This window comes from Dermacentor variabilis, chromosome 7, assembly GCF_050947875.1.
Source record: "Dermacentor variabilis isolate Ectoservices chromosome 7, ASM5094787v1, whole genome shotgun sequence".
Lineage (NCBI taxonomy): Eukaryota > Metazoa > Arthropoda > Arachnida > Ixodida > Ixodidae > Dermacentor > Dermacentor variabilis.
Genome location: NC_134574.1, coordinates 54,408,303 through 54,480,391, shown reverse-complemented (window position 1 = coordinate 54,480,391; position 72,089 = coordinate 54,408,303). Strand labels below are relative to the sequence as shown.

The following is a 72,089-nucleotide window of genomic DNA, read 5'->3' as shown; positions in this document are numbered from 1 at the left end:
AACCCTCTCCCCAGAAACAGAATATAAAACCAAAAGGAGAAAGGCAGGAGCTAAACCACTCTTGCGAGAAATAGAGCAGCAGAAGAAAGTGGCAGCTATAGCTGATGCGGCCTGGATGAAAGGTAAAGAAGCATATATGGCCATTGTATCAAATTACCAGTGGAGGGTGCAAGACGCTATCACTATATTTACCAAGGACCCCATGTTGGCGGAACAAGCGGTAATTGCTTTAGCCATCGGGACCAATAAGTGGGTCTGCATTTACAGTGAATCGAAATCCGCTATAAAGTATTTTGATAAAAGCTACGTAGCTGGAGTTGGAGCTAAACATATTGAAAACATTGGGACTATGAGAACTGAAATCCGATGGCTTCCTGCGCATATGCGGAAAGTGGACGAGGCTCGGGTAAACCTCAGTGAGGTTGCTCATGACTTGGCACGGGGACTTGCAAACCGTGACAGTCACAACCAAGCCGTTCACCATCAAGCCAGTGAATCTAGAGATCATTTAATAACTTACAATGACATTGCCAAACATTACAATTTAGAACGCAGGTAATTCCCGTTGCCCCATTCAGAACTGAACGAGGCTCAGGCAGTCTCACTGCGCTTATTGCAAACAGGCACATATCCCACGCCGTACCACGTTAATAAACTATATCCAGAAAGGGGATGTACTGCAACGATTGTAATGGTATCATTGGAATCAGACATGCTGGAGGGTTGTCCCGCGACTCCCCCCAACCTCGCTGAAGAATGGACACAGTGGGAAAAAAAGATCCAAAGCCCATTATTTCAAGACCAACTAAGGGCCCTCCAGGGAGCCCTTGATGTCGCTGGAGGGCTTGGCCTGGCAGCGCCAACATGGGAGCGGCCCGCCTTGGCTTAAAAAGTCGAGCTTCCGGACCTCATTTTAATAAAAGTTTTCACACACCCACACGAACAAATGTCATTTTATGCCGTTTCAATTAATGGTGAACCTGTATCCTGTGTTAAGATGCATCGCTTTCTGAGTGTCATCATTGACCAAAACCGCTTGTGGAGTCCTCTCTGCGTCTATATTTAGAAGTTATCTGCGATTGCTCAGGCTCTTAAATTTATCTGCGGGAAAACCCAGGGTAGACCAGTGCATTCTATGCCAGTGTACCTTGGGCACCATTGTACAGCTGTACAGGACGCTGTTCCTGAGACTCTTGCGTTAGTCCAGCAGTTTAGGCAAATACATGCGAAGCTAACATTCGCGCTCTGGAGATCATAGACGATCAAACCCTACGCACTTGTCTAGGGCTGGCTCCGTTCACCTCAACACCTGCAGCAGTCGTCATCGCGAGAGACGATGTGATCCAGACAGACGCTGCTGTCGACTTTCTCAGAGGGCAGATTCATCATCTGTAAATGATCCCCTTGCATCACTGATCTTCTCCACCAGCCGAAACCGAAAGACCTCAAGCGACCGTTTCATGAGTCATTAGCTCCCATCAAGAGTGCACACCGTCATCTTATACAGCGGCAGCGAATCCCCCCTTATATATATATATATATATATATATATCCCATTTTTGTTTTCGGTAATTCAGCTGCGTTATTAAATGTTCACTTTCTTTTGCGCAGTGCCGAGTGCTCTCATGCGCGGCGTTAAGATGCTGTTCATGCAGAATTTTCGCATCCAGGTATTGTTTCACTTATCCTTGTATTGTTTTATACCTAGTCCTGCCCAACGCCTGACACTAAAGCCGGTACTATGTGCTAAATAAATAAATAAATAAATAAATAAATAAATAAATACCGTCGGTGTTCAGCATCACCTACCAGCACAACGGCCACTTCCGTTGTTGTAGCCAAAGACATTACTGTTAAATTGAAAGTGGCGCCCATGACTACAGCTATGGCAGCAGCGCTTGGAGCCCTCCATGCCACTATGAACCATGTCACCGAAAGCTGGCACAGAAATACGTCATATCTTGTTACTCTAATTTAGCTCTTTACGGTATCAAATCTGCCTTCCACACGAGCAGAGTATATCCAACATTAGGGAAATATACCAGTAGTAGTCTGGAAACAGGGTACAGCTTTAATCTTTCAGTAGATTCCTGCTAACTGTGGCATCGTCTTCAACGACTTCGCTGTCAGGGCTGCCCGGTTTGCCCATGAAGACACCCAGACGCGTCGAATACATTTGGAAACGGACGCTGCTAGGGAACATCGTCTGCTTGGACGCAAAAGGTCACAAGCATTTGTTTATATTCAATAAAGTTTTTGCTCACTCACTTTCTGGAGTTCTTGAAATGCCTTTAGCCGCCGATTGCATAAGCGTTAACCCTTGCTACGGCTACAACCATGCTTTAAGTATCCCTTCCATGAAAGGGAGACTGTCACAAGGTGGCAACCAGTATAGCGCGCGCGCACGCATGCACGCACACACACACACGAACGCGCGCATATATATATATATATATATATATATATATATATATATATATATATATATATATATATATATATATATATATTGCCGCCAGCATTGCGAGAACACGAGACGACCGCCACAGCCCAACTGCGTTTCAAAGAGCCGCCACACCGCAAGCGTCAAGAAAAGCACCGCAAGGCAACGCTGGGCCGGTGCTGACAGACCGGCGGCTCGTGCGCGAGAATCGGACTGGCACGCGACAGGAGGCGACAAAGAAGAGAACGAGGTTAGAAGAAGCGAAGTTCAAGGGACGTTTTTGTTGACAGGTACAGGTTCGCCCAGAATAAATTAGTTTGCATAGAAACGGCCGTCGTAACTGTTGGTTACATATCTGGTGGAGGTGCGGGGTATGATTTCAAGCCCAACACGCGCCAGGGAAGGTAGCCCCGATCCCCGAAGTTTGGAGCCAACGGAATTAACGCCTGTCCACCAACGCACGAGCCGCCGCATACGAGGTGAGGCCCCCGAGTTTGGTCCTCTCGCCGATTCATCAAGGGCCGCGGCAGCAGTCAGCCTAGTTACCAGTGCGATGGCTACCCAAGTAATGCCTCCTCACGTCGTCGTTGATTCACCCCGGACGCCAGAATCCTTTCACGGAGACGCATTCGAGGATGCCGAGGACTGGCTCGAAAACTTCGAGCGTGTCGCCAGATGTAACGGTTGGGACGAAACAAAGAAACTCCGGTATGTGTACTTCGCACTGGAGGAATCTGCGCGCACGTGGTTTCAAAACCACGAAGCGTCGTTATCATCGTGGAACGACTTCCGACGAGAGCTGCTTGCTACGTACCCGAGCACGGACCGCAGAGAGAGGGCAGAAGCCGCTCTTCAAGCGAGGAACCAGCGGAACAACGAAAGTGTGACCATGTACATCGAGGATATGACCCACCTCTTCCGCCGAGCCGATCCAAACATGGCTGAGGACAAGAAATTGCGGCACCTAATGCGCGGTGTGAAACAGGAGCTTTTTGCCGGCCTGGTTCGTAATCCGCCCCGCACTGTAGCCCAATTTCGATCAGAGGCGACGACGATGGAGAAGACGCTGCAGCAGCGTGCGAGGCAGTACAACAGAGATGTAAGCCTCGCATCATTTGACGTTGGGTCAGGAGCCCTCTCCAACAACATGGACATCCTACGCGAAATGGTGAGGTCTGTCGTAAGGGAAGAGCTGCAGAAACTGCAGCTGGCTCAAAGCCCTCCTCCAGTGTCCTTACTTGCCGATGTAATACGCGAAGAAGTCCGGCAAGTAATTTGTGAGTCAAAGCCTCAGGTACGGCCCCGCGCACAGCCAGAGCGTCAGCCGCGGATATCGTACGCCCAAGCTTTACGCCAGGACCTATAGGACGCACCGACTTTGGACGAACGGCTACAATACCCCAGGTACTTCCTCGCAATGTGCCGCCCATGGCAGAAGGAAGGCCACGTAAAAGCGACGTATGGCGCACTGCAGACCGGCGTCCCCTCTGCTACCACTGTGGAGAGGCTGGTCACCTATACCGGGAATGCCAGTATCGCCGAGTAGGACTGCGTGGCTTCTCTGTGAATGCACCTTGCCCTCGAAACGGTGAGCGCCCTGATGAAATTGAAGCATTTTTGTCCACGCGCCAAACTATTCGAAACCCCGAGCAACATGAACCTCGATCGGCAGCGCCGGTGCGTTATAGGTCGCCCAGTCCGCGTCCCTCTTCCATTTTACCGAGGCGTCGCTCACAAAGTCCGCGACGGGAAAACTAGAGCCAGCGACCTGTGGAGGCAAGGCCGCTGACTCCCGGAACACCGAAGGCCCTCCATCGCCAATCCGACGAGACGACGGCAGTGACGAACCGACGAACCAGTACAGTGATGACGCCGTTACTTCTGAGTTGCGCGTCATCGTCGACGACTTCGAAGTGACTGCACTGATAGACACTGGTGCGGACTATTCAGTTATTAGCAGTGTACTCGCCAGAAAATTGAGAAAGCTATTGACCCATTGGACCGGACCTGCAATACGTATAGTGGGGGGGCACTTAGTCGACCCCGTTGGAATGTGCGAGCAAGAATTGGCATTAGAGGCTTTACATACGTCAGCAGCTTTATTGTTCTCCCTGAGTGTTCCCGTGAGCTTATACTGGGCATGGACTTTTTGCAAACGAATGGCGCAATTATCGACTTGCAAGAATCACGTGTGTCCACAGAAATACTGTTACCATTTCTGATACAGAAGAGCCACATATTTCCTCTCTCCGTATTGTGGATGAACACGTGACGGTGCCGGCAATGTGCAGTGTGACTGTCGTTGTAAGGAGCGACGTATTTCGTGATTGTGAGGGACTTGCAGACGGAAATATCGGGCTGCTACTGGAAAAGCAAATATGCATGACAAGAGGCCTAGGTCACCTGCGTAACGGATGCGCTGATGTCCTCTTGACTAACTTTGGCAATGAGGCACAACACGTGGCGAAGGGAACAGTCATAGCGTCTCTTCATGCCTATGCACAACTCGCGGATGTGCCAACCCTCCATGCTGCATCACCAGCTTCTGTCACTTTAGACAGTGTCCTTACCTCCCTCGACATTGACCGAGAGCTGTCATCACCACAAAGAGATAAGATCGTGAGCTTGGTCACAGAGTTTGCTGAATGCTTTTCGACTTCATCGAAAGTCCGTCGTACTCTCGTCGCAAAAGCCGCATTGTGGCCGAAGAACCTGCAAGACCAGTGCGCCAACACCCGTACCGAGTGGCTCCAAAAGAAAGAGAAGCGATAAGAAGTCAAGTACAGGAAATGCTCAAAGACGATGTGATACAGCCATCCAATAGCCCGTGGGCATCTCCGGTAGTCCTGGTCAAAAAGAAGGATAAAACACTACGATTTTGTGTTGATTACAGGAAACTCAATCTCGTCACGAAGCGAGATGTTTATCCACTCCCACGCGTCGACGACACCTTGGACAAACTACGCAACGCTTACTTCTCTTCTTTGGATCTCAAAAGCGGATACTGGCAGATAGAAGTGGACGAGCGAGATCGCGAAAAAACGGCATTTGTGACGCCGGATGGTCTATACGAGTTTAAGGTGCGTCCATTTGGTCTGTGTTCTGCGCCCGCCACCTTCGAGCGGATGATGGACACTGTTCTCTCCGGACTGTAATGGCAGTCGCGCCTCGTCTTCCTTGATGATGTGGTGGTCTTCTCCACTACATTCGAGCAGCACATGCAGCGACTGAGAGCAGTTCTGGATGCCATTCGCACGGTGGGATTGACCATAAAACCCGAAAAATGCCACTTCGGCTTTCGCGAGCTCCGCTTTCTCGGACACATTGTCAGTGCTGAAGGCGTCCGCCCCGATCCTGAGAAGATCACTGCAGTAGAAATGTTTCCGAAGCCAAGAGACAAAAAAGCTATTAGACGTTTCCTGGGACTGTGTGCCTACTACAGGCGTTTCGTAGAAAATTTTTCTAAAATTGCCGAACCACTCACGCGTCTGACAAAAGAAGATGTCCCTTTTGTGTGGGAGAAAGAACAAGAAGACGCCTTCTCTGAGCTACGACGGCGTTTGCAGCGTCCTCCTATACTTGCCCATTTTGATGAAAATGCCGAAACGGACATCCACACCGACGCGAGTAACGTTGGTCTCGGTGCCATACTTATTCAGTGGCAGAATGGAGAAGAAAAAGTTATTGCCTATGCAAGCCGTACCTTATCAAAAGCCGAGACAAATTACTCAGCTACAGAAAAGGAATGCCTGGCGGTTATATGGGCCATCAGTAAGTTCCGGCCATACTTATATGGCGGACCGCTTCGAGCCATCAGCGACCATCATTCATTGTGCTGACTGGCGAACCTTAAGGACCCTTCTGGAAGACTCGCTAGATGGAGTTTGCGTCTACAGGAGTATGACATCACGGTCGTTTACAAGTCCGGTCTCAAACACAATGATGCTGATTGCTTATCACATGCACCAATCGAATCTACGCCACCTTAATACGAGCAAGATTTCCCATTTCTTGGGGCTGTAAATACGACGGAAATGGCTCATCACCAGCGTACAGATCCGGAATTACTCCTTCTCATCGAGTACCTGGAGGGTCGACAAGTGAAAGTGCCTCGAGTTTTCGGTCGCGGATTGTGTTCGTATGTCATCCGGAACAACGTCCTCTACAAACGAAACTTCGAGCACAGTGGTGAGACATTTCTACTTCTTGTACCATCATCTCTGCGAGCTGAGATCTTAGAAGCTTGCCATGATGATTCTGCAGCTGGCCACTTAGGCGTTAGTAGGACTCTGGCGAGAATCCGCCAGAAATATTACTGGCCGAATATGTCATCCGGAACAACGTCCTCTACAAACGAAACTTCGAGCACAGTGGTGAGACATTTCTACTTCTTGTACCATCATCTCTGCGAGCTGAGATCTTAGAAGCTTGCCATGATGATTCTGCAGCTGGCCACTTAGGCGTTAGTAGGACTCTGGCGAGAATCCGCCAGAAATATTACTGGCCGAAGTTGATGAATTCAGTGCAGCACTATATAAAATCATGTCGAGATTGTCAAAGACGCAGAACACCACCACTCAAACCAGCAGGTTTTCTGCAACCGATACAACCACCAGCAGCACCCTTTGAACAAATAAGCGTGGATTTACTTGGACCATTTCCCGTATCAACCTCAGGAAAGCGGTGGATTGTGGTAGCAACCGATTATCTGACCCGGTATGCTGAGACCTCTTCTCTTACAAAAGGAACCGCCATTGAAGTGGCTCAGTTTTTTGTCACACACATAGTATTACGACATGGCGCACCTAAGGTACTCATAACAGACAAAGGAACAACTTTTATGGCCCGTTTGATGCAGTCTGTTATGAAAGTAACACATACTGCTCATAAAAACCCACCGCGTACCATCTACAAACAAACGGCCTGACTGAACGGCTCAATAGAACGCTCGCTGACATGATCTCAATGTACGTGGACGTCGAGCATCGTACATGGGACAGAATCCTACCATATGCCACCTTTGCGTATAATACTGCAGTACAAGAAACGACACATTTCACGCCATTTGAACTTGTTTACGGTCGGACAGTAACAACGACACTAGACGCGATGTAGAGAACAGCACCGTATATATATATATATATATATATATATATATATATATATATATATATATATATATATATATATATATATATATATATATATATATATATATATATATATATAGAGGCTGTGTGTGTGTGTGTATGTGTGTGTGTGTGTGTGCAAGCCAGAAAATTGCAGGATACAAAGGCTAGTCTCTTGAGCAAGCGGGGGGCACCGAGAGCGCGAGCTCTGTTCTCGAACGAGACGTTGACGATACGCCTGTAGCACACGCCTGTCTTCTTCGCTACAACTCCCTCCCTCCCCCCCCCCCCCGGATAAGAGAGCGCCATCGCGGAGATTCAAGGGGAGTAGAAGACGACCAAGTCGTAGTAAGGTTTAAGTCGCTGGACGTGCAGCCTCTCATTTCCACGGCGCCTTAAGTCAGCGGACAGCGTGAGAGGCTCGATAAAGTAATAGAAAGGAGACGTCTGTTGCACGACGCGCTAGGGACCGTGGTACTTCGCTGGCGGTTTAGAGGAAAGACCAGGGGTGGTGGAAGGTATCTAGAGCAAGGCTAAAGGGTCCGGCTGATACAAGCTGGTGGGTCGGTCGTCATCGCGACGGAACTTTCGCTGCCATTTGTCTTTAATTGTAAAAGAGCGGGCTAGCTGGCGGCATTCCTCGGTGTATCAGTAAGCTTCAGAGAGTGGTGGGCACTTCGATGCATCAGATTTGTATGGCAGAATTGTGTCGAAGGCGCAGGAAAGTTCACGGCCATATACGAGGAAGAATTGGGAAAAGCCTGTCGTGGCTTGTGAGACGGTGTTTGCGTATGTTACATATGGTAAAACGAGGTCATATGGTGGGGTCGGACGCAATGTACATGGATAGCCCAAAGTGTAATTCAATCGCTCAGTGATGCCATTAGTCTGCCGGTCATAGGCAGTAGCGGTGCGATGGATAGCACGGCATGCAGTAAGGAGCGCGTTAACTGCCCCGGAGAGGAAGACACGTCCTCTGTCACTGAGGAGTTACCGGGGCGCACCATGGCGAAATACGAAGTGTTGCAAGAGGAAGGACGCAACTTCATGGGGCGTGGCGGTTTGTAGGGCAGCTGTTTCTCCATGACACGTAAGGAGATTACGGCAACAACAATCCAGCGATTCACAGCGGGTTTGTAGGGTAGAGGGCCGTAGATGTCTATGCTGACGCGTTCGAATAGTCGAGCGGGGCACGAGATTGGCTGCAAGGGAGCACAAGGACCGTGAGCTGGAGACTTGCAGCGTTGGCATTCTGAACATGAGCGGACGTACTTCCGCAGAAAACTGTAGATCCCACGCCAATAAAAGCGCGAGAGGAGCCTTAGTGCACGTTTAGAAGAAGCCAGCGTGGGCGCATTGTGGGTCTGCATGGAAAGCGGAGCACAGGTCTGCGCAGAGGTGGCAAGGGACGACGAAGTACCACCTGCGCCAGTTTGAAGCGTAGTTACGGCGATAGAGCAGTCCATCCGGTACCGTAATGTGATAGGCCTGACGGTGGAGATCATGGGAAGGGCGAGTCGCCAGACAACCTGATAGGCAATCCAAAAGAGCCGCAATACCGGATCCTTGCGCTGCTCCACAGCCATATGATGAGCGCTGGGGACGAAAACGCCGAGTCGATGACAGAAAGGCAAATCGTGTAACTTGACGTGGGGAAGTGAGAAAGAGCGACCGCGTCGGCGTGTTTGCGGCCAGATTAATAGACAACGCGCATGTCAAAGTCATGTAACCGGAGGGCCCAGCGGGCAAGGTGACCAGATGGGACGTTGAATGTCGACAGCCAACATAGGTTGTGATGGTCGGTAACGACATCGAAGTGACGGCAGCGTAGGTATGGTCCAAATTTTCCAAGGGCCCACATGATAGCTAAGCACGCCTTTTCAGTTATGGAGTAATTAGATTCGGCCTTGGTTAGTGTCCTGCTGGAGTAGGCTACCACGTATTCGCCGTATCCACTTTAGCGCTGTGCGATGACAGCACCAAGTGCTACGCCACTGCCGTCCGTGTGAACTTCTGTGGGAGCCATGGGGTGGAAATGGTGCAATACGGGCGGCGATGAGAGCAGACGGCGCAAATATTTTAAATGCGTCGTCGCAAGCTCGGGAGCAGGTAGAAAGGCCGGTGTCGGCTCGCAGAAGTTCGGTTGACGGAGCAATGATAGAAGCAAAATTCTTGATAAAACTACGGAAGTATGAGCAGAGCCCGATGAAGCTTCAAAGTTCCTTCAGCGCCGTCGGTTTCTGGAAATCATTGACAGCTCCTAGTTTAGAAGCATCAGGTAAAATGCCGTTTTCGGAAACCACGTGTCCGAGTATCGTAGTTGCTTGGCTCCAAAGTGACATTTCATCATATTGAGTTGGAGGCCTGCGTTAGTTAAGCTCTGCAAGACCTGCTCGAGACGGCACAGATGAGAGGCGAAGTCAGGAAAAAGACGATCATGTCACCAAAGTAGCAAAAGCACCTCTTCCATTTTAGAACACGGAGGATATTGTCCATCATTCATTCAAAAGTAGCAGGAGCATTGCAAAGACGAAACGGCATAACGTTAAATTCATACAGGGCGTCCGGTGTTACAACAGCTGTTTTTGGGAGATCGGCTAGTGCCATGGGCACTTGCCAATAGCCGGAACGTAAGTAGAGTGAGGAAAACTACTCCGTGCCTTGTAAAGAATCGAGAGCGTTGTCAATTCGAGGCAAAGGATATGCGTATCTGCCAGTTATCTTCTTAATACGGCGAGATAGATAACTCTAAACCAGATGGACCCATCCTTTTTCTAAACAAGGACTACAGGGGCCGCCCAGGGATTGTTGGAAGTTTGACCAACTCCGCGCTGAAGGATATCGCTGACTTGGTGTTCAATAGCACGGTGGTCTGTGGGTGACATGCGATAAGGTCGCTGACGCAGCAGAGCATGGGCGCCCGTGTTGATCTCGTGATACACCATCGATGTCCGGCCCAAAGTCACTTGTTGACAATCGAATCTAGTGGAGTACTTGCGAAGCAGGTTGAGAAGCTAGGAACATTGTCCAGGGCTCGGGTTGGTATCCATAGAACTCTTGACGTGCGGAGGAGACAGGGTGCAAGCAGGGCAACAAGCCGATCTACTGATCTCGGAGCAGGTGCCATCAAGAGGGACATGGAAGGTGGTCGTAGAGCCTGTGCGCTCAAGACGTCGAAGGCACTCACCGCGGCGCAAAGGGAGGGGCGAGGCATAATCGTTTGAGAGTAGCATATGAATGAAGGTCCCGTTGACACTGAAGTCAGCGAAAGGAAGAGAACATCGTCGATGAACAAAAATATGCGACGGTGTAAAAAGAGCAGTTGTACCTGCAACACCGTTGAATCAGGCAGTTGGAATCACGGATTAGTGCGCAGGTGCTATAGTGGCGTCAGCAAAGAGCAGCTTGGCGCCGGAATCATCAGCATCCCCAAATTGGGGGTCAAGAAGCGGCGAAAATTTTACTTCGGCGCGATAACAGTGAATGACAGCCTTATGATTGAAAAGGAAGTCCCACCCCAAGATGGCGTGGTATGAGCATGAAGACGGAACAACAAATTCGACTGGCTACGCGAGTCCTTGAATGGTGATGAGGATAGTGCATGCAGCAACAGGGGTAATGCGCTGTGCTCCTACTGTAAGGAGCAACAGGGCAGAGAAGGGTGCCATTACTTTTCTGAGCGAGTGGCAAAGTTCTTTGTTAATTACCGAAATGGCGGCTCCTATGTTGACTAGCGCAAGTGCAACAATTCCACCTACAGACACTTCGATAACGTTTGTCGGAGGATAGCCAGGCCTTGTGCTGTTCGACACAAACGCAGTTCTTGAGTCGGATTGCTATGTTTTCCCCTACCCTGCAACTCCGCAGTCGGAAGTTGCCGCGCCATGATTCCTTAAAACGCAAGCCAAACACCACCACCGGCCTCGCCATCCCTTCTCTGTTCCGGCTCGCTGTGTCAGCAGGATCCAGCGGCCCTGATGAAAACGACGCCGAACACTGGTTCTGATCCTATGAAAGCGTGAGTGCCCACAACAAATGGGACGATGTTTAGAAGTTGCAGAACACAGCCTTCTACCGCTATGGGGTCGCGACCGTGTGGTTCCGCAACCACGAATAGACCTTCGCACCTAGTCAGACTTCAAGATGAACTTCACGCAAGTTTTCGGTCGGCCCGCGGTGCGAAAAGTTTGTGCAGAAGAGGGCTTGCGCAACCGTACCCAACACATTCACCAAGTATGTAAGGCGGTTTAATTAACAAGGCAGAACGTTGCACGATATATAAGCAGTGGCGCTTGGTCCCACTTCCGCCTGACTGAGCAGGCTATATTAAAATATAATTTGTGGTCATCAGGCACGAACGTCTGCCTGGTTTTGTTACCCCGAACAACATCATACGAAAAAATTGAGAATTTCAATTTCCCCGCAAAAGGCACTACTGGTAATAAATTCCAGCGGTCGTCAAATGGGTGCCGCAGTGCTATAGTTGACCTACCAGGAGGGAGCCCAATGTCCAAAAATGGAAGAGGGGCCACCCCCCTCCGGCCCCCTTGCTTTTAAGCACTGGCTACAACTGCCATCTAGTCTTCCCCGCGACGAAACAACCTTACTGTGCCGCTTGTGGCTGGGAGTGGTGTTCGGGAACACTCACTCCTATCGTATTCCAATGACCGAGAGCCCGATGTGCGATTCCTGTAGGTGCGAGGAAACCACCAAGCGCCTATTGTGTATATGCTCTCGCTACGACGTACAACGCCTCTGTCACCAACCAACTTCCAACGGACTGGAATCGAGACCGCTCTCTGTGTAAAAGACACTCGTACCATGGCCACATCCATCACAAGCACAAAAAGCGATTCGTGCTCTGCTACAGTACTTCAAGTGTACCGGTTTGAGAGACCGCTTATATGCTCTGTGCATCCTCCTACGTGCACTCAGTGCTCCCTCTCTTCCTCCTTTCCTCTTTCTACAGCCCCTTTTCCTTACCCACAGTGTAGGGTAGCAAACCGGACGCTCGTCTGGTTGACCACCCTGCCTTTTCAGTACTTGCGTTACCTCTGTATCTCAATAAACAAATAGCGCTAAGTGTGTGGCCTTCTATTTCCTGTCTGTATTTACTGCGCTGTTAGTTCACATCATAAAACAATTTTTTCTTTCGTTATACTTTCTTGGCTTTCAGAATAAATTTTGTTTGTTTCATGCGGTGGTTGCTAGATACCAAGTTCATAGGTCCTCTGCATTATGCTTGCTATTTCTGCGTGCCTTCGCTATGTCCATCATTCCCTTCACTGAAAACGCTATGCGGTTGCCACCACGCCGGTCAATTTAAACGCGACGTAAACAATAGTACTGAGGAAACAGGGGTCTTAAGAAGTAAAGCCTCCACAAATTTCGCAACGTTTTTGTGGCCGACTATGATTTATGCTCGGCTGACGGCATATAACTGCAGCACCTCGATTTAGCCATGGCCACTTGCTCACCGTTATTACTGGAAATCAAATTGTATAGTCATCGCATTCTACCAGAATGCATGGGAAACTTGAAGGCTCAAGAAAAATATTGAGAAAAAGGTATACAGACTGCGCCCGAAGCTACGCTACGGAAAATAACATGCGTCGCCGAGAAAAGACACGAAGGAAGTGATCTGGATAATAGGATAACAGAACAAACGGGCTGGTGTATGGATTACACATTAAGAAGAAATAAAGCCCAGCGAACCAAGTGAGGGCACATTAGAAGCTGCGTCAAGAACGTGAATTTAGACAACAAAATTCGCAATATTTCGCACTCTGTGCTCGTGTTTGCAAGTGTCACTTAGCAGGCCTCATTTGACTAACCAAGAAGGCCGTCGTTGCACTATGGTTGCACTTCTTAGCAAATCCTGCAATTCGCTTATCGGGTCATCAGAAAGAAGGCAAGCAAAAATATAGACGATGAGGTGGTATAATGAAATTTGCAGTCATGTTATAGAGAAAGAAATTCCACAACAGCGGACACTCCCATATAGCCCAGCGGCCGAATCTACTGTAGCGCTCCAAACGGATGGGACTAACTCCTTGCGGTTTCGGTTCTGGGCGCGCGCTTTTTGAACGCCAGCTGTACACGCCACGCCGGCTCCGCTGATCGGCGCGGCATTCCCCCCCCCCCCCCCCCCTCTTCTACTGTTGAGCCAAGTGCGGCCTGGGCGCGGATTGGTTTTATTATTGAGTAAAAATTATTGCGAACGATCTTTACACGCGTCAAACGAATAAGTGCCACGCGCAATTTCATAAGTTAAACGCAAAACCTCTTCTGAAATGATGAAATGTTAATTTTGCTCTACATAAATGCTCGTTCAGGGCTTTATGTTCATTCATCGAAAGTTGTGGCACGAGGTAAAGAGCAGTCGCCGTACGGAGCTTCACCGTATGCCATCAGCTGAAGAAAAAAGTTAACGAGAATCATGTATCATCTTGGTATATTGACTGAATATGAATATTTCCTGTAGAGGCGAAACGTGTGGAAGTGGTGAATGGGTGGCATTACAGATAAATTCGCTGTTACATACATTTCGTAGCAAATAGGCTCCTCCCAAAGAATGCCATAAAATGTGAAGAAAACAACCGATTTTCCAGCATCGCTTCCTTCCCGGGCATTATTTCCTGCACTTTAAGAGCACAAAAACACGGGTGACTGCGCGTTTCCGAAACAACTTGGCGTCAGTCGACGCGGTGGTATGCCAAGCACACAGATGTGGCCACAACACAGGCTCTAAGCCAGACGATGTTATACGCTCGCAGAATGCCTTCTAGTTGAACTCGAAATAAATTCCCGGGTTCAAAGCCTGTTTTCAGTCGCGGAGAAGACAGAATTGTCAAGTTCTTGGTTTTTGAGCTGCTCGGCTATATATTTTAGGCGCACTGCCGGCGCAAGCAACACACTCCCGTGTTATCACTCTTGACAATTGCTCGTCGCGTTTTTGACAAGCATGAGTACCGAAAGAAGGAATATGTTGGTTGCAGGACCATAAAAAGGGGCTTCACAAGCTTGTCCCACTAAAATTCAGTACGCGCCAAACTGTCATTACGGCCGGCTTGCTTGCTTTTTTCTAACTGCTTCACAAGCATAGGCGCGGCGAGCATGCCTCAAAGGTATGGAAAAAAAAGTTACGAAATTAATTGCAATAATTTTGGGGGTCAGAGAATGCGTCCCGACGTTGTACCACCATAAGATTCAACACATGCAAAACTGCGGCGCACTGCCGAGCTGTTTTTCGCTAACTGCGGCACAACGCCAAGCGCGGCGCGCGTACCTCAGAATTACCCGAAAAAGTAGCAAAATACAATAATGTTTGGTGTCAGGGAAAGCGTCACGAACTTGTCCCAGTAAGATTCAGTACAAGCGAAACCGTCACCACGGCGAGCTGCATTTCGCCAACTGCGTCACGTAACCGGGTGCGGCAAGCCTGCCGAAAAACTACCGAAAAAATTTAGAACAATTCTGGGGCTCATAGAAAACGTCGCAAACATTTCCCAGTACGACTCATTAACTCAAGTTAACTGCGCCAGAACGGCCGAGCTGTTTTTCGCTAACTGCGTCCCTGGTCTCGCTTTTGTGCCGTAAGCCTAAATTTGCTTGAAATGCGTCGCAGACGGTCAAACAAAATTTCTTACCTTGCCGTAGTCCAATAGTGCAGTGGTGCAGTGTCGAAATGAAGAAGGAACGCATGAAAAGGCCGGGAGCCCAACGGGCTACGTCCAAAACGGACAGGTCGCCGAACAGACGAATTTGACATGCGCCGCCTGCCGCGCTCGCTTTGGTGGCAGGTCTGGCGCATGACGCATCACATGGCGCGTCTAGCGTGCCGCTGGCTTGTTGCTAGGTAACGCAAGAAGAATAGGTGGCGAAGTATAGGTACAATTATACGCAAAACAATTTTAGTTTTTGCGGGAAAGAATAAAAAAAATAAAACGTTGTACGTAAGTTCATTTCGCATTCTTTTTTTCCCATACTCGCGTCAACTGCTGCGCTGATTCCGCACGTTGTCGAGTCGACTGACTCACCACCCGAGGCATCATGGGAGGTGGACCGCCCCTTCTGCGCACCGGCGACGACGGCGACCATGTCGAGACAGTATAAAACTGAGAGCCAACGGCGCGCCGACTTCAGTGGGCTTGGTGGCACCATCCGAGACGCAATGCTCAAACCTTTGTTCGTCTTCATACAGGTGTTCGTGCAAGGGCAAGTGCGCATCGGCGATGGCCTTCCGATACTGATTGAACATCTTCCTTCGACAACGTCATCAGTACCATGCCTACACGTGCCCTACGCTGCGCTGATTCCGCACGTTGTCGAGTCGACTGACTCACCACCCGAGGCATCATGGGAGGTGGACCGCCCCTTCTGCGCACCGGCGACAACGGCGACCATGTCGAGACAGTATAAAACTGAGAGCCAACGGCGCGCCGACTTCAGTGGGCTTGGTGGCACCATCCGAGACGCAATGCTCAAACCTTTGTTCGTCTTCATACAGGTTGGTGATAAATGGTCCTTTTCTAAATGCTTGAGAACCAGCTCTGTTGGGTTAGTGGTGCTGCCAAGCCCCGGCTGTCTTTTCCGCTGTTGCTGTGAATCATTGCATGTTGTGCGTTTGCTATTACAACTGAGTGGAGATGTGGAGGAAAATCCGGGGCCTAAGATTGACGAAGTTCTTAAAGTGGTTACTGAAATTCAGGCCTCTCAAACGCTTCTTCAGACCGGGTTACTTAATGTGCAGACTAGGCTGACAGAAATTGAAGGAACACTCGCATCACTTAAGCTATACCAGGAGAAGGTTGATAAGTGTGAAGTAGCAATTACGGCCGTACAGAAAGAAGTGTCACACATGGCCAAAAAACTGGATGATCTAGAAAATCGGAGCCGCCGCAATAACGTTGTCATCTTTGGTCTAAAGGAAGACAATGATGAAACTAATACATCCTTGGCAAAACATGTCACGGAGAGCATATTTAAAGAAAAGCTCGGGGTAGAGGTGCGATCACTCGAACGCATTCATCGCATTGGTAGAAAGATTAAGAACAAAGATCGACCAGTAATACTACGCTTGTATGACTTCTCTGAAAAAGCTGCCGTCCTTCGTAACTGTTTCAAACTGGAAACCAATACCATGTCTATTTCTGAGGATTTTTCCCCAGCTGTTCGGGAAGTGCGAAAAAAATTGTGGCAGTCGTCGACGGTTGATCGCGCGAAAGGTGAAAAGGTGAGCCTTCGGTTTGATAAAATGAAGATTGGCAACAGCTGGTACGCGTGGGACTGCGAGAAAAACAGAAGAACTGTGATTAAGCGTGCACACGTTGACGATGACGCTGCTCCGCCCGGAACTGATAAATGACCGCAAAACACAAGCCCCTTGACACTGTTGTGCCTTAATGCACGTAGCATTGTGAACAAAAGAGAAAAATTAGAAGAAATTGTCTTGTTGTACTCTCCTGACATCATGGTAATTACCGAAACCTGGCTGCACCCCGACATTCATGACTCTGAAGTAGCTCCAGTGGCTTATAGCCTCCTTCGCACAGACCGTGACGGTCGCGGTGGGGGCGTAGCCCTAGTAATAAAAAATAGCGTTATATTTCAAGAACACGAGGGCATACCTGGTCATGAAAGCATCTGGTGTACCGTTAACGCGTGCGGAATGTCTGTTCTGATAGGTGGTGTGTACAGGCGTCCTAACGCTTCCGTCGAATACATGATGCAATTGCACGATTTCCTCCACACCAAGGTAAATGCCAGAACCAAGCTGATATTAACCGGCGATTTCAATCTGGCAGGGATAGACTGGGATAACCTAACGTTTGGGGCTAGGGAAAAGGAAAGCTGTGACCAACTGCTGAAAATAATGTTTAGCTTCTCATTATCGCAGCTAGTTAACCATCCAACAAGGCAGCAGGGAGGCGTCGCATCAGTGCTAGACCTGGCATTTGTCTCGAGCACTATCAAACCAGAAATTAGCATAGAAGATGGTATTTCTGATCACAAAATGATTTTGTTGACCTTTTCTGGGCTGACGTCACAGGCGGGTCACCAAGATCATCCTTACACTGATTTTAAAGATTATAGAAGAGCAGATGACGTCAGCATCATAGATTATTTAGAAACTGTGCTTGAGGATTTCACACTACTGCCTTCATATGATGTTAACGGATTGTGGGAGAAATTTAAGGGTGCCATAAAACATTGTGAAGAAAATTTTATCCCCACAATACGTAAACGAACAAATAGAAAAACACCCTGGATTACCCGCAGTATCATCCACTTGAAAAGAAAATTGCGAAGGATGCGCAGGAAAAAACATAACCCAGTGGAAATCGCGCATCTTTCGGCTGCATTGAAGTTTGAATTAAAAAAGGCGAGAGAACTTTTTCTCGAATACTCTGACGAACTTCATGCACAGTCAGCCGCACAAATTCTGGCGCTATCTGTCAAAACCTGAAAACCCAATAGTACAAATTGAAATCGCTGGTGCTCCTACCCATGATGCACACACCATTGCTAACGCTTTTAATGCCCATTTTCAATCCGTGTTCACACGCTCTCCCCGTCTAAGTGATGTTTCGTTTGCATCTGATTCAGCGATGCCTGACGTAGTTATAGATGAGCCAGGCATACTGAACCTGCTCTTGAACATTGACACAAAGAAAACGCCCGGCCCCGATAATATTTCCAATACGTTTCTAAAAAGATTTGCTGCCCAACTGGCTCCGTTCTTACACAGGATTTTTACGGCGTCTCTTCAAGCAGCTGCATTACCTTCAGACTGGCTCGTCGCAAAAGTAATCCCGATTCACAAAGGTGGCAATAGGTTGCACATAGACACATACCGACCAATTTCTTTAACAAGCTGTTGTTGCAAATTAATGGAGCACATTATTAACAAATCCATTATTAGTTACTTGGAAAACAATAACCTGATATACCCTAAACAGCATGGCTTCAGGAAGGGCCTTTCTACAGTGACACAGCTATTGGAAATTTCGCATGACTTTGCAGAGATAATTAATTCCGGATTACAAGGAGACGCCATATTCGTCGATTTCTCCAAAGCCTTCGATCGCGTGCCTCACTGTGAACTGATCGAAAAACTTAAACTTATTGGAATTGCATCTAACACTGTTGCATGGATAGCATCTTACCTCACACACAGATCACAATATGTATCAGTAAACAATAATGAGTCAGAGAGCCTTGAAGTCTTTTCCGGTGTGCCACAGGGGTCCGTGCTGGGGCCATTGCTCTTCCTTGTGTATGTCAACGACATCCCATCATGTGTTGAGCCTAACGTAACCGTACGCCTTCTTGCAGATGATTGTGTTGTCTACACAACTGTTCGGTCTGTGGATGATCAAATTAAGCTAAACACCTCACTAAACAGCATTGCCAACTGGTGTGATAGGTGGGGAATGAAGTTCAACATCAGTAAAACAACATGCATCACTTTTACACATAAAAAGGTACCTAACATGTTCACTTACAACATAAGAGGTACGGCTATAATAAGATCAGATACTGTAAAATATTTGGGTGTGACATTCTCGAGCTCGCTCAAATGGGACACTCATATTGATATCACATGTGCAAAGGCATTTAAGCAGCTCAATTTCTTACGTCGGAAATTGGCAACAGCACCATCCCATGTCAAATTAACTGCGTATAAAACCCTCGTTCAGCCAATACTTGAGTATGCCAGCATTGTATGGTCCCCGCAGCAGTCTTACCTCATTGATAAACTTGATAGAATACAGCGCATGGCACTCCGTTTCATTTATTCCAGATACTCTCCGTACGACAGCGTCACTGCTTTACGTGAACAAGCACATATCCCGACTCTAATATCAGGACGGCGAATCGCTGCCTTGAAGTTTCTTTTCCTTCTTTATCACGGGCACATAAATATTGATAAAACAAAGTACATTAGGCCACCCTTCCAACATTCGGAACGAACAAATCACCGTAAGTGCATCAGACAGTTTTCTGCGCGTTGCAACACATTTAAATATTCATTTTTTCCATCTGCAATTGAAGACTGGAACCGCCTGCCGGAACCAATTGCACATGTTGACTCCATCGAAGTATTTGCAACCAAGATACGTGCACTTTTTTATGATTAGGTCTGTTTCCCATTATGTACTGCTTTCCTACAACGTTGCGTTGCGCAACTGTGTTTTGGCCGTTTCCCACCACATCTGAATTGCTCGTAGCTCTTACCACTTCCCTGTATTATGTGCCTAGTACTAATTGCTTTGGTCTGTCGTTTTGTTTGCGTGTTATATCTTTGAATTCTAATAATTGGCGTGTTTCATTGCTTTCTTCTGTTTTGACCAACAATGTTTCGTTGTTTTGATTGTGACCCACTCCTGTATGAGCCTGTAAATGGCTTACAGTATTGCTAAATAAATAATAATAAAATAAACTAGTGGATGGGCTTAACACTAGGCGTAACGTGTTTCCTGTTGCCAATTTTCGCCGAGTGTCCCTTCTGGATGAATTTCTTTCTTTATGGCCATGTGATGGAGACCACTGACGCTGAACAGGGGTCATCCCAGATTGCTGGAAGAGGCCTTCACCCTTCAATGGAGAAAAACTGTGATTATGATGACAATGATGATGATGATTTTGCTTCCTAACCTTGCTTCACAGAAACTGCAGGCCGCAAGGAAGTTCTTTGTTTTTTTTGTTTGAAATAATCCATTCGCTGACCGCTGTTGGCGATGCTTTACCAGATTTTTTTTTCCATTTGAACTTGACTATAAAGCTCTGTCATAATCCAGAAATTAGGTACATAAACAACTAGCGCCGCGTTATAAACAGACGCGGTATTACTGTCAATCACTGTTTTGGGGGGGAACCTCATAAGCCATAACTGTTATAAATAAAATCGGGAGTCTCACACTCCACTTGAAAGCAACTCTTTCGCGCGGCAGAAAACACTTTCCAAATAATGTGCCAAGTTTGAATATGGTAGAGCATGGAAACCATGGAAGGTCACAGCTCATTTTACGTGGGGAAAAACGATTTTTCTTGATATGCCACGATGTAAGGTAGAATACTCTAAGGGCTTCATTTTATAAGTTAAAGTGCGTTATCAAACGACTAAAAGTTGTTATAAACTTGCTATTTTCTTAACGCAGACAGTATCAAACGCAATGTAACAAACATGCTGATGAGTCGATGTGTCCAGTCGGGCCGTATCCGCGCGGTTCTAACGTATGAAGTTACAAATCGCTGGTCAGATGAATGCGCGATCGCCTAATGAAATTTCGGTGCCCAATATACTTATTTTTCTTCTAAGCACAGCTGAGCTTAGTGATTGGATGCCGATGGCGGCTTACGTCACTATTAGCGTGATCGAAAGATTATAATTATAATTTCTAGTACCATGTCCTTTGAACTGATCTGCGAGAAATAGTCAACCGGCTTGTTCGAGCTCGTCAGGCATTACACTAACTGTACCGGAGTCCAGAATTTTGCCAATCTCTATATTCTCTCTCTGAACTGAAACCTCGATCTCTAAATTTTACTTCTACACATGCCTGTGCCTACCTTGCTCCAACTTCTCTAGGATTTTCCCCCCACAAATACTCTGATAGCAACTACAAGTGGTGCCAAAATCATGGAAAGCATGAGGTGTTTCCAGTTCCAGTAGTTGATTCTGGCTCCTCCAGTACACAGAAACCTTACCTTCGACATTACCTGTAATTGCTCCAAGCCATCGCTAAGGTTGCAGCTTGGGTACTTCATACTAAGGTACAGACTAGAAAAACACTAGGCAAGCGCAAGAGTGTCGTCGCCTTCCTACCGAATCTAGCAAGATCATCGGTGCTGAGGGTTAGGTGCCATCGGTAGTGCGGGGGAATGAAAAGCTATTCGCTGTCTTTCAGGGGGCTGGTGAACACGCAATGGATGTTCTTCTTTTTTCAGATCCTTGCTTTACAGTTGTTGTACGAACCAATCCTTAACAAGACTCAGATCCGCACTGAGTGTGCATTGATACTGCACTGAGATTTCTATCTCGCTTAACCGCCATCCAGGTTTACTAGCCATAGAAATTCATACTCCGCTTTAACAAAGCAGTTCCTCGGGTTCAGCAGTTTTTAAGAGCAAAAGGCAAACTTGCATAGGGTACCCATTGTTAGAGAAGGCAGCTGGCTGAGTGCCTCAAGGGACTTTATAATGAAGACCGTTGCATCAATTCGAGAAGAGAATCAACGACTGCCTCCTAAAACCTCCAGCACTGTAACCTTTGTATGTGTTTGAATGCATAGTTGCGTCAGTGCTTCGTAAGCGATATATTTCTCGCTAGAGCCAACCTACTTCGCGAAGGTGTCCAGCAGTGTAGACGAATAAAGAAGAAAAAGCTGTTATGGGAGAGCAAGAAAGGAACAGCAGGAATTGATAACTTGATATTTAGTTGAGTCGGTGGGAAAATCCCCCGTAACGTTGTGGTTGAAGCTTTTATGTTTTAGTAAAGCCACAGTTCAAGTTACCGCTTTCCACTAATGTTATTCCCGACCCCATGTATTTCGTTTCTCTCTTTTGCATATATACGCATACGGCAATGAAGTGCCAATTCAGAATCCTGCTAACTTCAACTGTGCTCATCTACAGCAGCCGTTTAGGCAGCAATGAAGAATAAAAGCAAAGCGAATAGAATCCAGGTAAAGGTTCCGATAAAGCTGAATTCTGAAAAAAAAGAAAGAACAGACAACCATGCCACTCTGTTAAGATGGAATGGCAGCGAAAGTTGTCGACAGTCAAAGCTCTCAAACAAAAAGCCACTGCCATTCCATCTTCGCAAAGTGGAATAATTGTAATTTTATTGCATAGCGAGTCTGGTGTCGTTGCTCATTCGGAGGTTCCCGGACTCGCGATTGTCGTTCTCGTTCAGCATCACGCGAACGTTCTTCATCGGTGGTCGCTTCGGGCCGGTGCCGTTTACATTCTCGTTGCTGTTCCCTCTGGTGCTCCTCGTCCGCATCTTGTTATTCGGGGGTTCGAAATATAAGTGTATGCCCCATCGCTAACGGAGTTGTATTTAGCGCCTATACCTCTCCTGCTTACATACTACCATAACCTTGACGTCACCCTATTTTTCACAGCGAGCGTTCTAATCGCTTCCGCATTTTGACATTTGCGCCGCCGCACTGCGCTCGTTCGGGTTTGTTAGAAACCGATAAGTCCGTTTCGGCTGACGGACGCCGAAAAAACTACGGAAGCCTGGTGATATAAAAAAGGCACGGGAACTTAGGTATACCTACGTGGATGGATGCGAAAGCATTGCGACGTCTTCCTGATGACAACTCCTTTACCCGCCGTGGTTCCTCAGTGGCTACGGTGTTGAGCTGCTGAGCACGAGGTCGCGGGATCGAATCCCGGCCACGGCGGCAGCATTTCGATGGGGGCGAAATACTAAAACACCCGTGTACTTAGATTTAGGTGCACGTTAAAGAACCCCAGGTGGTCAAGATTTCTGGAGTCCTCCACTACGGGGTGCCTCATAATCAGAAAGTGGTTTTGGCACGTAAAACCCCATAAAAAATTTGTTTCACGATACTGAATGGTATTATTTTCCCTTTGCCTTGTATAATTTTTCGCATCACGTGCCTCGGCCTCATTCGCATGCTTAGGTGGAAGTCCAAAGGAGCCGGACACAGCTACCGACCAGGTTCGTCCATCGGAGCGCACGACGGGAGTCACCGAAATCGCCGCACCGACTGGCAGCGCCGCGACGGACGGCGCTATATATTGTTACGCATGAAGAAAACGAAGACGAGTGAACGTGCTTGCGGTCTCGAGTAGGGGAACGAAGAAGAGGATGGCGCTCAGTTGATCAACCAGCTCGCCGCTCTTGCGCTCACCTTCACGACCTAAAGTAAACGGTGCCCTTCATCCGTAAGGGCTATAAACGGTCTCCTTCGCGCGTAACAGAGTTCCTCTCGTCGCAGACGAAGCCCGCCGGGCGAGTCAATCCATTTGTCTTGGCGTGAACAATTTCAAGCGGGCGATATGGACCACTTGTGTCTTGGCAGCTCTTCTACCACTCGCCGTGAGGCGAGCTCTGTTGTACGTGACTTCCGTGAGCCTGTTAATAATAACATACGGTCCATCGTAGGTGGCTAAAAGCTTTTGGCATAACCCGCGTTTCCGTACTGGAGTCCGCAGCCAGACTAAATCACCAGGGCGCTAGGTTACCGGACGGTGGCGAATGTCGTAGCGTGCTTTTGATCTGTCCTGCGATGCCAAAGTGCGCAAACAAGCAATACGACGAGCTTCTTTGGCGAGGCAGAGAGTCTCTGCGACAGTGAGATTTTCGTGACTACAGAAGGGAAAACAATGTCGATTGTGTACCGGGGTCGCCGTGCGTACAGCAGGAAGAAAGGGCTATAGCCGGTAGTCTCGTGCTTGGCGGTGTTGAACGCGTACGTGATAAAAGGCAGTACGTCATCCCAGTTCTTGTGGTCGGATGAACCATAGATAGATAGCATGTTTACAACTGTTCGGTTGGTGCGCTCCGTAAGCTCATTCGTTTGTGGATTGTATCGTGTCGAGTGACGCAAGTTGGATTCACACAAACGAAGCAGCTTCTCTACAACATCCGCTGTGAATTGTGATCCACGGTCGCTGATGATCACGCGAGGCGGAGCATGTCGCAGGATCACATATTGCAGCAGGAATGTTGAAACGTCAATGGCAGTTGCGAAGGGCACAGCCGCTGTCTCACAGTAGCGTGTGAGGTAGTCGACGCAAACAACTATCCAACGGTTTCCCTTGGCTGATTTTGAAAATGGGCCTACGAAGTCAATGCGCACTTGTTGGAAAGGCATGCTTGGAGGCGGGATCGGCTGCAGGAGACCAGCAGGAGCTGTAGATGGCCGTTTGTGGCGCTAACACTGCATGCAGCTGGCCACATACGTCTCAACAGACCGTCGCATTCCAGGCCAATAAAAGCGTACCTTAATCTGGTAGAGCGTCCTCGCCGAACCTAAATGGCCAGACGTAGGGTCGTCGTGCATAGCACTCAGAATCGCTGTGCGAAGGCTCTCCGGTACTACTAGGAGAAGACGTGCGCCAGTGCCGGAAAAATTATTCTTATACAGGAGTCCATCACGTACACAGAAATGGTTTGCTGTCGTCGAGGCGGTAGTAGCGATGAAGAGCGGTGTTAATTTATCGTCTTTTCGCTGTTCGGCTTTGAAGCAGTCGAAGTCTGGAAAACGCGGCGACACAGAAGCCACGAGGTGATCGAAGTCGTCGCCTTGACAGCCCGTAGTGCTAAGTGGCATACGCGAGAGGCAGTCCGGATGAGCGTGTCGTCGACCGCTCTTATAAGAGACGGTGAAGCTGTATTCTTGCAGTCGGAGCGCCCAGCGCGCAAGGCGGTCACAAGGGTCACGAAGATTCACAAGCCAACACAATGAGTGGTGGTCGGTAACCACTGTAAAGGGGCGTCCATACACGTAAGAACGAAACCGCTGAACCGCAAATATTACCGCGAGGCATTCTTGTTCCATGACAGTGTTGTTCTGCTCGGGCCTACTTAATGAGCGGCTTGCATACGCGATCACGTGTTCGCGGTCACCGTAGCGTTGAACTAGGACGGTACCAGTACCTGTGCCACTGGCATCCGTATGGAGTTCCGTCGGAGCTGAAGGACTGAAGTGTTGAAGAACCGGTCGTGACGTCAGCAGGAACTTCAACTGACGAAAAGAAGAGTAGCACTCCGGAGTCCACTCAAATGGGGTGTCCTTTCGTAGCAGGCATGTCAGCGGATATGCGACGTCGGCAAATTTAGGAATAAATCGGCGGAAATAGGAACAAAGCCCCAGAAAACTACGGAGCCCCTTGACAGAGCGCGGTGCACTGAATGCTTCAACGGCTGCTGTTTTCCGGGGATCAGGGCGGATGCCATCCTTGTCGACGAGGTGCCCAAGCAAAAGGGCTCGGCGTTCTCCGAAGTGGCATTTCTTAGAGTTTAAAACTGGACCGGCGTTTCTGATGCAGTTCAGGACAATATCCAGACGCGAGTTGTGTTCGCTGAAGGTGCGGCCAAAGATGACGACGTCGTCGAGGTAGCACATGCAGATGTTCCACTTCAAGTCGCGCAGAACAGTGTCCATAAATCTCTCGAAAGTTGCCGGAGCGTTGCACAATCCAAATGGCATCATATTAAATTCGAAAAGCCCGTCAGGGGTTACAAAGGCAGTCTTCTGCTTGTCGTCAGGATGCATCGGAATTTGCCAATAGCCGGATCGTAAATCTACTGAGGAAAAGTAAGAGGCGGAATGAAGGCAGTCTATTGCGTCATCAATACGTGGGAGTGGGCACACGTCCTTTTTTGTTACAGCATTCGAACGGTGATAGTCGACGCAACATCTCCAAGATACATCTTTTTTTTAACAAGAATCACTGGAGCTGCCCACGGACTCGCTGACTCTTGTACGACTCCCTTTTTCATCATTTCGTGCACTTGTTCGTTGATAATCTGGCGCTCTTATGGTGAAACATGATATGGCTTTTGTCTAATTGGATTTGCCGAACCCGTGTTGATGGTATGGCGCGTTCGAGACGTAGGGATTGCAGCTATTTTGTCCTTCTGCGCAAAGTCGAAAACCGACATGTGCTTCGAAAGCACGCCCACTAACTTTCGGCGTTCACTCGTGCTGAGCGATTTGTTCACCATCGACAAAAGGGCCGTTTCCGAACGGTGGCCATCAGAGTCTTCCGGCACATCTGTAAGTTCAGCCACTGATAAGGATGCGTGTTCCCTGATGAAGGCTAATTTCATGCCGTCTGGTAGTATAGCAGGCTCCTTAGAACAGTTTACGGTCCATAAGCCAATGCGTCCGCGTATGATGGACACCACAAAATGCGGCACCAACACATTCTTCTTCATACAGTCAAAGTGCATCGGTTCTACGGTAGCTTCGAAGCTGTCGGAATCGGCGCCGCAACAGACAACGGGAACGCAAACGGTAGATGACGCAGGTATGACCGTATCACCACAAACACACAGTGTAGTTTCGCGATCTACAGGGTTCTCCAGGAGTCCTGATGGAATCGCACCACTTATGAATACTTTCCCTGTGCGGCAGTCGACAGTAGCACCACACTCCCGCAAGAAGTCCATGCCGAGAATAACATCATGGGTCGACCGAGCAATAATTACAAACTCTGTCGTAATAACATGGCCTCCCAAAAACACGTCAGCACTACACACCCCAATAGGTCGCAACGGCTCGCCACTCACTCCAGAGAACTTTGAATCTTCGTCCCATTTAAGCAAAACCTTTCGCCCTAACACCTGTTTAAAAGAGACACTCATGACCGAAATTGTTGCGCCTGTGTCCACCACAGCCATCACAGGGACACTATCTACAAGAACGCGCACTTTGTTTTTCAGCATCAACACAGGAGGTATTTCTGTCAGTAGCACTTCTCCAGCGACCTCACCTCCATCGGCCGCGCTAGCTAGTTTTCCGGTGACGAAGAGGACGTGGTTCGACGCAGCGGTGAGGGAGAACGGGGAGAACGACGTTGCGGTGGGGGTGTCCAACTCCTGTCAGATGCCGGGGAGCGATTCCGGGAGCTTCTCGGCCAATATTCGCCGCCAGATGATACGTGTGCTGGCCACGGGGCACCGTATGGCCGTTCGGAGGGCCGAGAAAACTCTGAGGGCTGGCCACACCACGTGGTAATACGTTGGTTACAAAAGCGCGATATATGACCCGGGACTCCGCAGGAATAACACACCGGGAGAGGTCGAAACCTTGGTTGTTCGTCGATGAAGCGGATATTAACATTTCCCCGCGTGTAGTGGGTTGGTTCGTGGCGCGTGTCACGACGATACATCGGGCGTCGAGAAGGCGTGCGCTGAGCGCGTTGGTTACAGCGCGGAGTCGGAGGGCGTGTTGTCATCCTCGACTGTGGGGCTGCGCTGTCCTCTACGGCCGCTGCGGTAGCCATCGGTTGCCAAAGGGCCGAATGTGGCGCCGTCATGTTGCAGTTGAATGCAACAACTCTTCGCGGCGGGAAAGTTCCTCGCGGGCAATCTGTCGGATCGTCGAAGGAACGTCGAGGCAAGGACTCGTGTCCACACTGGCAACCGTCGTAACGTTTTCCAACCGACCAAACTTTGGCGCAATCCGACGCATCTTGAGCGTTTCAAAAGTTCTGCAGTGCCGGATGACGTTGGACACAGAACTGAGGCTCTCCTTTCCAATTAGAAAATTATACACATCCTCAGCCACTCCTTTCAGCAAATGTCCAACTTTATCCTCTTCCGACATGCGAGCAGTGGCCAGCTTGCACAGCTTTAGCACTTCTTCGGTATATGTTGTGCATGTCTCACCTGGTAGCTGCGCCCGTTGCGACAGTGTCTGCTCCGCACGCTTCTTTTTGGCAACTGAGTCCCCAAAACACGCCTTTAACTCGTGAACAAAATGTTCCCACGTCGTAAGCGCATCCTCGTGGTTCTCGTACCACACGAGAGCGGTATCAGTCAGGGAGAACACCACATTGGTGAGCTGAGCGGTTGCATCGCACCCGTTGGACTTGCTCACTCGTTTGTAGTGGACGAACCACTCGTCGGCATCTTCCCCCGCTTTGCCTCCGAAGGTGGGTGGAACTCGGTAGTATGGCAGTGGACTGCTAGGCGCTGCCCTCGGAGAGGCTCCTTCTTCTGGCATGTCGAAGACGGTCACAGCTGATGGTGGGAGGCCGGCAAGTCGATGGCTTCGACGAAGCTGTGGCAGTGACGGTTCCGTTGTTGTGAGCGGCACCCCGCACCTCCACCACTTTGTTACGCGCGAAGGAGACCGTTTATAGCCCTTACGGATGAAGGGCACCGTTTACTTTAGGTCGCGAAGGTGAGCGCAAGAGCGGCCAGCTGGTTGATCAACTGAGCGTCGTCCTCTTCTTCTTTCCCCCACTCGGGACCGCAAGCACGTTCACTCGTCTTCGTTTTCTTCATGCGTAACAATATAGACAAGCCACTGGAACTGTCTTTCTCTGTGACAACGTGAATTTTTGTACCATCTGCGTCGATGGTTCGTCCATCAGAGCGCACGACAGAACTCGTCGAAATCACCGCACCGACAGACAGCGGGTCAGTGCGGTCAGCGCCTTCGCAGAGGGAGGGGCAGTATAGGAACGTTGGCGTGTTGAGCGGCATCGGAGTCAGCTGTGGAGGAAGACGTCGACAAACGCGCGAGCAGTCGGACGAGCGATCACGTGACTTTTTATTGCAGCTCCGGCCACACCATCAGATTTTCCACTTCATGAGCCATATAATCCTTTCGCATAATAAACACACCACATAAAAGTTAAGGCCCATATTTACGATCTTTGTGAGGCTATGAAAGCATTTATTTATCCAAGCATGAACCACTAATCTACTCAGGGCTGGGAATTTTCAAAACAAGATACTTCCTATAGACTCATACTGGTTTGGCGTATCTCGCGTCTGGCTATCTTGTGAACATTTCAAGAAAAAAATTGAGGTAATTAACTTGTAGATGTCCTATGAACATAAACATGGTATAAAATGAGACGCGCCTCTCCATGTGGGGAACACGCAGCAACACTCATCAAGTAAAGATGCAGTCAAAAGAACTATAATGAGCGCTAAACACTCGAGCATTTCCAATACTTTAGTACTAGCGCCATCTGCCGAGTATGCGCCAAGTTAACGCACGCGCAAAGTATCCCGTACGTTGCTGCCTGCACCACGCTTTCAACGGGCGCGTCAAGTTTGCTGCGGTCTTGAGGACCGGGTTTTCTTTCCTGACATGACACTGGGTTGTTTGTCTGCTATCTGGCTATCTTGTAACCACTGCCCGAAAAGAAAGAAAAGGTCTAAACAGTGTCCACGCTAAATAAGATAATGTCGACGTTCTGGCGCATGACATACTATACGGATAATATACGAGATGAGAAAATACCGAACAGGAAAGAAGTCAGAAAGACACCGAATATAGAAATATAGTCTCTATTTATTCATGAAATCATTTGAACCACCATGTACGTTCACCTTGTCTTCTCAAGCGTCGACACTTCGTTGACCCTCTCTTGTTTGTTCAGCATTTCTTTGCTCTGTATTTCTTAAAGCACATTAGGATTACTGCGACGGGCACCCGCTGACATGAAAACGATTGGGCGAGTGATCTAATAACAGCATAGAGTGCCATGCAAATACTTAATAGTGAGCACGTTTTATTACGTGAAATAGCGATTGGGACAGTTCTGTGGTGTACACAAGGAGCTATGCTAAGGTTCGCTAAAATCGCGTTAGGGAGTTTGACGTCGCAAAGCAGCACCCGGTCTATATGAGACGCGGTACTGGGCGCCTCCTGAATAATTTCGGCAAACTGCGGTTTTCATAATGTGCAGCTGTCTGCAAGTGTCCGAATGTTATTGCATGAGAATGTGGCAGCGGCGACAGCGAACTGAATCCGGCGCCTCAAGCTCAGCGGCCAAACAGCACAGGCGCTGAGTCGCAGGCACTCAATTTGCTAAACTTTGATGGAAATATATCGCGCCTTCCCCACAAAAAACATGTTTCTCACGCGACGCAGACTTGCTTAGCCAACTGCTTACATAAAATCTGATTGGCACCGAATTAAATGGTGCGTGCATATAAAAGTTGGCCGAAGCTGCTATTGCTATATAGCCTTATCTGAAATCGTTCCATTAGTTCATATTCCGCACTATCTCGCGGACGTGATCAGCGGTGGATGTCGACATCATGACGTTATTCGTGGTTTTAAGGAGAAACATCCACTAGCTTCAGTCTTGTTACGGCCGCTAGCGTAAAGGGCTTGCCATGTACGAAACACTGCACACAGACCTCCTTACCGAGTGACCGAGGATTCCATCAGAAAGCGTTACGACGACCACGGGATAAAACATTGATAAAAACTACGTGAAAATGAATGTTTCTTTTTCATTTGTGTTTTTCAGTTTCTCAAGCGTAATGGCAGATGTCTTTCGACATTTCATTTCTTATTAAGCAGGAGCAGATCGTATGGCGTTAACATTATTGTGTCGAAGGGATGCTTGCGGGGAAATTGTTAGAACTTACGTGGTTGCGTTTTTTGTAAAAAATAAGAGAAAGCAGCTGCGAGGCGAGAAGTTTAGCAGCGAGAACTAAAAAAAAATACTGAGAACAATGCGCAGCTTCTTGCACCTTATGGTTGGTCTCAAATGCACCTGGCTCTTTACTTGTTTTCAGCTTTTGTTTTGCGTATGGCGTGGGTTCGCTCATAGGCTTTGAAGCAGAAATACATGTAGATATTGTTCCCTTCACGTCTTCTTTCCTACTTGTCTCTTTATTTTCACAAGGAACGACAACTACGTTTTAATAGAATATATTGACCTTGGACGTTTGGGGTGCCGAGTCATATCGACTGATACTCTCGAAAGAAGGCTGTTATATGGTTAGCGCTAGTGTTAATGTTGTGCGCCGGTATCTCCAGTAGCTTATGGCTAGCGAAAGATTAAGGCGTGAAAATTGCACCTACTGAAAGCCGCGACAAGCCCAACGTTCTACTTAAAATTCTTTGAGTACTTCAGAGACTCTCCAAAGGATTTCCGGTAAGAACAACAAAACCAATATTGTAGCAATACTTTTAGAGTCATACAGAGGTCGAACACATGATTAAGTAAAATTCGGATGAGGTGTGTGGTCCTCTTTAAGAGAGTTGAATGTTGGGTTAGTTGGTATATTGAGATGAGAACCATCTTGAATTAGTGCGCAGCGGGATGGCACAACAGAGAGGAAGACGAACGCAGGCGAAAAGTAACAACTGTTTTTATTGAAGCCAGATCAACAGGTATATATATCTACAAGCTGCGCAGCGACGCCGTTACAAGGAAAATGGAATTCGTCAAACAGGAAGCGAATAAACCGGGCGCCAAAGGAATTTGATTTCTGCATTGTACCGTGCAATGGATGTTTCGCTTACACTATCCTGACCTGCCTTTCTAGTTGGCAAGTATTGTGAAAGTAGATGACTACCCGGCATCATTTGAGGTTGCACAAAACGTCGCCAGAAGGATGAAGGTGTTTGTGTAAGTGAAGCAACTGTATTCGTGCCACGAACGTATCCGCGATGATGACTAGAGGAAAACGATCACGACGAATAGTTTTACGGCGACGTCATGTCGACTGACTTTGTTTTGTACCCCTGCGAGGAAATGGCACAACCTGTTTTATTAGAGCATTGGCCGATCAGTATGCAGCATGATAGCAGTATGATTGACCACCTGCTCTTGCGCGCAAGCGCTTTCGATCGCACTACACAACGTGATGCATGCGTCCGTAGTCTCGAACAGCCATTTAGCATTTGGTTGAATGTTTAAATGTTAAAGGGTTTAATGGGTAAATTATCCGCCTGCTGAGCTAGAAGCGTGAGGTGTGATGAACTTTTGCACGGTTCTTTTCGTGCGTTAGCATATAAGTGTTAAAATAGAAAAAAAGTGCATATCCCTTAAGTGTGGAAAGCCGGTCCCATGGTAGAGAAAAATATGTGAGAGCTTAGAAAAGCGTATCCATGTGTATGTTTAAATGTACAGACTAATTGCACCAATAAACATTTTTTCTGTCCTTTTTCTGCACTCACAAATGGTTTTATATGGTATATTATGCACTGAAGCATTTTTACACCCTTAAGGATGTTTTCTTGTAGCACTGCTAACACCATTACCGTTAGGGCTTTACAAAAATTTAGAGGCTGACAATGGAGCTCTGACTAGTCGTGCGAAGACAAAAGACATACAAGAAAACTATGTAATTATTCTGACAGCATTGGGCGCACAGAAATATCCGACAAGATAATTTCACAGGGAGAGATATGAAAATCTCCTCTCGAATATTTCTGTGCTCCCAAGGCTGCCAGAACGATTACATAATTTTCAACTGGGTATTTTGTCATCTCACGTCTAGTTAGAGCTCCATTGTCGTCCTCTATAAATTTTTGTGAAACATTAACAGTGCAACATGAAACCACCCTTAAGGGCGCAAATATTTTTACAGTGTACGTACCGAATTTATCAAGGTTTATGTGCATTTTCCACACCGTATGTTAGAGATTATTTTCGTCTTTCGGGTACGTTGATATGTATTATTATCCCTTTATATAATATTACAGAGAAGCTGTATATGAGTAGGGTTCTATGCATTTTTGTTCTCATTGGACAGAAACTATGATAATCAATGGCTCATAGCCCCGTATGGCAGAGGCTACAGGCACTCAGCAAAGTGAAGCGAACAGTGCTTAACTTCATTCTAACTATGCTTACAACATACAGAAGAACACGTGGAAAACTGTCAGCATAAGTGGCTCAAACTCCCGTGAACAATGGCCCTTACCCGCGTGAGCGATGGCTCCTTCCCCCTGTAAGAAAGCAAAAAAAAAAAAAAAAAAAAATATGCAATGACTCATAGTCCCGCAAGGTTCAAGGCTAGTCACTTCCTGTGAATTAGCTGCGATGACACTACCGCTGTTGTCGCTACCGAAAAGGGAGCGGTTTACGCTTTCGTGTTGCAGACATATCCCTTGCGATGCCACAGAGATCTGGCCCAACCCACCACCCAGCGGTGTACATGCATCAATTTGACATTATGAAAGGATGTGATTACAGTTGTGAGTGAAATAATGAGCACTGATCAAGACAATAAATCTACATTTCGTCACGATGACCACTTATCAAAATAATAAGTGAGTTCGTACCTTTGTTCAAAATTATGTGTCACCTCCGTGTCGTGTTCCAAACAGCTTAGCTGGTCACCCACCTCCACAGAGTGGAATGGCTCATGATTTTCTTGTTTGGCCCCTTTAGCGGTGCATGGCTGAAGTTACATTTAGTGGATACTTTTAATGTAAATTGCCGCGGGTAACCGAGAGTGTTGCTTTTTTATTTATTTATTTTTGTTAAATTTTTCATGCACGTATATACTTCGTATCAGAGACAGCTTGCCCATAATAACCAAATTCCTGAGCTCTTCCCACTTATGCAAACAATGCAATGGTATGCAGTTTACGTGACTCAGAGGGGAATGGTGGCGACAATATGGGGGTTATATGACCAACAGGTGCGTAAGACCATCTTCGTTGTAGCACGGATGTTCCTGCAACTTCAAACAAACAAAAAGACAAACGTCCCTCTGGCATCTTGCCACCACTCCCATACCCAATGCTGATGTGACCCTTCCCGCTGCATTCCGCTAGCGGTGCCCTTTCTTTACGTATTTCTCTCGGCTCTATTTTTTATGTGGCAGTGGGACGTAACGCACGCCTGTTAATGTTCCTATGCGTCCAACTTTGATTGTTTACAAAAATGAATGAGGGGACACACCTACTGGGAGCCTGTATATTTCCTTTGGCCCCTTTGTACAGAAATGTAGGAAACTATTGCTTGTAGCCCCCTGTACGTCTTTTCGTAACAAATTGCAACTATGTGGGACATCCTCAGAAAGAAAATGTAGAAATGTAGAAATTGTCTGGGCTTACAATGGCAGTCGTAATGGCTGCCCAATGGCTGTACCTCGTCTAGAACGTCGAATGGAATGTTTGGTTTTGCCGTTCTAGGTGCGGCCTGCACTTTTTCTTACTATATATATATATATATATAGTTCTCACTTGCATAGCACAACCTGAATTAGGGGACCGAGAGATCATTATACAGATAAAGCTGTAGTTCGTCGAACCTCTCTATATTACGCCCGAAAATAACTATACCAACTTACTACCTTGACATTCACGCGCTTAACATCTCACAATGATTTATGTCCACTTTCAGTCTTCCACTTAATAAAGCGCTCCAGTTTAGCAGCCTTCCAACAAAATGGTGCTGCCTCCAGTTATTGCCAAAATAATGATCCTGGCAATCGGGACAAGCATGTGGATCTGGATGGAGGCGTACGTCAAAGTTCAAGTGGCGCTTCACGGCCAAGCAATTCTCGAACCCCACAGACGAAGTGAACCACCAGAGTTGAAGGACAGTAAACTTGGAACGCACGCATATGCAAATGTTAATGTACGTAATATTTATTTTCTCTTTATGTCTGTGAATCATCAATGTGACGAAAGTGTACAATGCCCATCAATGGAACAGATGGATGTTTTACTGTTGGTAGTTTGCTCATGAGAGTACCGTAGGTGTGTAGTTGTTGGCGCTCCCTGCACAACTTGAAGCTTTGATACCCGCAGAAAGCACACAAATGGTTTAAAAACATTTTTTTAACTATGTGCTTACTTGCTATTCAATTTATATTGGTATTACATACAACTAACTCTGAAAGTAGTAAAGGCAAGGCGCAGAAGACCGGGACTCGGGAAGAAGAACACAAACGACAGGACCTGTCGTTTGTGTTCTTCTTCCTGAGTCCTGGTCTTCTGCGCCTTGCCTTTACTACTTCAAGCATGAACCAACTAGCCCAAGCAAGAGTTTTACTTCAACTCTGAAAGCTCGTGGTTTTCTGTATATTGAAAGCCACAAGCATAATGCTGCATTTACTGGTCTTATATACGTTCTGTCACCCAAAGAAAATAATGCAACACGCCGAACACCATTTTATTGTGATGCACATACTCTCAAGCGAGGCATCTTTGTGAAATTCAGCTTTCAACTCAGCTTTCAAATTAGCTTTCAATTAAGCAAAAATACGAATTCCCGGGAATGCTGCAGTAGCACTCTGTTTTACGTTGATTGCACATCGAGAACGATAGGCTGCTTCTCAAGTGTTTGGCGCTCCAGTACACAGCGCTGTTACTTCTCTGAAATTCTAATGCTGCGAAGCATTACCATGTCGACGCGTTTCTGTTGTAGTTACTTCACCGTTGTGCTTAAGTATAAAACATGCTTACTTATTTGCAAGTGAATCCTCTTCTCTTAGACACATTGTCTATGCTCGTCCTGGTAGCCTAACGTAGATTTAAATTAAATGAGCCACAGCGCTGTGTATTTGCGAGTTCTCTTCTTAGCAAACAAATGACTATGATACCGGTAATTCTCTACGAAAGGAATACGACAGCAGGTATTAAAGGTAAAAAATAACAGATGTAGTTAGACAGCACGTGCCCTGCACAGAACAGCAGGCCATGGTCTGTTATAAGAATATGGGAATTATTAGATATTTTGAAAATAGTTGATTCATCACCAACATTTTTCACTGGTACTCAATGCCTATGCTACGCAAAAATTCGATATTTTGATATCGGGACATTTTTGTCTGGTGAGGCACTTAGAGAACATGGTTATTAAACCATGCAAGAAAAACTAGCGTTGCCTCGGTGTTTAAATTGCCGTTTTTAACTCACCTTCGCTTCAGAAACCAGGACGGAAACTCATTATGATTGTTAGGACGAGGGCGGAACATTAAGTGCGAATCTTTCTTACTGAGAAGATATTTTGGTGTATTTGTCGCTTTGTACTACGTGAAGGCAAGGGCTTCACTTTAATGAGACAGCATCCACTTTGTGGGTTTCTAATTATAAGCGGTCTCCGAGGCACATGCAGTGCACTTCAAATAATGGGTCATAATTTACCAATGACAGATGTCCCCTTAGGCACTGAGGAAAAGTATGATGACCATAAGTTATTTTTTCTGGGTTCAGTGAGAGCAGGTGGCTCTGTCTGCCTGAGCTCCTACTTTGACTATTTTCCAAGGAAGTTCGCCTCCGATATCGGCCCATTGACAAAGCTTTTGACAGAGGACCGGCTTACCACATTGGTGGTCGGCGGGGTGCTGAGACAAAGATTTGATGAAGTTGCTGTGCTTTTTCTTCACTACTCGTTTCACGCCATTTCAACACACATGTTCCCGATGAGGTAAACACACATGGAAGTGGGTGTTAGATTTTGCGCTTTGCTTCCTTATTTACTGGAACCAGGCATCCACGACTACATCACCGCATACCTAAGTCTCCCTCTCAGCAAGGCCTTGTGCAACTGCTGTTTTATTTAAATAAATTGTCTGAGCATAGTTTGAGATTGTATAAACATCGCGCTTGTTTGTATGGTCATTGTTTAGTGCTGCTAACAAACATGGTGGCTTCAAATTAGTGACGTTCTTGAATGATCTGCCTTCATGCATCTGTCATTGTGCGCGTTCCACGCGAGAATTTCTGTCAGATGCCACTTCGGAAGGAACTCGCTGCCAAGAACGCCATTTCCCGTTCCCACGCACTATCTAACGTTGCTTCTCTTTCTTTCATTTAGACTCCCTCTTGTGAACTCTAATATCAGGAACAGTTCTTCTGAACTGCTAAGAAAGTCCGGGAATATCTGCGCGTCATAGATTCCCTTTCCATCATAAATTACCCCGGTATAAATTCCCCCCGCAATGTGCGCACATGCATTTTGCTTTCTTCGAAATTGCGCTTTGACAGTGGATACAATCAATAAAGAGTAAATCATACCTAAATTTTACAGTAAAGTTTTTCAATTATGGTTCAATAAAGTTTTCGGGTATGCTTCTATGCTAATGTAGCTATTACTGATAGCGTCCTGTTTATGCTGTGATGCGCCATCAAATGAACAAAAAGTAAGCCGAAGTTTATTCACTTACTATAGACAGTCTGTGCCGAAACGGCACTCATCTCGACAGGCAGAGTACCGTGTCAGGGAGATTAATTATACGCGGAGCTGACGGAAAAGTACGATTTAAGCCAGATCACGCTTACGACGTGATAGGGTACAGCCTAGATGTGAAGCTCTATGCACTGCCTTCAGTGCCTCATAGTTTGCATGGTTTAGTTGCCGCATTACGCTCTAAGGTTCCGCGGGAAGCGGTCAAAACTTTTGAGAAAGACCTACATAATGACACGCACACCAGAGACGGTGGTAGGGGTTCTTTTGCGATGATTGTGAGCCATAGAGTCCCGCATATCTGATCTGCCACATCGACCCGAGCGGCAGCAACGCGGGCATACTCTGTGCCATGCACGACAACAGGTAGCAGCGTGCCTGAAGTGAAAGCTGGGTAAAGGAACATAACAGGCAAGATAATTCATCCGTGTCGCCACGGGATGAATTGAACGCAGATCTTGCGTGCATATTACACATCGTCACAAATAATTTTTTTTTTATAAAAGCATGCTTTTTTACTAGGGTATCAAGATGCACTATGTTCACAAGGGATGTGACCCGCGATACGCGAAACGCCCGATTGCACTTCTGCTGCACGGATTCTTGGACTTCTGGTTTATATGGAACCGGCAGATTGCTACCCTCGGTGAACATTTTTGGTAAGTGCGCAAGAAATGTTTCACGTGGACGGAAGTACGTGGAGTATGCAGCCGGCTTCTTTTTTACCACGAAATCTTAAAAAAGTGCCTGTAAAAGTTACTTAAATTACGTCAGCACAGAATAATTATCTGTCCTGGTAGACGTCATATGCAAAAAAAAAAAAGACCAAAGCAAGTCAATTACTAATCAAAATAATTTAAGAATGTAGCTCTACACTTACCAACATTACAGCACACACTTATATTAGGAAGTTCAAGAGAAACATCATAAAAGGCTAGTTCCGTATTTCTATTTCACCAAATAGCCACGTAAGCAAAATAACTGGCGTCAAATTTTTCCTTCACTTATCTGATTACGTAAAATGAAGGTTCCGTTACACTTTCCTCTTCCCACGAGCTTATTCCGACTGGCGCTGTGCGCAACTCACGATTAATGGTATGGTCACTCATGCGGAGGCGAGACGGACGGCTTTGTGGCGCCGTATAGCTAATCTTCATTTTACGACGTCCTGGTACGACGTAGGGAGTTGCGCTACGCAGTGCTGCATGGGCAACCGGGTAAATTGAGACAGTAATTTGACCTCAACTATTACAGTTTACATGGCCGTTTTTGAAATGTAGAAACATGGAGCTAGACTTGTATAAGAATCCCCTTCAACTGTCAAATGCAAAACATGGGCCATCAAGTTTAAAACCAAATATTTTATTTAATTTATTTGGTTATGTTCGTGAATTTATCGCTTTCAATTTTTTTAGAACATACAAAAACGGACGTCCACCATGAAATCTTACATATTACAGCCGTTTGTTGTTTTTTTTGCCAATGGTGATTGTATGGCCAGATAAAGAATCCGTATTTAGCTGGTTTAGGCAACCTTTGAGGGCTTTCTCGAAAAAAAGTTTCCTAGTAAAAAAAGAAACACACACTTCATAGACAAAGATGGCCTTGTTCAAGATACAAGTGGTCATGTGTCTGGTGAAGCGAAAGATGAGACTGATATACAGCACATCGTCATCATTTCTTTAACGGCAAATATGCTGAAGTAATCAAAAATGTAAACATAAACAGACCTGTACAGCAGGAGTGCCTAAGTGGGAGACGTGTACGGACACATTAGCATCTATTTGCAGAAGCAAATGCCAGATCATGCAGAAATTGAGGAACTTCGCGTGCGTAATGGTAGTAACGAGAGTTAGAGAAATCATTTCATGTACACAAAGAAGTATTGATATCGCAGTGCATCGTAGTGAAATGTACTAGCGTGCATAGCGGAATGCTATGTTGCTTACGGCAATTGCATTTCCGAGCGCATTTCGACGCTTCATAGAAACGCTGCGACAGCATTACCAAATGTGTCGGGTAGAAATATGGTATGAACTCTAAGGGACACGACGGCTAAGCAAGAGTAGGTGCGGTGGAGAAGAGAATCGAGGCAGAATAAAGCAACATGGTGCCTTGGCCAGTCTGAGAAAGCGGTGGTTCGTTAAAAAGTCGGCGCAGTAGACAGGAGTTTTTGTAGTGCACCGGAGCAGATGCACTTTTCACGGAACACGTCCATCAATGCTTTCGAAAATCATGTGAACTGTAGCAGTGTTTCGTGGCACACCGCAGGGATCAGTCTTATCCCCCTTCTTCTTTAATTTAGCAATGATTCAATTACCGGAACAACTTAATCAGATTCCATATCTACACCCCACTCTGTATACCGACGACATCACCCTGTGGGTGGTTAAAGGTAGCGATGGAGATATAGAAACCACGCTACCACAAGCTGTAGACACGGTTGAAAAGTACGTGACCAACAAAGGCCTCGCCTGCTCCCCGTAAAAATCAGAACTCTTCCTACTCAGAGCCCCTACAAACCGCAAATCCGACATTGCACCACCCCCAGAAATCAATGTGCGAGCCGGAGGAGGCGCGATCCCGGTGGTGACCACCATCCGTGAACTAGGCCTCTTCATGCAAGCTCACGGGCGCAATGGCAACACAACTGATAAACTGGAAGCATGCGTTCAGCAGACAATGCGACTCATTTCAAGAATTGCCAATCGACACTCTGGCATGAAAGAATCCAACCTCATAGGTTGGTACAAGCCTTCGTTCTCAGCCGCATCACCTACATCACCCCGTACATCTGCCTCAAAGCGGCTGAGAGAGAGAAAATAGAGGAAATTATCCGGAGGGCCTATAAACAGGCTCTTGGGCTACCTATAAGAACGGCCAACGCTAAATTGCTAGCCGTAGGCGTGCACAACACCCGCGATGAACTTGTGGAAGCGCACCTTATATCTCAATACGAAAGGCTAGCTCAGAGTGCCGCCGGGCGCAACATCCTCCAGAATCTCGGCATCAACTACGAGTCGACGCAAAGCATTAAAGTAGACATTCCTCACGATCAGAGACGCCATCTCAAAATTAATGCACTCCCTAAAAACATGCTCCCCGAATTCCACAAGGAAAGGACGGCCGAGCTGTCCAAAGCCCTAAATCAGAAATTCCACGCCTTCAAAGACGCAGTCTATGTCGACGCAGCAGATTACACAGAACGCAACTATATGTCCCTTGCAGTGGTGGACTCCTCAGGTCAAATACGCGCTGGTGGTTCAATTCGCACCAGAAGCTCCGAAACAGCGGAAGAGGCGGCTATCGCTCTGGCAATAGCCTCCACACATTGTCATTACATTATTAGCGATTCCAGAGCAGCAGTACCCAATGTTGCGAAACATTGGGTCTCGGCTCCCGTAATACACATAGTAGACACCAACCAACCCCAACGACCAAACCAGATCATTTAGGCACCAGCATACTCCTCCCTACCCGGCAACGCTGCCGCCCACACCGCCGCTGGAGGACTCTCCAACCGAGCACCCGGACGGCTCATGGTAGGATCAGAGAGGGATCGCATGGTCAATTACCACGAAATAACCCAGCACTACAGGTTAGCCAGGGCAGTGTACCCACCAGCAAAAAATCGCTTAACAAGCGACAAGAAGCAGCTTGGAGACGAGTTCAGACGAACACCTACCCCAACCTCGTAGCCTATCACTACTGCTACCCGGACCAATACCGTAATACATGTGAGCATTGTAAGAAAGAAGCGGATCTGTTCCATATTATGGGGTCGTACCCAGCTGAAAATCACACAAATCACGAAATAAGTAATGCTCAGCAGTGGGCGGCCATGTTGCTCAGCTCCGACCCTGACCTGCAGGCCAAGGTCGTCAAGAGAGCTGAAGAAGCTGCCCGGGCCTAGGGGCTCGTGTCTGCCTAACAACAAAGTCATCAATGAATACCTTGTTTTGAAATAAAGTCTTTACTCACTCATTCCAGCGTCACAGCCTGCGGGCACTGTAAAAAGTCGGACTGATTGAGTTGGCACTGATACTTCATCTGCCCACGGACACGAACGTCGTTGAGAGATGGCCCAATGCCCCAAGCGGTATCGCTTGAAATCTAGTCGGCATGAGTAAAACAAAGAATGACGCTATTGTCGGTAGCTTATAAAAAGAGTCTTATGATGCTGCGGTAGAAATGTCGGTGTGGGGAAGTGCCTAGCGACGCATCGAAAACGACTACGAAGCACGTTGAAAATATGGAAGCACGTGCATCAGGGCACGTGCACCGCTGACCATAGGACGACGGCTCGCTGCACGCGCGCTGGTGGCGTAGGAAAATAATAAATCAAGAAGAAAACTACAAGTGAGCAAGCGCCACAGAAAAGCCCGCAGAGAATCGGCAAATAACGCGTGGCTGAATCAACCTGCAGAAGAAGACACCACGTGGGCAAGAGAGGCGGAGCTGAGAAGCGGCGCAAGGAAGACGCGTTGGCTTGAGTCGGACGTCAACATTCGGGAGCTCAACAGCTGTCGGAGGGACCCAGTCGAGCTCCAACGCACGAGGGCTTAACGACACGTCTTCCGCTCCCGTCAAACAGCCGACAAACAAGAGTATGCGAGATCTCACCTGCCGTCTCCGCTCGTGGAGTTCATCGAGGGACGCACCGCGCCAGAGGCCCTATAACGTAAAACTATTTCAATCTGTTTTTGTTCCTAATCGGCTATTAGCAGTCCCTGATAAGTCAGAATCGATCGCGTCCAGCCCATATTGGCGAGCACCACACCCATATGGGCAGAGCCCGAGACATTCTGACCTATCACAGAGGGCTAATAACAAATTTGAAATAAAAGCAGGCTTGAATAGTTTTACGGTATACCGGTCCAGCTTCATGGGACACCAGTCAATCTGTGAGTGCGCTGTGGCAGTCGGTCTGAACGCTTTGTAGGTATGCTTGGTCTCGCTTGCCGCTGTGCCCTCTGTCCGTGTACTTGCACTTTTTGTGTTTGAACGTACGCGTATGTTTGCGCTCTGTGATTGCTGCCATTCTTTGCTTGCTGGTCTTGGAGGCGCCTCTGACCCCCACAATTAAGCCTACTCCCCGAACCAATTTGTTAGTTCGGGGAGTAGGCTCCCGCGCCACTCCGCATGTCCGCGGGATCAGCTGTCACTGCTCTTGCGGGTCTAAGCTGGTCAGCGCAGTCTCCCAGGAGGAAGGTAAAGGTGAAGGAATAGGGGGGTAACCCGCAGCGTGTGGGCACTCCCAGGTACAATGATATACTGTGAGCTTTGCTGCACAGTAGTGACAGTATGAGGTATATTGTGTGGGGTGGAAGATCTGGAGATAAAAGAGGCAGGGAAATTATTTAGTTTGAAGCTGTCGCCATGCGACGGCATCTTCTCGGTTAAGGTAATTATGTGGTGGAGGGAAGTGTCTCCTGCTGTATCTGTAAAGGTGTAGAGTTTCAGTGTAGTTCAGTGGTTCTGTCGGTGCATCGTCTGTGTTGGACAGCTCTTCCAGTGGACACCTGTACACGCCTCTCTCCATGTCTCTTGGAGCATCTGTTGATGGCATCGTAATACTACTCCCCGGTGGCAAAACGAATAGAAGCACCGCTACGACCGTCGTCACCGTGAAATCCATCTTTCGCCCGAAACCCTCGTGCTGATTTGGTCACCATTTTGTAAAGTTGGCCTTTCTGGAAAACTGCTCTCTTGTTACACAGGCCTATATCGCGTGCTCCGCTAAGTGACCGATGTCACATATGAAATCATCTTAGCCTCTAACACTACGTACTCCGCTGTGAGAACCAGTGACATTGTCAACGTTGCCAGACGTAAGACCTACAGCTGTCCAGGTGCCTGAGATCGTTAAGAGTATCGGAATTGCGCTTTTGCTGCCGGTGGCTTGTATGACGTACGGCACCATCAACAGATGCTCAAGAGACGAACCGCCGCGAAAAAGACGATGAACCGTGTCGGCTCTTGGCACGAACGTGCCTGTGCCCGGCGTTCTGGTTGCAGTGTAAATACCGTCTAAATAGTCGCTTCTGTCTGTGTATTTCCACACGTCTAGAGCAGCCAATCTATTTTCCGGAGACGAACAATGCCGAGAAAATGTCTAAATATTCAGGCACTCCGAAAAAAGACCAACCTGCTTTGAGAAAATTCGTTTCGTCGTCTTTTAGAGAGCCAGCAAAGCGCAAAATAAGTTTATATACTTCGTGCTTTTTTGAAAAAAAAATTACTTGAAATTTTGTGGTGGCCGACGCCGCCGGGGCGTTTCGCTTTCAATCCACCCATCGGGCAACACGACATTCTCCGCAAATCATCGTCCCAATGCAGGTATCGCGAAGGTGGCCTTTTCTCTGCGACGCTGCCAGTTTAAGCTGTGCTCCACAAAATCGGTTGGCAGGTTGATTCGCTTCATGCCCACTCGTGATCTTGGAAGATGTTTGTGATAGTGGACGCCTGACCACTAGTTGAGTGCGGGCGTTCCGCAGTAGGGCGTGCAAAGTGGAATATCCAAATTTTCGCACTTCAAATTAGGGGTGCAGGCCTTACACGAAGGCACTACTTGCACGCGTAAATACCGTACTTCTCCTGTCCACCTGACACCGGTGGACACAACGGTTTCTGGTGGACTTATAATTAGATTTGACAGAGGTTCCCCAGAAAAAAGAAACATAAAGAAAGATGTGGAAGAGTACGTAAGATACTGCCATTTTGCATGATAAACAAGGAGAAGTACCGATGGCAATCGGATGAGGTGTTGCCGAATGACTAGAATATACCTTTCGATGTTGTACACGTAGCTGAAGAAGAAAAACTCAGTGCCCTTTCACTCTGTGAAGAAGGTTGACCAGCGAAGCGGTGTATGTGGGCCCCTTAATGGTGAACTGCACGTCCGCCACGGACCGGCCCGGCATTGGACTGTCATCGGTATCAGCCCGCGTATTGGGAGCGCTTAACGCCCGCTTCACCTCCACCGCGGGTCGGCCCGGTATTGCACTATCGTAGGAATCGGCGCACGTATGTTTCACGCCTGCTTCACCTCCGCCGTGGGTCGGCCCGGCACAACACTAACATCGGGATCGGCCGACGTATGGGGAGCTTCGTGTCAACAGACGGACACGATCATAGAGGAGCTAGGCCTTAATAGCTTCGCTGGGATTCGCTGTAAAGTTGGTTACGTCTTCGTGTTCCTTAATTAATTAATTAATTAATTAATTAATTATTGACGACGACGAACGCGGGAGCAGTGACACGAGCGCGTTCGCGTGGTAGAGCCGAGGGGCGCCGACGAGCCAGCTGTAGAAGAAGACGACGACGCTGGAGCCAATCCTGATGATCATCGTTTTGTGTTAACGCACCGGCATGATCCTGGGGAAAGTAGCCTTTAAAGTAGCTGTAAGATTCTTGCGCAAAACGCAGTAATTTATAGCGGCGATTGACAAATGCACACAGGTGGCGGCTGCATGCCCTGCAACAGAGGATGCAAGTAGTCTTATCACGCTCATGAACAGAGAGAGCGTCTCTAAACTCAAAGTGGTGATACGTGACAGTGGGCCTGCATTTGTACGCAACGATTCCATCAGTGGGCTGACAGCCACATCACGCTGCGACGCTATGCTATATACCACCCGGAAGTAAACTAAATGTTGCTTGAAAGGGTAACCTGAGACTTAAATCAAGTTATCTAAATGTATTTGATCTTTAAATGTGGTTGGACTTGCTGCACAGAAGCAGCAGCAGCCCAACACAATAGGACACACAAGACAAGCTTTGGCTCTAGACGGCAGCCTGCAGCCTATGGCGGAGTACCACAGCTCCCTCTTGAAAAGTCGCATTTCTGGTCAAACTAAGGCTGACTGAAAGCCCGAACGCAAACTATGAGCCGAGCTAGCGCCGTCGAACAGAGAACTTTCATTTCCGCAAGCGGTACGGAGGAATTTTGCGGATGTCACACTAGGAGACTTCGTGCTTGTTTGAAAATGACATTCAGGCAGCAACACCAAAACTCTGAATCTATTATACGTTGTCGGAAAGTACGAAAGGCGAATTCTTGGCCTAGCTGGTTTCGTTCACAACGTGCAGATGGAGTTTGCAGCAGAGAGTAACATTCTTCGTTATTGCCCCAGGATGGCCAGTATCAAGAGGAAGTGAGGAAGTTTATCGGCGTCGACGACGAAGCAAGCGCGTGCACGCGGTGAAGGGGATCAAGGCAGTAAAAAAAGTCGCCGATGATTACAGTACTCCCTAATGCGAAATCAATACGTGTTTTCATTTCGCAATATATTGGCTTCCGCGTACAATCGCTCTTGTGGAGCACGTTGCAAATGGAGCGAAGTGTGGCGCGACTGCCTCGCTAATCTGGAGATCGCGAGAGCCAGCGTGTGGGACAAGTGCGTGGGGCCAGCGCGTGGGTGACGAGTGGGCGCGATTCACAGAAGCCGCGGCCGACAGACCCGGACGAGACGCGGTGCTCTGGCGCAATCTCGTAGCCATCGCTGCAAAACCCCTCATGGGCGGCAGAACGATTTTCTCACGCTCTCTCTATACTCTCTACCGGTTTCCGCCTTGTTGTTCCGCTGCAGCCTCTTCTACGCTTTCCTACTTGCGCATCCTCTCAGCGCCTCTTCTCAACGCTCAACGGGTTCGCTCTCACGCCTTCCGCTGTGCTCGTTCACTCGGTTACGCCGGGAACGCCGACGCTCGCCGCAGGAACCGGCGCCTAAGAGCTTCACTCTGAACAAGGCGCCGTGGACTGTCAGAGAAAATTGTTTTTATGAGAGAATTGGGATAAGCAACCCTTTATGAAACCAACTCCCCGCGTTTTCTATCTCCTGATCCATAGACTGTATGGCCGAGAGAACCTTCTGGCGATTATGAAAGTTGTAGGATGGCCGAAGGATGTACTGGAAGACAATGTGAAAATGAAAAAAAAAACAACAATCACTGTGTGACTCGCAGGGTCGCAAAGATTTGCGAAGAAAAATACTTGTGAGTGTAGCTGGAAGGCCAGAGAATGCACTTATATGAACACGCAACTAAGAGCTAGAAGATGTGCAGTATATATTGGGCACCGGTTTAAATATACTAAAAAGTAAGGAAGGCTTTTGCAAAACCCTTGTAAACATAGCAAAGACTTCGCATGAGCTGTAAACTTATATTGAGACGTGTACTTGTATATCATATTCGGGTGACCACTTTTCACCATTTAACAAGTGTTATCGCTCAGCGCGGGACACACCCGCCTGTATCGGAAATGTCTCGAATGTTATCGATCGTTCTTTCTGCTGTCTGTTGTCACCCAAGCTTGTATAATCTGATTGCATGTGCGACGCGAATTGTGTAGAACTTTCTGGAAGACACGCGAGCACCAGCGATTACTCTGGAACCTCCGATAGCTCATGCATACAAGCTGTTGCGCTTGACCCGTTGATCAGATTTTCGACGATCGCCGATTGTGTTGGCCGCTGTCGCTGTTCTTTGAGTGTAGTCTGTTTTTGAGGGCACAAATTCGCCCAGTAAAACGCTAGTTTTTTCATTTCCAGTTTCGCTTCTTTCTTTACCGTCACTACTACGTGACAATATTTCAGATTACTCCACCTTAAGTTCTATGAGATGCAGTTTTCAGAATTGCGATATGTTTTTGGTGCAGAGTTACCGATTAATTTTCGGAAATTTTTTCTTGTGAAGATTTCCAGGCCTTCACTGAAAATTATGCTTGCAGCTCTGGCTACAACTTCGGCTTAGCTCTGAAATGCAACGAGTTTTTTACGAATAAGTCTAACAGTGGCGTCATAAAAGCGCTTCTGTGTCTTAAATTTTCGATGTATTTGAATAGGAAAATTGGAGTTTGCCTTGAGCTGCAGCCTCCTGTGAAAAATACATACGGTATGCATTTTGCCAGTACAATCCTATACTGGAGTACAACAAAGAAACTTGAGTGAAAACTAAGCAGCAGGAAACAAGTCTGAAACGAACCGCTAGACTGTGAACGAAAGAGCAAACGTGGGTGGCTGATATTATGCTTTAGATTGAGAGAATGAAATGAAATGCGGTAGGGCATGTAGTGAGTTGGCCAGATAATGGAGAGGCAAATATTACAGAAGAGCATATATGCTCGTGCAAACAGAAGCATAGTTAGGGATTACATTTAAAGGTATAGGGATATATCCATACAAAGGATTGAGCCCGTTGACCTAAGTATGATTACGATTATTATAGAAATAACTTACTTTCCTGATGGGCATGTGCTCCTGTCCTTTACCAATCCGTTCTCTTTTTACATTATCGTTTCACAGTGTCGTTGTTCCAGACCTGCGGGGATACGGCCTTACTACAAGACCTGCTGATTCGGCGGACTATCTAATGGTGAAGCTGGTTCAAGATGTCAAAGAATTATTGGAGGCGATAAGTAAGTCAGAGCCTGAAGGGAGGCTATAGTACTTAATTTTAGGTCACATTCGTACGTGCAGACGTTCAGGACGTCTCCTGACACAGTCCAGCGTTAAAACAAAATTTCAATAAGGTCATCCTACATTCTACTATTTTAAGGTTGTCCATAAGTCATTGCTGTGTTAGGGCTGTGAACTGCATGGCCTGATTGTGCAATTTTGTTAGTATATATGAAAGCATGCAAGCATGGTGCAAGCATGCAAGCATAGATACGCAAGGTGGATCAGTAGGCGAAGTTTTGACCAACACAAGTAAAGCTCGACGTAGGATTGCAATGGTGCCGAGTGACAAAGAAGCCAAGTTGTTTGTTATTCACTAACAGGCAAATGAGCCATGATAGTACTGTGTTACATATTTGACAACCTTGTTTGCTTTATTAAACATTGAGGAATATACCGCTAACTTAGACGATTGAACTCTACCATCATTATGTTTATAGGTGTCAAGATATTGGACAGAAACACGAAGGTTAAAAATACTCAAAAGACGCTAATTAAGAATCACATTGCGAGTTATAGGACAAAAAATGCTAATCGTAACTTTAGTAGACAGGAAGACAGTGATCGCGATTAGAGAAGAAAGCTGGATAGCTTATACTTTAGCTAAGGTTAAGAATAAGAAATCAATTTGGGCAAGAGATGTCATGTGTATAGAGCAGGTAACTGGCGGCCTAGTAGTTACAGAATTTATACCAAAGGAAGGGAAGCGCAGTAGACGACGAGAGTGAACTGGGAGGTGTGATAAAATTAGCAAATTCACTGGCACTGGATGGGTTCAACAACTGCCGCTGGAGCAACACACCATGGTTCAACTGCAGCACTGATTTCATCCGGGAGAGGACATAAAATAGGCTGATAATGAGGTGCACTAGGAAGATGGTGGTGGCATATTTTGAAGACTTGGAATTGTGCCTCAACATTAAGAAAACGTTCAAATGACAACATCTTGAGGCGTATATACACAGAGACAAGTCAGTGGTTTTTGTATGTTGACGGTACATTGTGAAGGCGGATATTCATATTGGTTATAGTGTGCACAGGTGTGACGTTTCCGTAGTAAGGCTTTTTGAAATGTCGAATGGTTTGAAGTGCAGTGTCATTTCTTTTTCAGACACTAAAGTGCAATGTTGGACGGCTTGGTACGCATTCATAATGGTAACAGCGTGAACAAAACGACGACCGAGTGAAAGGACACAGGACGAGCGCTGACTCTCAACTAAGTTTACTGAAACACACACATCAAGGAATATAAGCGACAGAGGTGATCACATGGTCAACAGAGGAATGCAGAACCAGGCCGCGTGGATACAGGGCATCTGTTACTGTATCAAGCTATCTAGGTAAATTAATTCCTGTTTAGAAAGCGTAAAATGCGTAAAAATTTCGAGGAGACAGGAGGCCGAAGAAAAAAGCCGGAAGAAGAACGTGGTAGTTGTGCCCTATGCGCACCACTTGTCCCATGGCCTGAAGAACGTTGCAGGTTGCTATGGGGTGCAGGTTGTCTTTTCGGCTCCTCGAAAATTGAGTGCTGTTTGTCGGGTGGTCGAAAGGTCACCAAGTGGAGAAGAACGTAATTCTAATGTAAGGTCCAAAGGGAATCATGGTAATAAGTATGTAGGCTGCACTACCAATGTGGTGTACTCTTTCCCGCTCAAGTGTGGGCGTCTGTACATAGGGGGAACCGGCCGGCGCATAAATGTAAGACTTAGGGAGTGTTAATTGTGCTTGGACAACAATGATTATGCGCATGTGGCTGTACATTGCCTGCAATGTAAACGTAAACCAATGGTCAAAGAGACAACACTTTTGTTTAAGCATGCTGATGTATCTACCAGATTGGTCGTGGAAGCAGCCCACATTGAGCGAAAGGGCATGTGGTGCATTAGCCAGCCGTCTATCCCGCTTTCTCAGGAGGAATTAATTTACCTACATAACTCGATACGGTAATAGATGTCCTGTATCCACGTGGTCTGGTTGTGCGTTCATCGATTCACCATGGGATCACCTGTGTCTCTTATATTCTTTGATGTGTGTGTTTCAGTAAACTTAGTTGTGAGCCAGCGCTCTTCATGTGTCCTTTCACTCCGTCATCGTTTTGTTCGCGCTGTTACCATTATGAATGTTTTTCTGACAGATTCCTCGAGCCATAGGCATCAATAAACGTTGTTCTGAAAATCCAGATCGTTAGCAATTTATTCTTCATTCATATATGAATTTGATGCAACATCAGCACGCTAGTTTCCAGAATTTTTCGGTAATTTGACGAGTAAGTCATAATTGGGAACGACAAGCAGTCGAAAGAAATGGCAAATACACTTGTCTTCTGTGTATGTTGGTGTCTGCTTAGGCTCATAGTTGTTCTCCATATAGTAAACCATCTTTATAGTTAAGTCGCTTTAACGAGGGTGCGTCGAGCGTTTCTTTATTGCGATATCAAGTGCACGGACACTGAAGAAATGCATTCGTGCCTTGTGGCGACGGCACATGCGTGGCCCGAGCGCATATGGTGCAGGTCGCGTGATATGCGGCGGTTTCGAGGGCCAGTATGCTAGGGTGCGTGCCAGGAAGCCTGTGGCCTCGATTTGCACTGTCTTGTCGTGTACCCGTTGTTGGAGGCCAGAGGATCTGCTAAGCTTCAGAGGAACATCACACTGTAGGGAGAGGCAGCAACGAATGTTCGCTTTAGGACACGCCCACGCACTTCCCGTTGTTGGCCCTATACATCCGGCCAGCGTTGTGACCACTAGGAAGAAGGGCTATCGAGCGAACTCTGGTCATATGTTCCTTTGGGTGGATGACATCATACGTGTTTTATAGCAAGTGAATGCTCACTGCAATTTTTACTGCCCACAAAGCTACGAAATTGACATGTTGTAATATCGTAATACTTTGCTATTGCTGCGAAGATTTTAAAATGCCGCTGGTTCGCCCGAAGCGCGAGATTAGGAATTTTTAAATTATGCTTTTATAAATGTATGCGCTTTCTCAGTCTGTCCTTGTATTACATTTCAGAATAGCCGCATTCATTAAAATGCGAATGGGTACGTTTTCTTCCGATTCAAATTGCTTTTATATCCAATGACCTAGAAACACCGGTTGCCGCTCTTTCACAACATTTTAATACGTTTACAATCTCGCAACATAAAACAGAAAGCCTTCATTGGGAACAACATAAATGTTAGCTTAAAAGGAACACAGTGGCTGAAGAATATTTATGGCTACTACTTGAAGCCTTACGTTAGATATTTATATGTGATGAACGATACATCCAACAATGCCATTCACTGGAGGACTGCGAATAAGTTAATCAGGTTGTGTTACGTGAGCAGTTTTGGCCCACGACATAGACTGTTGCAATAAACGGCATTGGGTGACAGTGATAAACTGTTCAGTGTGCTCTCAGCGCTCTCTCTGTACACTAATTGCGTCGTTAAAAATTTCTCATGCTGCCAAAGCTTTATGAAACGACAATGAGAATGTAATTATTTCATGAAAACGTAGCAGGAACTGCTAGAACTACATTTTCTCCACACTCATTATTTTTTGTTGTAAGCTCGTTTCAAAACAACTATCTGTGCTGGTGGTCTGTACAAGTCATGTGCGAGCCCTTGAATATCTCCCGTTACTTTCAACATAATAGCATGTCGGGGCCCGTTTCACATAATATCGGGTGCCGGCGTCGCCCTGCTGTGAGCGAAAATTGCCGTATATATTCTATATGGCACTTAAGTTGTTCTTCTATCACTGAAGTTGCTCATACCGTGCCTTGCATTCTTTGCAAAGTTATTCCTCGGAATTTGGAGAATTACAGCCCGCAAACAAATTTCTTAAACCAAAACACCGACAGCGAACGCCTTTTATGTTAGATCTTCTCAGAGCGAAGTATTAGATGTGCGAAACAATTGCAGAAAATCGATCCACACAAGAGGCCGCGTTTCCACCAGAAAGCTCGCCTTCGTACACAGCCTTCGCCACCAGCGTTTCCCAAACGGCATGATTACATGAGCTGCAGTTGCCGGGAAGCGTGAGGAGCAGTCAGGAATAGTCGTATTTTATCTCGTTCCACTCTTAAAGAAGAAGCTTAAACGTCATTCATTTCTTTTCTGTTTATTATTAATTTGGTCATTCGGAAAGATGAGCGCGTATTACGTAGTAACCTAACTAGACGATGACATGCACTCGTTTTCTGAGAAGGATAGTTTGGTTGAAATTACAATGCAGGAAGTGGGTGACCGAGTAGAGCTCTTTCCTATGGTACGTTCCGGAAAATATGTTGTCACGTGGTAGTCACGATGAAGAAAGCAGCAAAAGTGTGAATGGTGAAACTAGCGCTTCTCTCTAGCAAACTTGTACCCTTAAAACACAGTTGTACTCAGAGGAAAACGATAGCAGCGAACAGGATCGGCGGTCGTCGAAATCTGATCTGCTGGTGAAGCGCGTCGGCTTTTATACACGAGTCATCGAACGTTCTAGAGTAATGGCTGGTTCCCGCGTGCCTTCCAGAAAGTTCTACACCATTCGCGTCGCGCATACATGCAATCGGATTACATAAGGTTCAGTGACAACAGACAGCAGGTAGAAGCGGTAACATTCCGGAAACTTCCGGTACATTCAGGCGCGTCCCACGCTGAGCGATAAAATTTGTTAGACGGCGAAAAGCGTTCACCCGAAAAAGATAAACAAGTCCACGTACGTGTCAAAATAAACTTTAACTTTTCTAAGAAATCTACTATCTCGCAAGTGCTGCAGTTTGTTGTTTTGCGCACGATGTATTGTGTTTATTCTAAATTGTGTATTTGTTCCATATTTTACTTATTTTCTAACATCTGTGTTATTTTGGTTGTATGCATAAATACTAATACACTGTTCGTACGCTCCCATCGATGTGTATGTCTGGTTGGATGTTTTGTTGGCACCTTATAGCAGTATTGTTTGGTCCCGAGAGCTTATTTTTATTTTAGATATGAACAGACATTCTCTCGTAAACAAGTCCAATAAAATAGTATGTACAAAAAATTTATTGAATGATGGTCTTGGAAGTTTTTTACATAACTAAAACAGAATTCTCCAAATCCGATATTATAGAATGGGAATATTTCAAATCCTTCTGCATCGCAGATCCCCAAAAGAAGAGGCCTGTTGTCTTAGTGGGGCATGACTGGGGCGGCATGATTGGCTTCTGCTTGGCTACTTTGCACGACAAGTTAATCGACCGCATGGTTATCATCAACGGAATGCACCCGAAGGCGTTTTCTAAGCAGCTGCTGCGAAGTCCGACTCAAATGAGGATGTCCTGGTGAGCACTAGCTGCTACATTCTACGCATTTGCTGCCGAAAAAATTTGATACTTTCAGTAAATGTGGCTAGATGCGCGGAAAACCCACCCGTGTGGGCGCGTCCAGAGAGATTTAGAATGCACGAAAAAGACCTGGTTCCGCGAATGAAATAAAAGGAATAATCCCACGTTCGCACTCCAGATGTCTCAATTACTAGGACAGGGCTGTTCTTTAGAATCGTACTCTTGCAGAGAAAGCGATGGTATGTGTAAGAAAGATTTACGAAAAGAGAAGTATTGGTTTTAATGTATGCAGAATTCTACCGTGCACGAGTAATAATGAAGATCGACCTAGATATAAAAAGGTGACAAACAAAAGCAGAACAATTTTCACTAGGGTCGGCAGTCAATCTGGCCGTATTGGTGTTTAAAGAAAAATATAATTTGTCTGAAGTTAATTCTTTACAAACAACTCGCTTTCTATTGTAGTTGAAGCTAGGTGTTGACTAATATTGGATGTTTCTAATACGACCCAAATACTACTCGGTAAATATTCGCATTGGTAATGGAAAATGAACAATTCGGTATTTCGAACATTTCGTGCTAATCAAATACTTTGTGGCATACAAATGGTAAAGTCTGGTTATTATTCCCCATCTGATAAACAACGTGTCGCACATTCTCAGAAGTGCGACAACGACAAAACTTTTCGAAGCAATTCAGAAACAAAATGGGCAATACAAGCTTTGCTTTTGGCTTTGCGGCAGATGGCTACACGACATCATGTGATTTCTTAGTTATATGTCATTCAGAGCTTTTGATGTGTACTCATTTAGCAGATTTATCTTTTACTCTACAGCCTGTGGCACCTTTCTGGAAACTGGCCCTTCTAGGAGTGTATAGAAAACACGACCAAGTTTGCACCTTTTTTTTTTTTCCACAACTTCTGGTCGTTCTTCGGCACCCATTTATTCAGTGTTTTTGGAACGATAGCTGCACGTGAGCCATTCATTCTTAAGGAGCTGGCTTGCAGCCGAGCTCTAAATTTGTTCAGATGGTAATCATGTGGTTTTTATTGACATTTTGTAGTGCCTTATAACTTCAGCTTTTGGTCCTGAGAGATAGTTGTCCTTTTTGCACCAGTAAGTACAGGCAGCTTTCCATATTACGCAGAAATATATATTCATGGTGTAAATATATGCCTATATGTTTGTAAAATAAATATTGAATAGTTACCGCCCGTATTCAATTCAAATTCACCAATGTGTGCATTCGCCTTCCTCTAGATATAACGTTCTTTCTTTCTCAGGAACTGCGCATTAAAAGGCCAGAGATATTGTCCACGGATATGACTGTAATACGATATAATGGAGCCATGAAATCCCATATAAATTCAAATTATTATCCTCATTAAGGTGCTCTATGACTGGTATCAGGAAATAATGTCGTGCCTGAGCAATAGTTAAAGCAGTAGTTCTGTTATATTTGGCATAGCAGGACGATAACACTGGACTGACGCCAAAAAATACTGTTTCTCTGAAACCCTCCGCAGTCGCTCAGGTGCGAGAAAGTACTGCTGCCAAGGCCGTGTGTCCAATTCCTTGATACAGCAGGTGCATTCTGACTGAATAGAAATTAATTTAACCCAAAGCCTAAATAAACGATACCGAAGGGAATCACTGTTTCAGAGTTGCTGTGATGAAGCCTTGCTGCTGCTCACGGTGTATACGGTGGCTTGGCCTCTCGGGCACTTCTTGCGCCTTGTTCGCGCAAGAGAATGTATGCAACTAGTTAAAAAAAAAACTCAGCTACAATCACGCATGCTGCATTCCATTAGGTTTTGTAACCTCGGTGAACTTCATAATGGCTTTCATGCTAACCAATAAATACTTTGAGTATCTTTTCGTAACTGCTCAGATTGTCTCTTTGATTGTTATTATTTGTTCAGTACATCTTTTTTAGTGTATCATTATAGGAGATCCGACCTGCAGTTTGTAATATTAGGACCTCATACCGCATAATGAAGAATGATCGATTCATTGATTGAATATGAGTATCATCCATGTAGGTACATGATCCCGTTTCGGCATCCAAAGGTTCCAGAGCAGTACCTTATTATGCGAGATCTGGCCTTCTTTGACAAAGTGCACAAGGGCTTCTCCGAAAGGGAAGAATACGCGCACAAGTACATGTTCTCTCAAAAAGGTACGTAGAAAATTCGCATGATGAGGATTACTAATAAATGGCGACAACTATTCCACTGCAGCCTTAGATTTCTTTTTGCCCCGTTGGAAACTGCGACTCACGTTATTTAAATGGCACCGGCTATAAGATATAGTTAAATAGAGAAACAGGGATAGCGAAACCGTCAATTTCAACAGTGTCGGTGCTCGCAAAGGTCCCAGGTTCGTATATAGTCATGTCATTCTTTACCGACCTCAACATTCCTCTTAAGCCAGAGTTATTTTGCTCTTCCCAGATGGACGAACAAGAATAATAGCGAAAAGCAATATCTAAACTCACTTGAAGCCCGAGCGAAACAATCTGCCTATTAACTCGGACAGGGTACAAAGCTTTAGGCATAAACAAAAGACAAGCGATCTTGGCGAGTTTTGTGCATACATTCGAGAGATGGCACTTTCATGACATGCCAGAATCGAAAACAAAGATATTTCACACTGAGAACGTATTCAATCCGAAGTAGACTTAAAACAGTCAAGGGAATGTCGATACAGTTGCACCCTGTATATTACCGGTTTGTTAGCACTTTTAAAGCAAAGAGTTTTAGCCTTGTTTTTTTATTAACCGATAGTAAATTATGATACCAGAACAATATTTGCTGACAGTCATGTTTATTACCCTTATGCGCTTGCTCATATGTACTGCGGCATGATGCCAACAGTGCGTCATCCACGTGTTGGAATATATGCCGCACAGCTTCAGGGAGTTACTGAGGTAATTCACGTTTAAGTTGACCCACTGGATACCAAATATAACGCTTACTAGTTATCATTGCTATGTAACATGCGCTGCCAAAATTACGTTCTCATACTCATCATAAGTCATTTTAGAATAATTAACGCTGCAAGATGCTAATAGAATACTTTAGTAAAAATATAAAGCCACACTTTTGTGTTGAAAAGGTTACTGCCAGGCACAGATTTATTTTTGTGTAGAAGACCTTGAAATGTTCAGGCCTATGGGGAGTAGCACAGCACGCTTGGCACTCCCACCTCCGGCTGAATTTTCCCCTGATTTTCGCACTGCACACGTCGCATTGTCATGATTGGGGTTGTTTGCTAGTATTCTGTTGGAATAGTTCGTCAACAACGCACCCAAGTGGCTGCGTCGAAGCACGTAAGTTTTGGCAAATCCGTTACGCATGTGCGAACACTCAACACGCATCAAATGAAAAAAAGATGTCGCAGTTTCTCCTGAAAGAAGGAGCACAAGTTGCGATAACGAATTAGTACAGTTATACCAAGTAAGCGTAGCACTTTACCGGCTGTATAAACTCGTTAACATTCGCTTATGAACTAAATCACCCAGCATGGCACCACGCGCACCAGGCAAACACATCTCACTCGAAAACCGCGGCCTCTCGCTGTCAGAACGCTGGTGTGAGGAAGAGCGCAGAAGCAGCGAGCGAATTGACCTTCGTGCTGCCTCTCGTTGCAAAACGAAATAAGCGGCGAGAACACAGCGCACACGAAGCGATGGGCCCTCGGCGCACCTAGACTCTGCATTTATCGAAGTTCACTTTCAGAATACGACGCGCACGGCTGACTACTTATCGCAGACCGCTTTCAACATAAGGCACGCACGTCCACGCTCGGTCGCTCCAGGCGTGTCTGGCACCGGTGTCGAATCCCCCCTCCCACGGTGCCCTGTGCGCGGTTAAAGACGGCATGCTGCCTCCCCGCCTTCCTCCTTGGTGCGCGCGAGATCAAGCCACTATTGTCGGCTCACCCAAGCGTTCTAGTACTCGCACCTATAGCATACCGTAGTCCACGGTGTTATCGCACTTGGACATTGTAGGGAATGCCATGGCGACGCCGACAATGACGGCGGGAATTCACCTGGAGTGTGCATATAAGTGCTATCCCGATAAAATGTCGACCACCCTAAAATGGATGCCACTGCCATCTGTTGGCAATAATTACGAAAATGTCCAGCGTAAATTAGTTGTCCAGGCATATACGAATATGCCCTTAAACCAACAATAGCCGCATCCGGCTAATCGCCGCCTCTGGCCGTATGGCTCCCGTCCTTATTCCCGGTGAGTCGCCGCGTTTGAAAGCCAATGGTTTAAAAAGAAATGGCGCAAAAGTGAGCCTTTAGGAACTCACAATTACTCGCCGTGGTTGCTCAGTGGCTATGGTATTGAGCTGCTGACGAGGTCGCGGGATCGAATCCCGGCAATGGCGGCCGCATTTCGATGGAGGCGAAATGCGAAAACACCCGTGTACTTACATTTAGGTGCATGTCAAAGATCCCCAGGTGGTCGAAATTTCCGGAGTCCTCCACTACGGTATGCCTCATAATCAGAAAGTGGTTTTGGCACGTAAAACTCCATAATTTAATTTTTTAACTCACCATTCTAAATCTACTTCTTTTTGCTATTGATTGAACCATGCAGTAGACGCTAGGTGCGTGCCACTGATTATATAAGATTGAAATAAACAATAAAAGTATTCTCTAAATCCGTAATTATTTATCTTCCGACTATAATGTGGCCAACCATATCGAGCGACATTGAACCATCTACATAAAAGGACACAAGCGACTTCATTATTGTCAATACCGGAGTTGAATATGTATTGAAGCTATCAATAGAGAATAGAATAAAATATTAATTTATTAGGACACTTATTCAAGTGAAAGAATACAATATTACAAAATTCCAGTAGGAATTAATACGAAAAATTACAGTACATATATCCCGGATAGTGTTTGTAATAAAAGAAAAGTAATTAACAGCTGCCTATGGAGGTGTATCGGTATCTCAATTCGGCACCAATGTTGGGGCGTTATCTCGCCGATATTTTAGAGCTTGGTTCTCGGTATCGTGGCCTGAATGCCTAGCTTCCGGTTGCACAGCACGAGGCTCGCCATGCCACTGGCTTGGATAAGGCTGACTTTAGGTGGCATGAACTCTTCGTTCATATTTTGAGTAGCTCGGGCATTGAAATGGCTGAAACAGTTGTTAACGGCCAGAAGCGCACGAATGCGTCAAAAACGCTTAATTTCAATAAACGGAATGTTTCACTCTAAATGAGTATATACATATACATATCCTTCGTTACGTAGACGCAAAGGTACGCGCTAAAGATATGCGGACACTTAACGGGCTAGACATGAAACAAGTGAACAATTCTGACCTTTACGACTCCGCATGCGAATGCTCTCGTCTCCAGACTTATTAAACCAAAATTCACGTTCACCAAAGCACGACTGCGCCAGAACACTTTCTATACATATTATAGACTTCTAAACGCACCCTTGGAAGCCATGCTACCCTGGGCGATCGATCCCAATCCTGGCGTTAGGGTCAGAGGCACATTAACGCTTCATATGCAATTTTTTTTTTATTTGGAATCCACACAGAGGCGTCTTGTTTAGCGGCGCTTCACGAGAGCACGCCACGGATTATCCGTGAGAACGCGAGTCAGGTAAGAGCAGCAGAAAAATCAAAAGACAAGGAACGCTCTAACCGCACTTGTCGCGAAGGCTGGGACTATCACCAACCGCGCGCTACTTGCACATTTCTTAGTTATAATTTTCATTGCTCCTGCAACGCTTACCGCCCACGCACTTTGCAGCCACCCTGTTTCGTTTAGAAATCTACGCTTTTCGCAACTTCTGCACAGCGGTTGCATGCGTCGACGACCCGATGCTTTATGAGCATGCTATATTCGAGTACCGGCAGAAACGGTGCTCATAACAGGAGGCGACGAAGGCGTAAGATTCCCCGGGTCAAGCAACTTAGTTGAACGCCTCTGGCACTCTCGAATTAGCTTTCGTCTGTGACCCTGTTTCAGTTTCAGTTTCAGTGTCAGTTTATTCGTCATTCAAAAAACAATAATAAACAACAAATAGTATGCAGATGAGGGTCCGAAAGTCAATGACTGCAATGGGACCCTCGGTTCTAAAAAGAAAAAGAAAGATGTGTACAAAACGTGGGTTAAAGCAGCAAATACGAAAAAGTACAAGGAAAACAAATGAATGCGCGTAATGCAATACATTAGTAAGAGAAAACAAACAAAAAAGTACATATATCAACAAGCATAATTATACAGAGAACATGTTATAGGGCATGAAACTTTTTCCTTTTCTTTTTCTAGATGTCCTTCTCTTTCTGTGCTTTTCTTTATATTTCTCCTACCTCTTACCCCCTATGCCCAGAGCAGGGTAGCATACTGAATACTTATCTTTTGGTTAACCTTCCCTCCTTACACTTACAATTTATCTTTCACTCTGCACGACCTCACTGCTCATCGCACATAATGTGAGGACATACTGTTGCCAATTTATCAGGTACCTAAATTCACATATCTAAGCTATTCACTTCACTTCCGCTTATTTCCTTTCCGTTTTTCCTTTTCCTTTAGTTTATTTTTCTCATTTATAGCCTTTATGAGTATTTTGGTTTGTTCGGTTGCAAATGCCTTAAATTACTGTTTTAATTCTACGACTAGCTATTGATATTATATTACTTTACAGTTTGTACTACATTTTCTTTGTATAATCTTCCTCATAGTGACTACTGTATTGCTGTTTTATGCTTTGTATTTTCTGACAGGAGGTCCCCTTTCAGCCACATGCTCTGGGACCTCCTTCTGCATACTTGTATAAACATGTATGTCTCCTCCTTATTAAAGAAATAAACTAAATAAATAAAATAAATAATAGAATCAACATGCGAGTGTGCACATTCTAAAGGTTGTGGCTAAAACGGCCCCAAAAGCTTTCCATTCCGTCTGTGACATTTTTGTTTCTGATTTTGTTTCCTGGCATTTCACGTCCATAAAAAAGTTGAGCTTCTTTAACGTGCATGCTTCATGTACAATGTGAAGGCAAAAAGAAAGAAATACGTATGACAATTGCTCTGGATTTATTATGGTGAATCGGGCGTGTTGGTACACATTTGAAAAAGCAACAGCGCAAAAAATACGCGGACGGAAACAATATGACATGACCCTCAGCAGATTCTCATTTCGGTCGCAGAGGGCCTTCTCAAAAAGAGTTGCGCACAAAACTGCAAGCATGTGAAGCTCGCGCAGAGCGTAGGCAGTAGGTACCCGTGATACCTTACACCAACGCTGGACAATCACACAATCTGAAAAAGGCGGCCCAGCGTTTAGACGTGAAAGTCGTGTTCTCTGCCCCCCACAAGCTGTCAATAATCTGCAGGGTGACCGACTTTACGGTAATCCAGCTACGGACTCTAGCCTAAATCACAGGCGGTGTTTTGTTGAATGCGGAGAAGGTGTAGTCTATTAAATTCCTTGAAGGTGCGGAAAAGTGTACGTTGGCCGAACTGGGAGCTAGATGTGTTAACGATAGCTCAAGAAGGCACGTAAACAACGTAAAACAAATGCACGAGACGGAAAATATTTCGAAGGTTCTCTGGCAAGGCATTGTCTGACTTCACGCGTGTGACACGGGCGATTACACACAATCTGAACGGGTTTTTAGACTTGGCGAGGGATGTGTCAGCATCGGCTTCATCAGGCTTTCAGACGAAGAGCTCGCATATTTATGCATGTGCAAATGATAACGCCTGGCTCAGACAGCACTTATATATTCATGAATTATTCGCAATAATCTTTTTTGCAAGTTCAGCGCTCGTCCGTGTTGTCTCGCCTCCGTCCGTGTCGTTTTTGCGCTGCTGTCTTCTTAAATTGTTCAAGTATTGGGCATGCGTAAAAATATTCATGCTTCTAACAGCACCATTTCATTCAACGATTTGTAATGCGCTTGTGTGTCTGTGCGGTCTATTTTATTTATTTATTATTTGCAGGTACTGTTGGCCGATTAGGTCCCAGGCGACTAAAGCCTATAACAACTATTTGCAGTATTCTCAGTTTCCTCACTTTCTAATGCTTACTTGTCCACGTTGCCATAGTACTCAGTTATGGAATACCGACACGCCCTAACCTACGCTCTTTCATAGTCTTAGTGTTCTGTTTCGCATTGGATGGTTGAAGCAGCATTGCCGCGCGCTTGTACGCCACATTGTCATTCTTTTAACGTTCACCCGCTCTCTTTCTTCTCTGTAGGTGCTCTCACAGGCGCCATCAACTATTATCGCGCCTTCAACAACGACAAGGAGCAGCTGAACAAGCTGCCGTATCGCAGACTCGACGTGCCCACACTCATTCTTTGGGGCCAGAAGGATGAATTTCTGACGTCACCTGTGGCAACGTTCAACCAAGAATGGCTGGCGAGGTCAACAGTCGTTTTCTACAAGCACGCGGGGCACTGGCTCTTGCGGGAGTGCTTTAGCACTGTCAATCAATATATCGTTGGCTTCGTGAAATCTGGACAAGTGACTCGGAGCCTTCAACAAATGAATCCCTCCAACAGGAGACAGAACGAAAATACATGTGCGCACTCCACTTCGCCGGACGCCACGCGAATCGCAAACGCGTTTGCTTTGCTTCCACGAGGAATCGGCATTCCTGGTTTTCCAGAAGAATAAAAACTTCCTGCCTGGCACTAGTGCGTTGTGTATTTGCTTCACAAAAAAAAAAAAGACAATCTCACGTAAAGGGGACAGCACTGACAGCGATGAGGAGGTTTAGTGCTGCGTTTGAACTCCTCGGGCGGTGTTGTAAGTAAACGAAGGGGCGACTTATATGGGTGCGCTGAAATTTCTGGCATCCTGAAGACCTTTAACACGCCGTGCAGGGCTTGTAATAGCACCGCGCAGGTGCCACTGCGCTGCGCAGAAGGAGTGGAGCCAGTTAAATGACAAAACTGTCAGGTAGTGAGCACTGCTATTGGTCTCCACTTTCTAACAGATTGAAAGAGTTTAGGATTAAAAGCGTGCGCTGTGAAATCTGTCATTCCTTGCCTTTCGCGCTATAGTTGTCACTAATACTCAAATATTTCAGTTAAGAAAGAATGTGTTTGTGTGGCAATTCTGGCGGTTGAATATTACAGCGTCAATTTCGTTTATACGGCGAAGATAAACATGTGCGATACATGTGCTCCAGTATATAAGCATAGAGAATCAGATTCAACAAGAGCGGACACTCCCTTATAGCGCAACAAGTGGACGGTATTATTCCGATTTCTGTTCTGGGCGCGCGCGTTTTTAACGCCAGCTGGTACACGCCACGCCGACTCCGCTGATCAGCGCGGCGTTTTTCATTTTTTTTTTTTGCTTTACTGCGGAACCACGCGCGCCGTTGGCGCGGAATCGTTTCATTATTTAGTAAAAATGATTGCGAACGATCTTTATAAGCCTCCACCGAATGTGTGTCACGTGCAATCTTTTAAAGAAAATGCAAGGACGTCTTCTGAAATGATGAAATGTTTATTTTACTCTATATAAATGCTGGTTCCGGGCTTCTTGTGAATTCATCTAAAGTTGTGGCATCAGGTAAGCAGCAGTTCTTGCCGTACGATGCTTCACCGGCTGCCATCAGCTGAGAAAAGTAAATTACAAGCATGTATCATTTTGGTACATTGACCTAACAGGAATATTGCGTGTAGAGGCGAAACGTGCGTAAGTGGTGAATTAGCGGCATTACAGATAAATTCACTTTTACAAACATTTCGTAGCAAATAGACTCCTGCGAAACAATGACAAAATCTGAAGAAAGCATCCGATTTTCAAGCATCCCTTCCTTCACGCACATTATTTCTTGTTCTTTAAGAGCACAAATACACGGATGACTGCGCATTTCCAAAAACAACTTGGCCTCAGTCGACGTGATTGTACGCCAAGTACACAAAGGTGGCTACACCACAGGCTCTCGTCCAGACCATGTTCCACGCTAGCAGAATGCCTTCTAGGTGCACTCACGACAAATTCGTGGGTGCAAAGCCTGTTTTCAGTCGCTCAGAAGGCAGAAATGTCACGTTCTCGAGCTCCTCGGAGTTATCTCTTACGCGTCCGGCCGGCGCAAGCAACACGCTCCCGTGTTACCACTCTCGGCAATCGCTAGTCGCGTTTTCGACAAGCATGAGTACCGAAAGAAGGAATATGTTGGCTGCAGGGCCAGAGAAAGCGCCACAAGCTTGTCCCACTAAAATTCAGTACACGCAAAATTAACTCACCACAGCCGGCTTGCTATTTTTGCTAACAGCTTCATAACCCCAGGTGCGGCGAGCATGCCTCAAAGGTATCTCAAAAAGTGACGAAATGAATTAGAATAATTTTTGGAGTCAGAGAATGCGTCATGACCTTTTCCCAGTAAGATTCAGTACACGCAAAACTGCGCCACACAGCCGAGCTGCTTTTCGCTAACTGCGCCGAGCGTGGCCACTGTGCTTGATAAGTGCCCCAAAAAGTAACAAAATTAGTTACAATAACGTCTGGGGTGAGAGAAAGCGCCAAAACTTGTCCCGGTAAAATTCAGTACATACGAAACTGCGCCACACGGCCGAGGTGCTTTTCGTCACAAAGCCAGGTGCGGCGAGCATGCCCATAAACTACCGAAATAAGTTATAATAGTGCTTCGGCTCATAGAAAGCATCGCAAACATTCCAAAGTACTAGTAATTAACTCAAATTAGCTAGGCCTGCACGGCGGAGCTGTTTTTCGATAACTGAGTCACTATATTGGTTCAGTTCTGTGCAGAAAGCCTAAATGTGCATGAAGTGTGTCGCAGACTGACAAACAAAATTTCTCGCCTTGCCGTAGTCCAATAGTGCAGCGGTGCCGTGTCGAAATGAAGAAGGAACGCGAGAAAACGCCGGGAGCCCCAAAAAACGGGCTACATCCAAAAAAGACGCGTCGCCGAGCAGGCGAGCTTCACCTGCGACGCCGGCCTCGCTCGCTTCGCTGCTAGGTATGGCGAATGACGCATGCATATGGCGCATCTGGCGTGCGGCAAAGCTTGTTACTCCGCAAGAAAAAAAAGTCGCGAAGTATAAGTTCATTTATACGGAAAACTTTTTTTAGTTTTAGCGGGAAATAATATTAAAAAATAAAACGTTGCCTGTAAGTTCATTTCAGATTCTTTTCTGCCGATGCTCGCGTCAACAAACGGATGGGATTAACACTAGGTGTGACGTGTTTCCTGTTGCCAGTTCTCGCCAAGTGTTCCCTCTTGATGAATTTCTTCCTCTATGATATAGGGAACACCACGTTGACGGCAACGCTTATAGCGAAAATTCGCCAGGACTGCACATATAATTGTCATCCCAAAAGTTGGCAGTCACTTTAGCATATGCTACAGAGGATGAAGGCTAAAGCCCGCGCTCACGAGGCATTAATTAAATTAATTTAACATTCTCATTTGAAAGCGTTCTTACTTTCTTTCATTCCTTTTCTCTTGTTTACCTCTTGTTTCCCTCTTGTTTTCTTTTTTTTTCAGTTGCCTAGACATCGCCAATGGTTCTGCGTGTCTAATGGTACGCTAGAACGGTCGAGGCAGGTCTATGAGGACCATTAAGACTAATATGCCGGCTCATTGAATTATTTTTTTTTAATTTTAACCCTTTTATCGACGGGTGTAGCTACATGGATGTGTACATATGGTGCCTTCGGCTTTCTTGTAGGCGGGCAGAATGAGACGGACGCCGAAAGGCAAATCAGGCAAACACACGGCGCTTACTTTCCACAGCAGATTTATTTACACGTCCCGCAGGCATAATTATACTCTTGAAAATGTTATAAGACAAGGGCACGTTGCTCTGCAAATAGGAACAAAACCAGGAAAAGCACACGCTGATAATTTTGTGGCCACACTGATTATTTAGGAGGGCATCTGTTCAACGCGAAAAGAGATAATTGAGCTCTTTTTGTGACCAAAAAAATTGATGGCTTACTAGCACATGTGTTTCAATTTTGCTGCCTTAGCGCAATACAGTCGTCGTATTTTTGGATCAGTGAGCCATCTGAGGCTTTCGTCTTAGTAAAACAGTTTGGCAGAAAGCTATTAAAATGAGCCAAAATTCAAGTTATCCAAAGGATCACGGCGCAATCTTCGCGAAATGCTCACTGGAGCCGACGAAACACAACAGGAATAAACAAAAATACGAATTACAGGACAAAGTAAAGTGGGCATCGGATTTGCGGTATGTTCCAGTGAGGTACACGCAAGGTGACTTTTATTTTATAATCACAGATAATGACATTTCAAACAAAATTTGGGGCCCCAACGGCGCCTGGTGGCTGGTCTTTAACTGACATACTGATTACGCCGCCACACGTCGGCCTTTAGCGTCGCCGCACGATAACCATTGTAAAACTGCCGCGCTGATAAAAAGAAGAAGAAAAAAATTACTATAAACCTGGACCTACACTGTCAGATCACGGTGATCTCTAAACCATAGTGCAGGCACTGCACTATGGTTTATTATTTCATTACCGACGTGGTAATAAAATGGCACATTGAACAAATTCTTCGATTTACTTTATTTTCTGCAATTTAACAAGCCAGCGTGCGAAGTAAAGCTGCAGCTAGCCGACACACCGAAAGGACAGTGATATTCACGTGGTGCAGCTTTCTCAGAGTTAGGCAATGTCTCTCTCTTTTTTTTTTTTGGCTCCTGTACACTATTCGGCCTTAGTGGGCGCGAGACCGTTCGCGTTGTTGTTTCAATATCACAATACTACAGCGAGAAAAGAAAAGAGAGCAATGTATCCGCAACTACCATAGCTGCTTTTCTGTACAGCACCATTGGTAAAGCCAAAGCCCGCATCAAAGGAATAGGCGTTGCAATTGCAAGAAGTTCTAATATTGGGTATCCTACCGGTGGCCCAAATGTTAAATGCAGCTGTATTAGATACCACGTCCAAATAAAGTGATATCTCCGTTGTAGAGTTTCCAACACGCAAGAAATACGTTTTCCTCTAAAATATGAAACGGTTCCAGTGATAACAAAAAAAAAAGGTCCACTCATATTGCAGATAACACGCCCGTGGTTGGTTGAGTTCCCGATTTCTTGTTTGATTCATGTACACGTACAGACCAAATTTACCCCACCATGAAAGTTTCGTGGAACCAAGCGTCACAGCAGTCAGCGGTTTACGATTCAGTACGCATATCGTTCACTAAACATTATTCGGTATATTACAACTGCTGCACCATCCCCCTCCGCGTACTGGAGCTAGCCAATGGTACCCCACCATTTCTCGAGAACTAATAACCAGCGCCCCTAAAGACAAGGATGCACCGAGCGGTTTTCAAGAAGGAATTACGTAATCGAAAGTTCCTTGGACTGCTTTTTTTGCTTATTGCGAACAGAGAAGTAGTTACATTTTCGACAAAAAGATTCATAATGGAAGTTAATACTCAGATAATCACTGCAATAGTTAACATCGCGTGCTTCGGAAATACAAAAAAAAAATCGCAGTTCCACCCGAAAGGCCAAGCACCGATTGCGATAGCAATTTAGTAGATATCTGTACGAAGTAAAGATTATAGTTTTCTTGGTCATATAAACGTGTAAGCATTAGCTTACTAACTAAATTAACAATGATATAATGTATAAGCATGACTGAATGAGGATGTAGGAAGAAACAGACGCAAAGAGACAGCGCTATCTTTGTGCGTCCATTTCTTCTTACGTCCTTGTTCAGTCGCGCTTACACATTCTGTCATAGATTTGTACCAACAAGCCCGCTAACGTGTTTTAACTAAATTACCAAGTATGGTGTCACGTGTACATAGGTAAACATGAACACATCTCGCGCGATGAGTGCAGAAACTCGCTGTCAGAATGCTGGAGCGATGAATCGCGGCAGCAGCAAGCGAATTGGCCTTCGTGCATCTATCGTTTCAACAAGAACCAAACGTCGAAAGCACAGCGCTAACGAAGAGACCGGCACTACGCGCACTCTGCAAACATCACAGATTGCTTTCAAGATTAGGCCCGCGCGGACGCACAATTTGGCCCCATGGCTGATCGCTTTCAAGACACACGAGCGCCGGCAACGCACCCCTTACGGCATCCGCCAATCGCTTGACTAATGCCGCAGCAGACCCATACAAATATAGACGGGGGAACGTGCAAACCCTAATGCTGCTCCATCCTTTTTCCGAGACAGAACGGAAACGAAGCCGGCGCAGCATGTATGGTACCCTTCCCTGCCCTTTCCCCTCTCTATGAAAGTGGAATGGATCTGATTGGTTGGGCGCATGGGGTGAGAGCGCGCCTATGCAGCTGGAATCCTTGCTACCCAGGTAGCACAAAAGAGATACGTAACGTTTTCGTAGCGTTTATCCAAGACGATAAAAACGGGTTAAAGAAGACACGAATGAGAGAACTTCGGCGGGAAAACGTCGGATATCTCTGCTAATGTCCGGCTTAATTACTTTCTTGAGACGATCTAGAACAGGTCTGCAAGACGTATTCGAAAAGCTGGTCTAGAAATAGGATTGGGAAAGACACAAGTAATCCTTTTGCCAAAACTATTCGTAACCAATTTCTAAACGTTTTTAGGACGTTATCAAAAAGCTGGTCTAGAAGCGGTCTTGAAAGGTTTACGATCATCTGAAGCTAATTTTCGCGGGTGACGGGCGCGATCAGACATCGTTGTTCAAAACACGCGTTTAGTTTCGCCTCACGCGACTGGCCTATGCCGCGCAGACGTCGTCAGCCGCACCCGTTGGCACGGCCTAGGCCAATCGCGTGAGGTGAAACTGATCGGGCGTTTCGAACAACGATCTCCAATCGCGCCCCAGATGAGTAGAAGCGTCGGTGTTGACTGTAAGAACCATGGCGCAGTGCCAAGCACTGTTCCCCGCATGGCCGGCGCATCGTCTACCAAGTCGCACGAAAATGAGCCTGTTAGGAATAATAAATCCTTAATACCGCCTTTAGTAAGCTACGATGCTTACAACCACAATGGGAATGACCTCCTGCAAAGAACAAATGGCCACGTCTTGGCAGGTGGCCAGACCAAGCCCTTCATGCCAAGAGTGCATGAAATGAGAACATTGTGACAAAGCAAGAACACTTTATTAAAATGTAATGCTTATGCAAGGTTCGAACAAACTGTGTGAGAAATGCAAATAGAAATAAAAGTACATCAACAATGACAAAAGTCGCAGAAAGGATTCGTAATGAACTCGAAAGTGAACATTCACTAGCACATAAACAAAATTCCAAGTACTCATACAAAAATGAACAGAAAAACCTGGAGTGTACTAAAGTGTCTAATTTATCATAGTAAATTGCGCGTGCTATTAGATGGACTAGAGTTACGCAGAAGTGACATCGGAGCGAATGGAAGAAGTAGACTGAAAAATGCAAAAGTATGAATTGGATGGTAACTGCCTCCAAGCAATGTTACCAGTCATCTAGAAGCTTTAAAAGAGCACAAAAAGAAATACCACCGCATACCATCATAAAACAATCCTGTGACAGAAATAAAAAAAAATGGGAACAATGCAAAATTGGAAATATTGCCTTTAGGATATATCAAAGTAGGTAATGGCGAGAAAAATAACCATACAACAAAAAAGCAATAAAGTGAAATTAGTACAGAATACTTAAACGGGGGATTCAGTGTAACAAGTGAACACTACTGTAGTACAGCGAACGATGAGACAGTAATGCTGCATCTTGCCACTCCAGAACGTGAGAAATGAATATGCAAGCCTCATATTAGAAACTTACATAAACATGGAAATAAAATGGAATGTACTGGAAGCTGCATTTGTGTAACAAAGGAAGCAATGGTCATAATAAATAGTAAGTGTTTTATCTAAAAAGCCCTTTACAAGAGGCAAAGTTGTACCTCTCTGGCAAAAATAAAGTTGCAACGAATAATTTGCAAACCAGCAAATACATTAATTAGCACACTGACATGTCACACTTTGCGCACATCTCCAGTCTCCTAAAGTAAAAAAAAGCACTCTGAACGAGAAAAACGTTTAACACATGTAGCCCAGAGCAAATTCTTTGCCAGTTCACTCACACTTTCACATCCAAAAACATTTGCCACAAAGTCCAGGCACAGTTTCACTGATGTTTACCAATTCACCCCCACTTTCACGTACAAAAATATTTGGCACACAGTCCAGGCAGAGTTTCATAGATAAACAGCTTGAGAGCACCCTACTGATTATTGTGCAGTCCCGCTGCTGGAAATAGAACTGCCGCACATGCTGGTAGTGGTTTCAATCTAGACACAATTGCTGCCCTGGACAGGTATGTTCAGATATCTGCACTGGTGCTCCATTTTGTCGAAGTAGACACATTGATGCACTACGCTGGTAATTGAAATGTTTTGAATGCACAAGTATTGGCTTCACCAGAGAGACTTGCCCACATACCACCACTGGCATATATATGCACTTGCTCTTCACTCAGTAGCATTGAACTTAAAGTGTTCCCTATGTGGGAGCCATGTGTAAAACCGGTGTCACACGACCACTCTCGATCGCGATCAAGCCCGATCCGGATCGAAATTATCGATGCGACTGGCTCACTCTCGTAGCTTGCGCAGAGGAGCCATCACGACCGAGAAATTCGATTTGTAACGGACTGGATAGCGGCTAAAAGAGCCCCGTGTGAAACCGGTATCAAATTATGCAAAGACGTACGCTAGGAAAATATGTTGCACAAGGACAAAGAACTGCGACATGCCCTGTTGTGCGAAGCGCGCGAACAGAACACATGTATATATATATATATATATATATATATATATATATATATATATATACATATATATATATATATATATATATATATATATATATATATATATATATATATATATATATATATATATATATATATATATATATATATATATAAAACTGCGAGAGCGCTTCGCGAACTCCATGCGCACACATGGCACCCGCACGAACTCGGCAGGCCGCCGTAAAGCGCGAAGGGCGCACAGCGTACATTCCGACGCATGTCCCAAACTGCAAACAATCGTACTACCTAAAGCATACAAGTTATTTTATACCAAGGGCATACTCGACTCACGTATGCAGTATGCACAAGCGAGTTATGCAGCGTACATGCTGTATCCATTCGCCAAATAGTAAAATTGATAACAAGCACAAAGCTACAAGGGACTCAAGACATTACTACCATTTGAGGCGTCAAATAAAATCGAATTTGGCCGTTTCATATATTGGACAGAAAATATGGACACATGTGGTACCCGGTAATACCATGAAATACCCATCACGTGGGTAAAGGGGGCGAAAACACAATCGAGAACCTGAAGCGCAAACGATAAAAGCGCGGTATGGTGCACGCAAAATTCTGTCAGTGCGCTGTAGCGCGAGGGAAGAAAATAGGGCGAGCACTTGACCTCACCTTTTGGGATACTGCACTAGTAGTGAATCATTAAAAAAAAGCCTGTTTGAACCAGTTCCCTTGTCTGCAACACTCTTGCTAAACGGGAGACTAAAATACCACGATGATGGCTCTATTGCGGAGATCGGCAAGGTGCGCACAGACAGAAATTTTGCCGCCTTTCTTCGCATTCTGCAAAATGCTTTCTTGTTAGGATCACGCATAGCGGCCAACCCCGACGCTAGGGACACACAGGCACGATTTCGTCCCTCTAACTTTCGTCCTTATACTGCCCTTAACGCCTTAATTACAGCGTCAGTGAAAAGGCGCCTCACATAACATGACAATGAACTTGAAGAGCTGATTAGTGCCCTCCACTCCGCGCCCTCCAATTGAAAACACTACTGATTTCCAAATTAAACTACACAAACAGATCGCACAACCCAAACTAATCACAGAACGTCGTTTTCTTGACGGGAAAACCCTGCAACACTTACATGACAAAGGGCAGCGGCAGCACATTCAGAACAGCCGCTATCATACCACAGCGCAATGCAAGTGCGATAACGTTATTATGCCCGGCTCAAACAGATCGCACAACCCAAACTAATCACAGAATGTCGTTTTCTTGACAGCAAAACACTGCAACACTTACATAGCAAAGGGCAGCGGCAGCACGTTCAGAACAGCCGCAAACACACCACAGCGCAATGCGAGTGCGGTGACGCGACGACGCCATGACGACGCGACTATGCCCCGGCTCGCCCGGCTGCCCGGCATCACGAATCACGTGGCCACCTTGGTCACGTGATTTGACGAAGGTATCGCCACCTTGCGCAAGGTTGGATCGCGTTGATGGGTTGTTGAATATTGTAGAAGCCGCTAAAGAGGCTGACGCGCCGTGGCGTGGCGGTGGCGTTTTGAGTCGTTTGCAAAACGTATTCACCCCTCGTTTTTAAGCTGTCTGGCTTCCAACGCTATCAAAACGTATTCACCCCTCGTTTTTAAGCTATCTTGTTTGGAACGTCTTTGATGCGTCGATTTTGGTCAAAAATCCGTTTCAGACGTTGAATCCCTTAATACGACGTTTTCAAGACTTTGTGTGCTACCTGGGTAATGGACTCAGGCTCCGGCGCCGACGCAGCTGTCGACTCACCGATCCGCCCTTTCCCGCTATGTTTTGCTCCGCTCTGTACTGGGAGCAACTCGTTTTTTTTTTTTTGCGTGACCACGACAACGCCACTTATGAGCCAATACAAGCTTCGTTTGAAAAAATAATAATAAAGAAAGAAGGGAGTATGCAGATCCATCAAAATTGCTGCAAGGGCTATTTCGCAGTTGTTTTGGCTGTGGATTTTTTTTTTTGCAAACGTCTGTTTTTCAACAAATGAAAAAGTAGGTACAACAAATTATGCGGAAACGTGGACTGCGGAAGCGGTACTTACCATCCGCCCCGTCATGTGAACAACGCAGATAAAACTCTCAAGATTCGGTTGTATGATTTGTACGCGTTTGTAGGCGCGCTATTGCTAATCAATCGAAGATTTGGAGACGTTGGCTCCGAGTGCTGAGAGTACGTATTTTTGCATGCCTTTCGGTTATTTACCTGGACTGCTAGTTGCAAATACTACAAGGTCTCCCCTCCACGAGAACATATGGCCTTCGGATGTAATCGTAATATTCTGGTTTTTTCGCGTACATATGCTACTCGCGGTGTACGA

At 46.1% G+C, this 72,089-nt stretch overlaps 1 protein-coding gene across 2 annotated transcripts; it reads left to right on the top strand.

The window, feature by feature from the left end:
- The first annotated feature begins 30,967 nt into the window (after positions 1-30,967).
- Positions 30,968-61,649, top strand: LOC142587448 (AB hydrolase superfamily protein YfhM-like). Of its 2 annotated transcripts, none has more exons than XM_075698472.1 (7): positions 30,968-31,194; positions 34,402-34,638; positions 37,714-37,850; positions 47,496-47,608; positions 52,767-52,944; positions 54,992-55,128; positions 61,206-61,649. In XM_075698472.1, exons 2-7 carry the CDS (start codon positions 34,447-34,449, stop codon positions 61,625-61,627), a joined length of 1,179 nt encoding a protein of 392 aa, XP_075554587.1. In that variant the 5' UTR covers positions 30,968-31,194; positions 34,402-34,446; the 3' UTR covers positions 61,628-61,649. The 2 variants fall into 2 exon arrangements, with proteins under 2 accessions (XP_075554587.1, XP_075554588.1); XM_075698473.1 differs by lacking the exon at positions 30,968-31,194 and adding an exon at positions 33,196-33,320.
- The last annotated feature ends 10,440 nt before the right edge of the window (positions 61,650-72,089 follow it).

Excerpts from the sequence above, each read along its gene's own strand:
- LOC142587448 (XM_075698472.1), top strand. The coding sequence starts at position 34,447 with ATGGTGCTGCCTCCAGTTATTGCCAAAATAATGATCCTGGCAATCGGG. Across the intron at positions 34,639-37,713 it reads ACGCATATGCAAATGTTAAT|GGTATCAAGATGCACTATGT; the intron begins GTACGTAATATT and ends CTTTTTTACTAG. Across the intron at positions 55,129-61,205 it reads GTACATGTTCTCTCAAAAAG|GTGCTCTCACAGGCGCCATC; the intron begins GTACGTAGAAAA and ends TCTTCTCTGTAG.